Consider the following 56,785-nt stretch of genomic DNA (forward strand, 5'->3'; position numbering starts at 1 on the left):
TGTATACTTCCTGGGGACTGCAGCAGAGAATATGCAGGAGAAAAGATGGCCCAAAGCCCAGGCAGGGATTCTCACAAGTCTCTGCTCATACAAATGAAATGCCTGATCTATCATGGGACCACTTAAAGACTATCTAAATAAAATACAGTGCAGCAAGTGAAAACTGCAGTGCATTAAATCAGAATAAGATCTATTTGAAAACAATCATTTGACTTATTATTAGATTTTTTTCCCATTCTAATGCAGATTACAACTTTAATAACTTAGATATTCATGCAAGGATCTCAAAGAACTATAATATCATCATTTGACCACGTCTACCTGGCCAACGAGAAAACAATGTAATCCCATCTTCATCTGTATTCTCACCAGGTCCCCACTGCACCATTCACATTGAGTTAAACCTGGATTCTCATCTCTCCAGACCAATTTCTTTCCAGTATGCCCTAAGGGCCAGCACTGGTACTTCCCTCCTGGTATATGGGTGCTTCCTAGGCACACATCCAAATGCACACATCTCTGCTGTATGCATCAGCCCCATCACTCCATGTCTCCTGCTGAAAGACATTTCAAGGACAGGATGGATGCCAAGCAGTTGGCCTTTTGAGAAACCACATTCACTTCCATTGCTGCCAGTGCAGTTAAATGGAGAAATTTATGTGTAATATGATGGCAGAATGGTGACAGACCATGGTCCACATGCTGTCATGGCACATTAGAGCAATTAACTGCCCCATGGTTGGAGAATTGTGTGTAAGGCAGAATAACATCTTTAAAACTTACTTTAAGCAGCCTCCCTACTCTGAGTACAGAATTTGCCAGTGTAGTTGAAGAAATGCAAATCTCCTCTCCAGGCTGTACCCCACACAGTCCCTGGGTGATATAAATCTTGCCATGGTGTGTGCAGAGGAGCAGAAGAAGAGCTTCATGCAGTTCACTTTGCAAAAAAAAATGTATTTAGAGCCCACTTCCAATGATACTCCTGCAATTTTCCCCCATAACTAAAAGCTTTACAAAGTCTTTGTACATCCATTTTGAAAGAAAATATTTAAATACTAGTTCCTCCTGCGCTTATCTGGCATGTCCTGAACTCTTGCAAAGACAAGGGAGGACTCCAGAACCTTGAAGCACTTCCTCTTAGCACACTGCATGCCAGGAGCTATGTCAGAAGGCTGTTTTGACAATATCTCAAGGGCTGATGAAAGAAGATTTATGACTGCCTCTCTGCACATGCTAAAGGAAGACCCATTCCCCACCATCACTGTGATATGGAGTTCCCAGGAAAAAAAAAAAAAAAAAAGAGGAAGTATTATTTGTTAAAGATTAATTTGGCTTGTGGTGGCTCTTTACCATTGAGGTGAGAGGAGACACACAGGAGAACCTTGGGTTTTGCCCTTGACCTAGTGAATAATAATAATAGCCTCTGGGCTAACAAATCTTCCCCACAGATGCCCCAAGGTGTTGCCACACCTTCTCAGCATATCTTCTACCCTCTGGAATTTCCTCCTGTTTCCCATTTTGGGGCCTCTCCTCATGGTGCTGGCTGCAGCCTCCTTCCTGAGCAGCCCCAGGGTCCAGCACAGGTGCCATGGAAAGGCAACTTCTCCCACCCCACTGTTCCCTGCCCCCTCCATGGCAGGAGCTTGCCCAGGAACAGCAATTCCTGACTTGTGAGGCACACGCATGCTTTGGTGCCAGCAGGGTGGGAAAGCCACTCTCAGCACCTTAAGAAGTGAAGCAAGATGTGTCTGCCCTTCGCCCTCACCCAGATCTGCTTACAGAGAGGACTTCTCTAGAGTCATTGAAGTGACTCTTGGTCTCTCTCTGAAGATTCTTCAAGCTGATGCTGGTGGTACCTTCTCCACAGTCAGCTCCTCTCTAGGACACTTTGGGGAAATTTCCCTGTGTTACGTGGGGAAGTGCTGATTTACGGATGTAGAGTCAGAACTGTGCATGTTTATGTATTTGCAGAGTATTTTACTCCTTCTTAAGCCATCAAAAGGAGTTTGGAAGCTTATAACTAAGGTTTAAAAGGGACAGAAAAAAACCCCGTAAAAATGTTCACTGAAGTATTTTATCAGAGCTTTATACAGAGGGCTGCTTAAAAATATCCTAAGATGTATTCAATTAATGAGTGGTTCCCCTTCTGCCCCCAAGTATCTTGATTTATACCTGAAAGTCTATGTTAAAAAATATCCTGCAAACATTACCTCATAATAGTTTCAGCTTTAGTGTAGAGTTTATGTGATTGTAGAAAAAACACGTGAGCAAAATAAGCGTGTGTTAACTGGATCTAAGGCAAGGAAAAAGAAAGTGGTGGTTTTCTCTCTCATGATGTTTTTCCTCCAGGGTGTATCTTTGCCCTCCTAGTGCCTAATCAAAAAGCTTCTTAATACTTTGGTGTTAAATTATGGCTCCCCTATCAGCAGGCTGTTAGGTAAGAGACAACAAAGTTGTTCCCTTTCCCTCCTAACCTTTTTCTTCTAAGCAAACTATAATTTGGCTGGCTACATGATTTGTGTGTAAAAAGGAGAAGTTTGCAGGGTCCACAGGGGCTATGGGGTAGTGGGATGGGTTGTGGTGATGGCTTCAGTTCTGCAACCTAGACAGCACTGAGAAAGCTGGGGGAACTGTGTTGCAGCCTTCCCATGGGCTTTTCAGAGGAGTCTGCCAGGCCATGTCATCCCACCTTCCAAATAAAACAGAAATACTGTGTCCAGTCTTGCCTTATGAAAGCCCACAAGACATCCAGCATTGCAACTTGCTGCAGTATTCAGTGGGAGTAGTAATTTAGGAATACTTGTGCTCCCAAGCCAGTGATATTCAGGCATGTCTCCAGAAATACTCTTCTTGAAAAGAATATTCTCTAATACTGGGTTTTGAGATTTGCAAAGTGATAGCAGTAAAATCCAGGTGAACAATTAAAATTTATTTCCCATTTAGAATAACAAGAACTCTGTCAGAGTTTTATTTGATTAACATTTACTAATCTGTAGTGATCAAAGGACTAAAAAAATTATCATTTTAGGAGAAGATCTTTGATAGACAGCAATAAAATTCTCATACTTAGCCTGAAATCATTCCCATCTTCATTCTTTATTGGCTCATAATTCATGAAGTCTCATTAATGAAATCAAACAGATATTAAGCACAGCTAAAGCTTCACCCTAACACAAAACTGAGACTCCACATAATTAGGATAACAGCTATTATTTTACTTCTTTGGTCTGCAATTAGTGTCATTCATAGTTCAAGAGGGAAAGAGTCAAAGACTTTTTACAAGTTACTGCTTTAACCTCACCTCATGCTTCATAGGTGCATTCTGAGCAAAGGAGCTTCTGACTCTCCCTTCATTGGAAGTCCACCAATTAATGCCTTGATTATGTGGATCATATCCAGGAGAAAACAATAATAGTTCTTCAGGTAGAGTTTTTCCTGCTAAGGGTCTTAAATAGTGTTTTTCTTACAATACCAACAAAATTCAAAGAGCATGACCTGCACAGCAGACACATTTCCAACATGGCCATTTATTGACAGTGAGCATACTGCAGAAGGCAGGAAGAAGAAAGGGTAAGGAGAGATTGCCATAGCAGAAGTTTTCTTGGGCTATTTTCCAACACTCAGATTGTATAATATAGAACATCCTTTTATAAATATGACCTTTATAATATATTGTATTAGCCTCCTTTTACCATGAGGAATGTTTTATTTTAGTTTATGCAGTTTTAACAAAGACTGGTGAGGAAGTATCTATCATTTATTACTTTTGATGGAAAACTTATTCCACAAATCAAACATTTCACAGAAAAATGTTTACAGAAAACTGTAGTTATTTCACACAAAAAGAAAAAATATACGTAAAAAAAAAATACAGCTAAGTTCATACCTTTTGGGTGGCCAGTTAATGCTTTCCATCTGGATTACAGATCAGCTTGCATCTGGGACTGATAAGGCACTCACCCCTGGGGCTCCGCCTGATGGAGCAGCTCGGCTGCTGCTGGCTGTGGCAAGGAGCCTGCTGCCTCCCACCCGTGGAAATACAGCAGGAACAGAGCTCATGGGACACCATGCCAGGGTAGGTGCCTGACCAGCTTTTGCCCTGTTTGTCCTTCCAGCTGGAGAGGAGTTTCCTCTGTGACTGTGAGAAGAGTGTGGGCTGCCTGGTGTCCTGAAACCCAGGACATGACTGCTCCTTCCACCAGGGACTGCGGGACCACAGCTGAAGACTGGGGGAAGTGACAGCCCTGTCAACAATGCCTGAAGATGCTCACTGAAGAGTCTCCCTGTGCCCAGGAGCAAGGTACTGCCCATCCTCATGTGTTTCCCTCAGCCTTTTCAAATGGGAAAGGCCAACATTTCTTCATAATTATTGATTTCTTGCCCCCTGTAGTGCTTAGAGTCACTGGCTGAGGAACAAACTGAGAACTAAAGACAGTGATAACAGAGGACTTGCTTACCCTGAGCAGCCTCTGCCTGTCATGACAACAGATGATCACCTTGATGGTTCTAACAAATCAGCAATTAGCTGGCCAATATATTAGGGTGTCTGACATTAGGAACCAATGACACTGTTTCCTCTTCCTGAATTTTGTAGCAGGCATATTTGGTCTGTGAGTGATTTTGTAAATGAGATGACAGGGGTTTGTCTCCTTCACTGAAATTTTTACAAGTTGGATACCTGCCCTGTGCAGTTTCACAGAAACAGTATGAATAGCAGGAACTTAATGGAATGTTATGGACAAGTTTGAAACTTCTTGGCAACAGCTATGGAGTCACTTCTAAGGAAAAAATGCCTCAGTACTTAATCAGAAAATTGTTGTTTATGAGCAATATAGAATTTTTATGTGGTACCAGATGTGATTGGACAGAGTTGCCCCTTGAACTGCAAAACTGGCTTGCAGTATTGAGTATTGTAGTCATGATAAACATCCCTCAATTTTTCTTGAAACATCTGTGGAGGCTTTGAAATCATGAGCATTTTAGGGTGTTTGACTTGCAGTTCCAGAGTAAGAGGGAAAACTATAGTTGAGGAACTATTTTGGATGCTTCATGAAAAGTTTAAGACAGGAAGACTTCCATTAAATCAAAGCTGTAGGTAAAGACATGCATTGTCAATCAGACAGCTGAGAACTGCTTCACTGTGAATGAAGTCCTAGCTTCTGCAAAGTGTCAACCACCAGTCATCAGAAACCTATTCATAGAAGAATTCAAGTTTAATTATAGTAATCTTTGAACAGTCACAACATTCCCACACAGAATTCCTGAAATTAGTTAGAGAGATGAATCAGGAAGGGCACACTGCATTAACTCAAACCTTAGAAGCCTGTTCTTAAAACCATCATTATCTCAGCATCTGAGTGTGCTGTGGGTGATGCTGTCACATCAACTACATACTAGCCATCATTTAGAAGCTTATTGATCCATTTTTCTGAGTATATAAAATCAGGCTATTGAAGATGGAGTACAGATAGCATGGTCCACACATCATAAGGCAGGAGCATTTGATTTCACTGGTCTCCAGTACAAAATGGCAAATTTAATCAATTTTGTTATCATGACAGACCATTTGGCTGGTGTGTTTCTCAGTCTAACACATCAATCCCTTGCTTTTTTCATGGCTGAGGGTGTGCAGCTCAGCTACTACTGCCTGTGCTGCTATAAACTGCTGGCCCTGGTAAGCAGCTGTATCCCTCTAGCAGTGGCTGTTAGTACAAATCTGAAGAGCAGCATGTACAGCAACTGGCAAGAAACTGTGAGAGCACATCATTGTCTGCTGGTTAAACCCACCACAGTCAGTAGCTGTAAGAGGACAATATGGATCAACCAGGCTTGTACTAACTGAAGTGCAGGATCTCTTCCAGTCTTCATAGAAAATCCTTCTGATTAAAAAGAAAAGCCTTTTATATCTTCAGCTCACCAAATAGCCATCTCATTCAATACACCAACACTGCTCTCCTAAATTCCTGTATTATTTTCCATGCTTAAAGAGCACATGTGTTGACTGGCACCAACTGAGATGTGCTAAAAGCCATCCAAGAAGCATGAAAAGTGGCATCAGATTGTGTGAGCCTGCAGTAATCCACTAATCTTTTTGAACACATTCTTTTATTTAGGCAGCATCTGGTTGTTAGATTTGACACATATTACAAAACTGATCATTATTGTGTAGCTGGCTAATCCTTAGTTTGAGGAAGGATTGATTTTTGCACTCATATAGGAAAGCTGTCAACATAAGCACTAGAGCTCTTTGTTTCTAAGTGTATGATACACTTCGTTTCAACAACATTATCAGGGACTTTTTATACGTGATTGGTAGGTGTACACAGAGGGAAAAATGTATAAACTGTGAGCACAAAAATGCATCACATCCAACAATCAAAGTAGAAATGGGCTTTTCTGTGGAACGTGCACTCATGTGCTTGGAGTTAGATGACAGGGCTGTTGCAGCAGGCATTTAAGTATTCCTGTAAAGGCAAACATTAAATTACAGAATCACTTAGGTTGGAAAAGGTTCTTAAGATCATCAAGTCTGACTGTTAACAAGACGCTGCCAGGATCACCACTAAACCATGTCCCTAAGTGCCACATCTACATAACATTGAGTCAGGGATACAGCTGCAGGAGAAATACTAGTCTAGGTCTCTTCTGATGCCTTTACACCTAAACATAAAAATACATTAAAGTCAAAAGTAGGGATGCATTTTTAATGTGAGTATTCACAGAACAGCATACTTTCTCCCAACTATGTAGAGTTTTCCTTAAAATATTTTTCACTAACTTGAAAAAACAATGTCCAATAGATCTTGCAGAATTAATATTCATTTTTACAAGTTTCCAGATTATTAGAAAGTAGGTTACAATGAAGACATTGAAAGTTAGTTCTTAACACTGGCTTTTTGGTGAGCATCTCTTAACTAGGTCTTTAAGTATATTTTTCTTTTTAAGTTCTCAGAATGCAGTTCCACTATTTCTAGTGTTTTCTTTTAATCACTGTTAAAGTCACTGAATGACTTTCAATTTCCATTAAGAGAACTGAACTCAATATCTGGGCAAAATGATGCTTCAGCCCAGATAGCAGAGTAAGACCCCATCCCTTTTCTGATGTACCTTTTTAACCCATAAATGAATGCTGAAAATCCAGGAGGTAACGATTCCCACCTGAACAGGAATCAGGGAGAGATTTTGAAGGACCCATTCCAGATCAGTTGTTTCAGAAGTATGTTTCTGCACCTGGAGATGAGGCCCATTTAATCTGCCATTTAAAATATGCACTAAGGTATTTAGTTCTAAGAAACTATTCTAAGTTCATTCTTGATAACTGGATGCACAGAAATCACTGATACATTCAGTGATACTAGTTTAATAATGTGCACAAATCTTTACATTTTGTGACCAGCTTCTAGTGGCCATGGCATCAGGCCTTATACAAAACTAAGGTAAGTCTAAATAAGTTATTATAGATAGAAGCATAAAATCTCTGAGTGCAACCATCTTATTTCATCTTATTTTTCATGTGCCTTCAGGACAATCTATTCCATGATCTTGCTAGGCACAGAGGCAAGACTGACTGGCATGTTGTTCCCTGGGTCTTCTTTTTTTCCTTCTTTTCCATCTTTAAAAATGTGCATTATGTTGGCCCTTTTCCAGTCAGTGGGAACTTCACCACAGTGCCATGACCTCTCAGTTAGGATGGATAGTGGATTAGCAACTTTACCTGCCATTTCTCTCAGAATCCACAGATGGATCTCTTCAGGTCCCACAGACCTGTGCATCTTCAGATTCCTTAGATGATCTTGAACTTATTCTACACCTACTGTGGGTGCCTCTTCATTCTCCCAGTCCCTGCCTTTGCCTTCTGTGACTTGGGCACTGAGGCTTGAGCACTTGCCAGTGAAGACCGAAGCGAAAAAGTCTTTGAATACCTCCGCCTTCTCCATATCCTGGGTAACCAGGCCCCTGTTTCCTTCTGAAGAGGGCTCACAGCTTCCCTAGTCTTCTTTTTATCACTGACCTGGCTAGAAGCTGGCCAGATTTAATTCTATTGGGGCTTTGTCTTTCCCAACCTGATCCCTAACTGCTCAGAACACTTCTCTGTATTATTCCCAGGCTACCTGTCCTGATTATTTTTTTTTTAATACATCACTCCTGATCTTGGAGGATGTGATCCTTAAATATTAACCAACTTTCTTGGGCTCTGTTTCCCTCCAAGTCTTTATCCCATGGTGCCTTTCCACACAGGCCCCTGCAGAGGCCAGAGTGTACTTCCCTATAGTCCAGAGTAGTGAGCATGTTGCATGTCCTCCTTGCTGCCCTAAGGATCATGAAATCCACCATATCATGGGCCAAGGCTGCCACTGAGCTGCATGTTCCCCATTGGTCCCTCCCCGTTGGTGAGAACAAGGTCCAGCATAGCTCCTGTCCTCATTGGCTTCTCTATTACTTGGAGAAGAAAGATTATCTAGGTAATGAGCTTGAATAACATTTTTACTGCTTCATTGATGTAACCATTTTAGAATCAGATTTGCTTTACTCTTGCACAACAGATATTAAACCAGGTACCTTCTCAGCTTTTGAAGGAATGTGATCATGAATGCAGTCCAACTCCTATGAAATTGTGACGCTTTTTTCTCAGTAAATCTGAGCTAGATAGGGACCATGGCAAACCCTGACACTTGCTGCACTGTCCAGATGCTAAGTTTTCAGTATAGGGCACTTAAACCAGTGTTGGGTTTTTTTGTTCTGAAAGTGATGCAAATTTGCCTGCTAAGATGCAATTCTCATGCTGATAAAACTGCAAAAACTGTGTGGCTGATCAGCACAAAAGTTTAGATCACATTTATACCATATTTTTTCCAAACTGAGTGAAGGATTTATGTGCAGATCTGGGATTCTGCTTTGCACTATAATGATTTCACCCAGTGGGAATGTTAATTTGCACACATTATCCTATTATCATGCCTCTCTCCAAGCTTTATTAGCTTGACTGCAATGCTGCACGAACATAGAAACCCTGCCTTCAGACATGAGTTGGTTCATGCACGGCCAGTGTGAAAATCATTGCTTTTTAGATCTTTGCATGTTTTTGCCATGTATATTTCTCCAGATTGTCTCTTTTGTGTTTTTATTACAGTCTATGCCCACTAAATCTATATTTAGCCCTTTACTCCAGAAGATTCTCATCAATATATTATATAATAAACTGAATTTTTAATCAGTAACTCTTCCTGCATGAGTACATGCCAGCTTTTTTACATGGAAAAATGCAAATAATTTTATTCATTCCATATGGGAGATGGATTATAAGGGTATTAAAAAATGAGCAGAGTAGCAGAAATGAAAACCTGACCAGCGTTTCTTCTTTTATTTAAGAAAAACTGGTCAGTGTATTACCCTGACTGGAGACTGGAGGGGAGACTTGAGAGAATATGAATGTTGTTTGACAACAAGGAGTGGAAATCTCTCTTCATCCAAATACTGCTTGGCTAAGGGCTAACACAAGTTTCTTGTGAATCTTCAAAGGTATCAGATTGGCAATCTCACACCATTAGTCCCAGTTAGGAGTTAGGAGGCAAATAATGGCAAATATGGTGTTGGGTACTTGCCTGCTGGAATCTGTACTGAGCAATCTCTGTGTCCCCTGTGAAGTGGTTTCCTGAACTGGACTTCAGAGATACAGACACAGTGTGAACGATGCCAGTCAAAGGGATCTGCTGTGCAGAGGCAGCAAGGAACCACGGGTGCCTCTGTCAGCAGGGAAAAAGTTTCTTACCAACATTTTTGTGATTTATTCAGAATGCCTGAAGACCCAGAATCGCTGAGTCTAGTTGTAAGAAGATGTTGTCCATAAGAATGATTAGTTTGTTGTTCATTGTTTTGTTGTAATCTATCAGTGCAATGCAGAGCACCTTCCAGGCACAAATTGCAGACCTTGTGTGGCCATAAAACATTACAATCAAAAATTTAAAAGATACCCAGCATTAGATCCATCTTTTTTTAGAAAGAGTTTCCCTCTACCAACTTGTCCTACTCCAATTCACTGTGAGCTAAGCTCTCCCCACCCTGAGTAACTGCACTAATTAAAAAAGTTTTTAGCTAATTACATTTCATACTGCCTCTTAGGTTGACCTAATTTGTGCTTGGCAGGCTCTGTAAGGAAAGTTAGTCAGTCAAAATGAGACACTGTGTTGCAGTAAACAACTCTGTGCAGGCAATATCTGGGCAACCTAAAAGAGACCTTTTTTATCTCTCTAAAGGTAAAAACACCAAATGGTGTTTCTTTGCTTTTAATTTTATAGGCACTTTCTGGGGCAAAATCAAATAGTGGATTTGTTGTAGCACTGAGATGTGTGCAGAAAACTGGCCCTCACTCCATAGCTTTCCCCCAGGAAGGGGAACAATGTAGCCCAAAACAACCTACAAAGCACATCTGGGCACCAAGTTTCATTTGATCTCCCAGATCCCTCTTGGTCTTGGAGGGCTGTAGGCAGGAGCTGGTGCAGTGTGCTGCCTGCTTGGTGTGGGCACCATGACCAGGGAGGGGAATGGAAGGAGCCTGACAGGGATTGATGCTTCACTCAGCCTTGCCCTCTCCTGCAAGCCTGCACAGTGGGAGATGGCATTGACTCAGTGATGCAGATAACACCATGAAGCCCACTTCCCTTCAATCTGCAGATAATAAATTGTTAGAGGAAAGAGGAAGCCTTAAACTCCTTTCCTGGTGTACCTGGCACGTGGATTCCCATTACAGGCCAATGTAGGGATCTTTAGCAGTTCTTGTACCCATATGAAGTGCTACCGAAGCTGAGTCAGGAATGACACAATTGCATTAGCAGGGCTGATGTCTCAACAGGACTCATCCCATGTGTGGCTCTACAAGAAGGAATAAAGGTTCCATGCTCAGAATAGCTCAATGCTCACTTCATGGAGGCACCACTTGAAGGTCAGTAGCAAATACATAATTACAGAAACATTGGCGAAGAGCGGACGGTGAAAGTTTTAAAGTCCAACTTCTCCCTGGAAGTGGGACTGCCTCCAACACTGGTTCATCAGGTCAGCTGTGACCTTTGTCAAGTCCTGAAAATGTCCAAGATGGAGACTCCCCAGCCTCCCCAGGCAACTTCTTCCAGTGCTGCACTACTCTCCTAGTAAAATAATTCCGTGTAATGTCCTACCTGAACCTCCAGTTTGTGGTCATAGGAATATTTTATATCATCTCTGAGAGAAGTTTGTTTTTCTCACCTACATACGATGTGTCAAAATCATCACTAAGGTCAGTTTTTTCTATACTCCACCCAGCGCTCTCCTCCCCTCAGTATAGGCAGTTATTTCAACAAGATTTGCCCTTGATTTACCTTTCCATCCATAAATGATTGGAAATAATTTCCCAGAAGACATGGTCCATGATCTTTCCATGGACTGAGGTAAGCCTCTCTTGCCTACAGTTCCTCCTCCCAGGTCCTCATACTTGCCTTCCTTAAAGATGGATATAACAGCCTTTTTCTAGCAACAATCAGAGATCACACTTCCCCAGTTTCTCCACAGTTTTCTGCTCAGCACTTTTTAGCAATTTTCTTGAAGCCTTTCACATGGACTGTGTTTTGTACATTGCTCTACAGATTCTCATCATTTCATAATCATTCCTGATGCTATTCAAGATACCAGTTTTCCCTTGTAGAGCATATCATCATGCCCTTTCTTTCTGTTATTTAGCTATGGCTCGCTGGCCAGGACATGAATAGAGAGATTAATTGAAACAGGGGATTTTTATGCAGACAGAAAATTAACATAGGCTGATGAAAAGCACTGGCTATCTTCTTGTCACTGGATTAAGCTTGAGACTTTCAGCATGTAAGGTATGTTTCAAAATGTGTTCTTTGTTCCTGTTATGTTACTACAGGAGCCCTGCACTTTTTGTTCTTTTGGGCAGCAATATACACTGTTTAGTGCTTTTGCAACCAACTCCCCATAATGTAATTGGGTACTAGCTACTGAGTTTTAAGATAGGAGCATTTTCTAAATTACAGCAAATGAACTTAATGACTATTATGATTTACTCAAGTTAAATTCTCCCTCCCAAAATGTATAGTTTATTTAATGTAATTTAATTAATGTTTTGGGCATGCAGAATGCATACATAAATTATATAGGTGAGTCTAAAAAACCAGGAAACACTCTGTATATGACTTCACCTTGCCATTCATATATCATATAATAAGATAAATAACAATTGGCATTTAGGAAATTACATTACAGAAGTGATGTAACAAGTTAGTGTCTTAAATTCCAAAGGTAGTTCTTAAATTGTCTGTTTGCTTTATATCTTACATACATCTCAGGCAAATGGTCACTTCCTGTCCCTTCTATCCATTCTGATAGCTGAAATTCCTATCTGAAATGACAGTATTAAAAAATGAAATCGCAGAAGCAAACAAGGGCAATCTGTTATATTTACCTAGGCTGTCTTAGCACACAGACTTCCCTCTGACAAGTCAATCATAAAATCAGTTAATGGACTTAAATGAATTGTATGTAGAAAGTCTGTGTTTTATATATGATCTCAGTTTTTGCCTATTGGGTCACTTTGGTTACATGCATGCACAGGTTCTCTGGAGGTGTATGCTATGCCAGTCACAAAAAATGTGACTGCCAGCTTTCCACTGCTGATGCTTCAGAGCCAGTTTAATCCAGTTTTGTAGTTTCTCCACCCTGAGCTCCACCCTGCCCTATACACTCTCTTTTTCCAAGTCATGATATTATATGATGGTGCCAAAAGGAAAGTTGTGTGTCAAACATGATGTGAGAAGTCCACAGTGCTTCTGCAGTGCTGTAGAAGCCACACATGCAGTATGTGTTGCATGGACATATGCAGATCAGGTATGTGGAACTTAATAGAACTGAAATATTCTCTTGATTTATCCACGTTCAGCACCTCTACCACAAATACAACTAACAGCTTGCACTCTCATCTATTAGTAACAGCTCACAAGAAATAAAACCTGTAATTGTACAAGAAAAAAAAAAAAAGCCAAAGAGGCCAAACAGTGAACTGGAATTTCTGTCAGTCACTTCTGGGTGTGTGAGAGGCAGAGTGTGAGCAAGACAGAGCCTCTCAAAGTCTGAGCATACTAGCCCAGTTTTTCAGAGGCACACCTCATCAGCTGCACCCACACATCAACCCTTCTCTCCCCTGTCACCTGTAATAAAAGGAGAAATGAAACACTGCAATTTCCTCAGCCACGGTGTTCAGGTAGCTCGTTAGTTTCCCACCTTGATGGCTTCTTGCAGGGTTCACCATTTTCCTCTTTCTTCCCCCCAGAGGAATAATGCCCTATTGTTATCCTACTCCTGAGCACTTTCCAAGATGATGTCAGGTGAGTGCACAGCGTTCCCCATGCCAGAAGTCCTCCTTCCCTGCATTATGTAGGGTTCATTGTCATGTCACAGACAATTACTTTATCTGACACTTGTCATCATGCAGTCAGACAGGAATACTTTACCTCCAAAACTGCTTACTTGGCACCATCCTCTGCTGACTTTGCTCTCCTTTCAGCCTGCCTGGAAGGAATGAATGGGGTGGAAAGGAGACAACAAGCTCAGTTTCAAGCCATTGCTCTCAGGGCCGAGCTGGGAAGCTCTCCAGAAAGGTATCTTCTACAGCTGGAGCTCTGGACTCACCCAGAGCAACTCTGAGAGCCCAGCACCAAAGAAGGCAGGTGGCCAGAGAAAAGGTACTTGAGAGCCTTAGTATTGCATCAGCAGAAGGGGAAAGACCCCTGTAAAACTCGCCTAGAAGTAGCCAGGGTACAGCTGACAGCATATAGGACATGCTTCCCAGCCCATTTTGGGCATCCACTCTGACAGCACTGTGACAGGTCCATCAGCTGCATCACCAGTCAGCACCAGGCAACAGGAGAAAGGCCAAAGTCCAGAATTTACCTTCCCCCAAAATGTGCATATCCATTGTACTAAACATTCTATGTCATCTCTACATCTGTGCCAACACATGGGAAAAACTTGGTGCTTTGCTTTTTTAATCACATTCTTGCATTATTTTTCTGTCACCTAAAACAAAGGCAGCTGATTTGTGTTAATTCCATCTTAGATAAAATAAATTTACAGGTAATTCCCTGCCTTTTGTATAGCAGCATGTGAATTAGTTAGGCATTCAATGCTGACCTGACACATCCACAGCTGTGGTATGAAGTCAGTGGATCTCTCTGCAGAGTGGTATATTATTCAGTTTAGTGGCAGAATGGCAGGGAAGGAGGCCATGCAAAATCTGTCTCATTTACCTATAAAGCAGCTTACGGTCAGAAAGATATTTCTTTACTGATATTTGGCCACAAGCAGTAAAAGAAGCAACAAAAACTAGTGATCAGAAGACTGCTGTAGTGTCAGGAAAGGTTAATGTTTGATGTTGATATTTTGCCACAGAGGAACGAGCAAATTTGTTTTCAACAGCTTTTACTCCAGGTGATTAGATGAGATGAGACAGGTTTGTTTCTAGTAAACCATTTATCTCTCTTTCCAAAACAGTACACAACACCTATGAAACATAACTGATCAGACACACCCTATAAGAGATACACCCTTCTCACCCCTGAAAGCCAGCAAAATCTACATTTTCATCTCAGACCAATCGCGTGAAGAATGCTGGATGCTCAGAGCCAGCATCTCACCACATGTAAACCAAAGAGGTTCTTCACAAGGCAGTGGAGTAGTGCCAGCTGTGCCATTTCATATCAGATCTACAAACCTCTCCACACATGTGTCTGTTTGACTACAAGAGCAATCTGAAGTTACCTGCTTATAGAAATGGGCCTTCAAAACGTGTAGAAAACATATTGGGCAAAAAATTTGCCCCTCTCAGGAGTGATGAATCCAGTGCTCTTTATACCAACAGCAACTTTTAGTCAGTCCTCTTGCTTAACACAGGCCAGAAAATGTCATCAGCACTTCCTCAATTAAGTGTACTACATTGTACTTGAACCTGGGTTTGCTTATCTAGATTTTGGGTATCTACACTAATATCTACAATTATGATTTTATGTACTACAAGGTCTTACAAGCATGTACAACTAGAAAGCCCATGAAGAACACATACTATGCTGTCTGTAAAACAGCAACCCATCCAAAAAATTGCCTTGTAGGCATGCTAACCCTTTAAAATTATGAAATAATACTAACTATTGAAATTTAAATTGTTTTAGCACATTGACCTGCCATGCCAACCAAATATCACCAACAGACACATAGTTCAAAAGAGCTTTCCTTCTTGTTTGTCAATAATTAGGGAGTTCCCAGAAGAAGTGGCACAGTTTATCAGACTCCTCAGCTCTGTGCTCCTTTAGTACAGATCCAGAGAAGGGACAAGCAAGCCTGGTATTACTGCTCCATGAGAAAAATCCTTTTTTTCAGAGGAGAGTGGTACTGTGTCTCCCAGAAGGAACATGGCCCATGGAATAGCATGTTAGGGAAGAGTTCAGCCCTACTTCTGCACCTAGTTGAATGCTGGAGTTTCAGGCACCAACTCATGTCAGTTCCTCAGAGGATAAGATGCTCGTCTGCTGTAGCTATAAGCCACCAGGGTTTGCTGATCCAGCATCACAAAGCAACACACACTTCCTAAGGAGCTTGACAGCATTGCTCTAAATGTCTAAAAACTTTGAAGAGAAACAAGGATCTGTGCCTACACATATCTTAACAGACACACATTGTTTAAATAGTCTTTTAACAGCACAGGTAAGCAACAGCATTGTGATAGTTTGGTAACTGCAGACAGCTTGATATTAGGAATATTGCACAAATATCTTTTTCAGGCCTTGATTTCTCTGATGCCTCTGGTTTGCTTCAGGCTACCAAGTACTGGCTCTTCCCAAAACACTGTCATCATAAGAAAACATGTCAGCCTTCCTCTCCAGCATTTCCAAGGTTCCGTCATGTGTCTGACATTTGGAAAGGTTTATGATGGAAAGAGAAAGTGATGGAAAATGGATTATTTCTAATATATTATTAGACCCTGTTTCCACTGGTCTGACCTATCTGGTAATCAGGATTTTTATCAGTCCCCTTGCCGAAGCTTAACTATGGAATTAAAGTCTGAAAGTATACATTACATTACAAACCACCATGGTTTATTGGGCACCTCTGTATTGCAATACACCACACAGGCCATGTATCTCTTACCTAGCAGACCATAAGGACCAGAACACTAATCCTGCAAGCAGGTGATGCAACTTGTCTGAGGTTGATGGCTGCATATGAGCAGAATACCAAAGTTCTCCCACTTGAGCAGTGTGCAGGACATCTCCTGCCCTGAGACACAGAGTCCAGGGCCTCTGGAACTGCACCTCCCCTTGGGGCTTTCCCTCCACCATGCAGTGGCAACACGGAGTGCAGTGCTGCCTTCCATGTCTTGGAAATCTCAGAGACCTTGCAAACCTCAAGACTCAGAGGGATGCAAAAGCAAGTTTCTAGTCATAAAGAGATGCAATACCAGTAGCTTTTACACAGTGGACTGAACTTTCTTCAGAACAGCAGTGACTAAAAGTAATGACTGATAAAACTGTGTTGTGATTTTACAGCCAGGAGACTGATAACAATCCTGAAAGTAGTTATCAAGTAATGAACTTCAGTCAGTAAGGGAAAACCTTCAATAAGCTCTTATAAAATCAACTCCGATGTTGGTTTAAAGTTTTACAGTCATGTGAAACAAAATCCTGAAGTCAGGAGCGGATCTATAGTTAGAAAGTACTGTGCATAAACATTATGACCTTTCTTTGTGATGGGTATATCAGACAGCCACCTTCACAAGGACTGTGATGGCAAAGTGTGAGACAGCTTAGATTCTCACAGAAAATCTTAGAAGCACACAGCATATTTGTGAGCTGAAGGTATTTTGAGTATTTTCATAACCTGTACATGAGAGAGGGAGCACACAGTGAAAGCATCATGCCAAGGCTGCTCAGGGTACAAACCTCATTTCAGTGCTTCCTTTTGGGACCAGCCCAATAGTGGTACACTCCCCACCTCCCACTGTGCTTGTGCAAGAGAAGCAGCTCTGGGTTGAGGCTTGGTGAGCTGGTAAAGGACAAAAGGCACATTACCACCTGCACAAACAGCTCTGCAAAAAAAGCTAAAATATGACCAGAGCTAAGTAAGGTAAACAAAGAAAACACCATTAGACCTGGTTAGGGCATATGATCCTTAATTACTATTTCCAGAACACTCTGATGTCCTTAGGGAGAGAGCATATGAAGTTCAAAATGACTAGTTAATAAGTGTGATTTTCAAAAGCATTTAAATAGTGAAGGAGTTCAAGAGACCGCTAAGAAAATTTCCCCTCAAGATAATAAATGTATGTCCTACTATTTGTTAAAAAGTCTTTCTTCTCCAGTGGCACAGAATTACTTGTACATATTTTGTAGTCATGTTTTTGTTCTCCAACTAACTGAAAGTATAGCCTCAGTGTATCTCTATGTAGGTTGTGCAATAGCAGATTTGGAATTTGCATTTTTTAGATTACGAGACAATAAAAAAAATAGAGATTGCACAGATATGCACCACCCTTCATTAGAGGCAGTGATATTCTCTCCCACCCAGTCCTGCCCAACCAAGACAATATTGCACATACGCCTCCAGACAATGAGACTACCACACCTTTTGCCTCTAATTAAAATTATTAAAGTTGAGAAGGAAAGAAATGCATTTCAGTCTGTGCTTGTTAGCCAAATGTCTTGATAAAGCTGAACATGTTCTGCTGCTGCCCACCATCTGTTCTCATAAATACTTCTTAAAAACACTGAATAGGAAAATAAGATTCGTCATCACTGACTTTCCCCATTTTATACCAGCTCTGCCCTCAGGTTTTTCTTTATGCAGACTGATAAACATCCACAGAATAGGAGAAATTTTTCTTGCATTAATATAATTTTGCATTTGACACTTTTCAGCAGAAAAGGTTTAAACCTAAGGCACGTAGAAAGCTGACTAGGTACAGTAATGAGGATGTCTTTATTGAGGATTTTAATGGGGCAATCTTGCTTTTCCTCTCCCACCCCATTCATTACATATCTTCAGTCTTTCACTGCTCGGGAAGCCACCACAGAAGCACTGTGACTCCCTGTCTTTGACAAAGCAGTAACTTTTCATGGTGCTGCAGCCACTGAGGCATCAAAACAGCCTGCATCTTCTCAGCTTCCCTTTGCTGCTGGGAATTTGAATACCTGCAAGAAAATATGGTTTTTCCATTAGTGAGGTAAAAAAGCCCAACACCCAGACTTAACCATATAATCCAGTCATGTCATGTTTCCCAGTATGTTACACCTGATAGAATGAAGTAATCCCAGCTGATGCAACAGAGCAGCCCAGCCACTGGTAAATACAGGTTGACAAGAAGGTCAGTGCTGGGTTTTTTTGCAGACTCCCCATTGAATTTTAGGTCCAGTTTAGGACCATTTTAAGCAATTTACCATTGATGTTTTCCTTAAAAGCTTCACCTCAGGTACAACATTGTAGTCAATAGTGTTTGTAAGACAAAGGAAAATGGAGTTTTCCTGAGACCAGTGGTCATCTCTATAGACATTGCTCATCAGTGCTTGCAAAACAGGTAAATACCTCACTGTGTGCAGGATCAAATAAGAGCTCTCTTTCCATAGGTAACTGCAATAAATTCTTGTCTTTTCAAACTATTCTCTCTTCTAACAGATGCTTCTCCCAGTAGACAACTAGGAATTATCCCAGGTATTTATAAAATTCAGCTTCACAAGAGGGGTGAATAAATGGTACCAGTTATCAACATTATCACAAGAAGGTCAGAAGTGGTTCACACATGTGCGGGTACTGCATTCCTTCATGCTTGACTTCAGGCAGTACAGAGGCCACTCTGTTTGGCAATTTTTGGTGAGATAAAGGCTGAGTGTGTTGATTTCTGTAATACAAGGACTGTTTAAGAAAAAGCCACTCAGCTGATACTAAATCAGTTACTGGAGTGTTGGTACTAATCCTGTCACAGACCCATGGCATTCCAGGTCATACGAGGCCAGGGCTGCTCAGCCAGGAGCTGTTGCACCTCCTTCTCAGGCCTGTGCAAAGCTCTGCTTGCTGCCAGAAGGGACAAGAAGAACAAGAATTGGACAGAAAAATTTCTAATACCAACTACAAGGAGTATGTGATTGTTTTGAACTGCAGAGATACAAGGAGTTCAAAAGGGACAGCAGCACTGTGTTTTAAAATAATATCAAGCATATCTAACCGGGTCTTACCAGAAAGCATGCACTAAAAATGTGCCTTTTCCATGAATTTCCATGAATTAAAATTCACCATCTGCAAATTCACCCTGGAAATTCCTTAGAAGCAGGCATTCCTTTGCAACTTCTGGTACCATCTATTTCAGGTTAGACTAGAAATATTGGGAAAGAGGCTCCCAACTCACTCTAACATACCAGACTCTCTCAGGCTCTCAACTCCCTCATATTCAAATCCACGAACTTCTCAGGAAGTACAGCTACATAAGAGACTGAGGATGTTATCTTGTAAGACTGAGGACATTAGTCTGGCTTCAGAAGTCAGAAACAAAAGTTTGCATCATTGCCAAGGCTGTTTCTATGCCAGCCACAATGAGAACAAAGAGGAAAGGTAAGGATGAAAATAGGCATTTGCCTGCAAGTGGGATTTGTTTCTGTTTTTTCTGCACATCTGTTTTTTTTCCCCTCTCTTCCTTGTTTTCAGTTGCATGCAAAGTACATTGTAAAACAAATAGTTTTAAGCTATCCAAAGCTTTCTGAAGGCAATGGGAAGGAATTACATTAACTGCAAATACACACTGGGTTGATCCAAGGGTTAATCTTTTTTGGAAATGTAAGTGCACAAAATTTTCCAAGCACAACTTCACACATTTCAGTTACTTCACACTATACCTTGTTATTGCAGCATAAGGACATCTCAGATGTTGTTTAGAGTTTCCTCTTAAAAATCTCAGTAAGTACACACAGAACTTTGTTTCAAAATTCTAGAAATAAAAAAAAACAAACACCAAAAAACAAACACTCACATTCTGAACTTCTGAACTTCTCTCAGATAAGCCTTTTAGAACCACAAAGGAAGAAGTGGAAAGTGCAGAAAGACAACATAAAAAGAGATGGACACCTCTTTCCCTTCACCTGCCTGAAACAGGTAGTACTCTCCAACATTAATTTCTAATTTAGACAAGAGTTCATAGTTCTTTTACACATATCCATGTACAAATGTATGTATAAATACATAAATATGTATATGTAGGCATCTATATGTATATACATATCAGTACAAAAAATGGGAATCAATTAAAATATAAGCTACTTTTGGGGCCCAATGCACTACCCATCATTGTCAACACCCATGTCAAGCAGAAAATATCTTAGAGACACCCCTGTGCCTTCTGGCACAAGAAAGTAAGTTTCTAACAGACTCTAAACTGCTTGTATAGGCATGAGCAGAAAAATAATTATTCTGATCCATATTTACTATTAGGGCCATATATTGGTAGTTGGGGTCACAGAAATTTTATTTAAAGTGTCATTTAGATTTTTTAAATTTTATAAATGTTTAATTTTTTTTTCCTTTTCTGTCATAAGTTTTACAAACCTGGGAAGGTTTAGAAAAGTTAGAGGAATCTAAAAGCAAACCATGCATTTGCTTGTTTCAAAAGTGAAGAAAAAGCTTAACCTGCCTGCAATCACCTTCTTGTAAAGGAAAAAAGAAGATATGAAAACAGAGAAGAAGAAAATTTAAAATTAATATTCATTTTTCACAATTGAAAAAGAAGTTAAATACCCCAAATTGTTACTTTTTCAGTCTTGAAAAACAATTAAAAGAACTTTTCACCCATTTCTAGCTGTAGGTTCTAGCTCCAGCTTCCACACGAGCAGTCATGTAGCTCTTTCCTGATTAATTCATGCACAATTTTTAGACACTTTTCAACCTTATTGCTTCTGAACACCCAGCTCTTTTCTTTTTTTCTTTTTTCTCTTTTTCTTTTTTTCTTTTTTTTTTTTTTAATGAGCATCATTAAACATATGTGACTCATTAGTGATGATGGCTTAGCTTGGAACAATGTTGGTGGTTTCCACTCCTAGCTTTCTAGCTTTCTGTCCTGGCTTTCTCTTGGCAGTTCTTCCTTTTGCTCCAGGGGTAGCTCAGCAGCGTGAAGCTCCTTCACTACTCAGGTTTGGAGGAAACAAGGATCCATTTCAATTTCCCTTAATACACCAGCCTCTAATTTATGGCAGCTCAGCAACAGCTCCTGAGCAGCCACAGCACCTCTGCAGTGGAGGCACAAATCTCTGAGAGAAGAGCAGGACAGATTTCCTGGCTGAAATCAAGAGCACAGGTGAGGTACAGTAGCACACGCCACGTGTCACACTAAGGGAATTTGAGGAGTAATGTGCTCAGTGAAAACAAAATAAGCTTGGCAGCAATCTAAATATTCAGGAGGTGGTAGGGTGAGGGGGGAGAGAAGGTGCTGTGGAGCCATTAGGAGTAGTCACACCATTTAGATCTGGAAAAAAACACTGAGGTGGAGGTCCCAGGGGGATAAAAAAAATAGATCCTTGACAACATATTCAGAACTGGACACTGCTTTTAATAAAGCAGGTAAAAGATAAAAGAGCACACATCACTGCTTTAACTGTACCCCAGCCCTTCTGCCCAAGGTGCAGTATTTTTGAAATTGCAGGGGTCAGTACACAGAGAAAGCATTTGGGGATGTTTCACCACAACTTTCAACACAAATTACTTGAAATCGATCCTCTCTCTCAAAATCCTGCCTGCATAAATTCTTGTCCTGTAGCAAAGTATAGAACAAAACCACAGTCCCCTGGCTTTGTAACTTAAAAAATGAAGTGAAAGAAACTCAGCCGGTCTTCTGGATTTAAAGAATAAAATCCTTTATTTACAGGTAGGCAAACAAATGCAGAAGTGAACATTCTTTGGAGATGTGGCTGATTATTTTTCTAACTCCATGTGTCACCAGCAGCCTAGATGCTACCCTTAGAAAGAATGTGGCCTTGCAACATGTATCTTTGTATATCCAGTTCCTTTTTTAAGAGTCTTTGTTTTCTCAAACTGATATTTTAATTGTATTCAGCACCCAACTTACTTCCTGAGAAAACAACTGTGTGCTGGTACAGGAAGCTGCACAGGTGACAGTTTAATTTAGAAAAGAGTAGCACAAAAACCCGTGCAAATACCACATTTGTTTCTCTAAAACAAAGCAGGCATAGCTTTGCTCTTATTACCAAAAAGGTATTTGCCTGTCCTATATTTTTTTCTTATTTTCCTGATACAGTTTACTTATGATGTTCTCCAGGTTAGCAAGCAAGGGTGCTTAGCCAATCTTGTGGAGCTCCTAAGAATGTTTGGAAACAGGCTTTTGGTTCACCAGCACCAGTTTAAGTGGCCAGAGGTGGGGGGGTAACAGTACAAGAGGACAGTAAATCATGTTGTCAACTCTTGTACTGGGGCATCACCATCTCTAACAACAGGGCTTATGTCTCTAGAGAGCGCGTAGGTCCTAGCAACAGCTCAAAGAGCACAAAGGCTAATTTAACATTACAAATGCATGGTACATCAGGTCAGAGCATTTGTAATTGTGTGCTATATTAATATGGGGTTGGGTTTCTTTGAGTTACAAAGTTCTGGCTCAAGAAGAAAAATGCAGTATTAGAGACTGCATCTTTCAGTGCTGAATCATCTCGGACAGAGTCTGAAGAAAAGCCTGCTTGCTGTCAAGTGCTTGTATATTGTTAGTTAGACCTGGTCTTGCAAATGCCTTAAGTATAGAGTAACCACTGGATACCACAAGAAGCAAACCAATGCTGCATGCACTATAATCTTGTCTTTAATCCACTGTTGATAAATTCTGCAGAAAACTATTAAAGCAAACATTAGCAAGTTAACCCATGTAAGAGAGAGGAAGAGACAAACAGACAGAAGCACTTTAAGGTATTGATGGATTTGCTGCCATGAAGACTGCATTGTCTTGCTGTCACCACCAGATTGGAACTGTCAGCCATGCATATACAAAGGGTTTTTTGGCCTTGTCATTTTTACATTCCTGGTAATCTCTGGTTCATTTGTGATTTCCACTTTGTTTTTTACGTCATACCAAATACATCTTATCCTTCAAAGTATCAGAAACCAAGGATAAAAATCATCTGGGAGACACACCTGGCAGAGAAAGTAGCTTTTAACTTTGCAGTGAAGGGGAGGAGTTGAGCACTGGCTGAGCACTCTGCAGTAAGTCAGGTGTTGCTGAGACCTGGGACAGCTGGAAAACTACAGAGTAGCTGAGAGTTGTGAGATATCCCATCTTCTGTTTGGTGTGTCTGGTAGGAGTGATGAAGTCCACTATCTTGTTGGGCCCCCACTGTCAAATTCTTCCACTCACAATCAGCTCTACTATCTTAAGGGAAAGATTTGCTGCTACTTTCACCAACCCTCGTTCCCCATTTAAGAGAGGCACATAAGAGAGGCAAATGTAAGTGTGTAAATGCTTGAGCTGACAAGTTCAGAGGCAGACAAGCCACTGCAGGTGTTCCCAGCCCAGGAGCAGGGGACTGAAGCACCCGTAACATTGCTCTCTGCAGACCTAAACTGCCCCTGTATATCACCATTTTTGTGCCCCCAAAGCAGACATGATTTTACTGAGGGTCACCAGCTCAAGTTCAGTCAAGACCTTTCTGGACCTGCTCCAACCCTACATGCAGCCAGCTCAGGCACTCCTGAAGCCACAGTCCCTTTCCCAAATAAACAAGGAACCCATTCAGAGGCAATGGAGCTGGCTGGTCCCATATACACCACATTTGATGAGGAGTTACTGCATGGATTATAAAGAGACAACGTTCAGCACATCTTTCCATCTTTACTCAACAGAAGAAACTCCTTTCTATAGTCTATATGGTCCCTATATAAAGGGAACTACACACACAGCCGGAGTACAGCTGCTGCCTACAAAGGACCCATCTCAGTGCAAACAAAGCAGTAAATGGTTCAGCTTCATAAAGTGGCAACATAATAAACAGATTTTCTTTTTCTGTACCTTCATTCCTGAGCACATGCTTATATTTGGAAACATTTATGATGCTAAGGAAGATTCAACACTACCTGCTTTAAAGCATCTGCTTCTTTCAATAAAAAACAGTAGCTGGCCACTCTCTGTGATTCTTTATTCAGGGAATGTTGCAGATTTCAACAGGAACTGGGGAAAACTGCAAGGGTATGGAGATCACAGATGAAAATTCAGTGGGATATGGTATAATTGGAACACCACAGTGCCAAATCCAGCACAGATTTACAGGGTTGTCCACCCAGACCAACAGCAGAATGCTGTCCAAGCTGAAGAACCACAGTGTGCAGGGAGGATTAGACACCTTGGAATGGTGATGCTGGACAGGGAGCTTTGCCAGTGCAAAGCCCTGGCAAGGGGGCACCTAACCCCTGCCATCAGCTGCCTAAGGGAGGGCAGGGGTGCACAGTGAAAGGACAGCAGAAATCATCACAAGTTGCAGTAAAGGAAATTCTGGCTCAATACAAAGACAAAAATGTTCACAGTGAGGTTAATGAAACACTGGAAGAGGTTGCCCAAAGAGCCCGTGGAGTCTAAATTCTTGCAGATACTCAAAGCTCAGCTTGATATGGCCCTGCTGTACTTGACCGCACTTTGAACAGGAGGTTGGATTGGATGACAACCAGTAGTTTCTTCTGACCTATATTATCCTGTGTTTCTGTGAATCCCTCTGCAGAGCCTGGGATGCTCACAGACTATTGCAGTTAGGAATATTAATTCATTTGGAGCACTTCTCCAAGTCTCTCCAAAAGAAAAGAACCATTTCCTCAAAATTGAAGGATTGCAGTTTCAGGAACAGCCATGGAGCTGGTGACATGCCAAGCTTTATTCCCTTCCCAGCTCTGCTGGAGCCCCCGGGCTGCAGCCACGCTGCTCCTGGCTGCTCCCTTCCTGGCCCTTTGAGTCATGTATAATTTATTCTGCCAAGAGCCAGCTTCAACAACAAGCTCCAAGTTTCTTCCCCTCCCACAGCTGGCCTGCTTATTAGGCTGTTCTCCTGGGAAATGTATGATTGAGCTTCTCCGGGCTGAGGAAGACCTGATATTGAGGTTTCCCTGACCAGGCACCCTAACCACCACGCCATTAACTTAAAAGAGAAAAAAAAAAAACAAAACCAAGAGAAACCACACAGCAGTGCAATCCCCATTACCTCCCCCATCACAACCGAGGGATGCTTTCAAAGAGCTCCGCAGGCACCCGAAGGCAGCCCGTGGGCGTTAGGTGTGCTCTGGGAACAGGCGGTGGGACGGGCCCCGAGGGAGCAGGCAAGGAGCTGCCAGCTTCCTGCATCCCGCCCTTCCCGGCACCCGGACACGGAGCCGTGCGGCCTGCGGAGCTCCTGGCCAAGCAGCGAAGCAGAGCTGGAGGTGTGCCCAGGGCATGCCAGGACCTCCCCGGTGAGCAGAGGCAGCCCCGAGCTTTAGGAGCGGCAGCAAACTCTGCTTGTGTTACTGCTCCAGAGAGAGGAGCCCACCCGAGGTGCCGGGCTAAACCTCAAGCCCTGTGACACAGCCAGTGCACACACCTGCAGCTCCTCTGGGCTTTCGTGCTCAGCACTCGGTGCTCTGCTGGAAAGAAGTTTTGGGCATCATGCTGCCCTCTCAAACTCTGTACTTTGTTTCTTCTCTCTCCTGCTAAACCCTCTACCATCCACCCATGGTGCCCTTCTGCCCAGGATGTCCATGCACATTTTTAGTAGGCATTTTTCTCTATATATATTTTCCCAGCAGAGCTGGTCTGCATGTCTGTGGCAGGACTGCTACTCCTCAGACTGCTACTCTGGTTATGTGACCAGAGACAGTACCCCAATTGCTAAAGTAGCCCAGAAGATCCACAGCCTTCTTCAGAGAGACCCCAGGGAGCAGACAGATGCCTCAAACTAATAGCAATAACTTCAGGTCTAGACTGAGCAAAAACCCAGCCTCTTGTACCTCCACTAGTTTCTGATCCCAGACTTTCTCTACCAGTTTAGTCTTTGCCTTCTGCCATACACACCCAGTCCTATTACTTTTTTTTACTCTTTACTTACTTTTACTCATCTCACGATTTGTTCCAATAGAGCATTACTGCAATCCTATGACAAGATTAGCATGGACCAAAAGGGCCACCCAGGTTGCTTGGTACCATGTTTAAATACTTAAGTATTGAAATCTGATTGTTGCTTTTGTTCTTCAGAGATGAGAATAATGTCAATGGAAAAAGTGTACTAGCTGCTGGCTAAGCATCTTGCTTTTCCACTTTGAAGGCACATGTGGTTTAGGAGTAGAGCTTTGGTCTTCCAATATCCCCCATCCAGGTTTCTTTTGTGCTTCTCACTTACAAATCCTTCCATCCATGAACACTTGAATTACAGCAAAGCAGGGAATGACTCAGGATCTTAGTCTAGGAAATTACCTAATCACCTCACCACAGAGCATGATGTGTGCCTACTTCAGTTACTTTTTCTACCACTCTTCTTGAAAAACTGATACAGCTGTGGAAATTTTTTTACTTTAAAAAAATCAAATGTCAAAATATTTCATTTAAATTAAAATCAGCTATGGGCTTTTCTCCCGCCAAGACTCCTACTTCACAGTTTCCTTTTTTTGGTGTCCCTTTTTAAAAAACACTCTGAATCTCCATGTGCTTCTCCTGTTCTTAGTGATGAGCTCTTCATGGTGCCAAATATAACATGAATAGTTCTCTTTTACTATTAAGGGCCAGGAAATTACAATCTACTGTGCTCTACCCTGTCAGACTCCAACTGGAAGTTACAAGGACAGAGTAAAAACTGATTGTTCTTCCTTTCAAATGCCACAGGATAAATTAAGAAGAACAACCCAAAGAAATTACAGAAAGACACAGAAGGTCCAGTAAGACCCGAGAGGATGACAGGATCCATTCAATACAGGTACTGGAGAGGGTGAGACAGCCACAGGCAGATAGTGCTACCCAGAGACAACACAGCACTAATAACACTGGCATGTGGCCAGAGATAAGGAGCCTACTTGTCCCACTATAGAGCAAGTCAAGATTCTCTGAAGCACCTTGTCCTCTGCACTGCTCACTGATCCTGGGCTTGACAACAGCCATGCCAGGAGAGAGGGTGCCTGCTCTGCAGTGCTGGTACCAGGAAAGCAGCAGAAGGACCCGAGGTGGTTCTGCTCCTTGTCAGCTGGAGTCAGGAGAGCTCCTTAAGGTAAAGGCTTTATTATGACCAGGGTGAAAAAGAAAAGGGCGGAGGAGACTGAGAGAGTGAGGGAGGAGGAAGGAAGGAGGATTAGGGCTGTGCCTTTTACAGCTCCGTTCAGCTGTGCTGTTTAATTTTGTCCTCAGACTTCACAACACACCTGATCCCCAGATGGTTCTGTTGTCTGGTAGAACAGTCCCCCCAAACACCATGGAATGTTAACTCTTAACTCACCTGGCAATTTATGCTGTATAATGGTGGTACATTCACCTGGCAGAAAAAATTCAGGATCTACCATCAATGGGATCTTCTTAAAAACCTCACATAACACAGGCTCAAGTGCCTTCCTATAAACCCAGGAATCTACCTCATGTTTTCTGGATGCTTACGATGGCCTCTATTCTTCACTCATTGGACTTCCTCTGGCTGTCATATACTGTGCAGACAGCCAGGTGTGATGTGTGTGTTGGTACTCACACCTGGCCTAGATCCTAGTAGATTAGCAGGACGTTCCCTCCAGGCTTCACAAGGGATGTGGCCCGCCTTTGACCTTGTGCACACACAGGGTGGTCTCCCTGTTCCAGGCCATGGGCTTAGCCTGGAAAAGTGCCCTCTGAGACTGCAGGTGCCTGTACAACCCACCCTGCAGGCATAACTGGAGAAACACCCTTGCACAAGCTTGGTCTCAGTCTTAACTCTGGTACATGATAAAGCATTGTCCTGCCTCAAAACAGTTCCAGTCAGGTGGCCAAAACAGCACAGAGGCCAAGTACAATTGTTGTGTCCCTCTTCTCATACTGATACTCACACTGCACGCAAAGGAGAAGACTCTGGAACCCAGCCCAGAGAATCCCACAGAAGAGAGGCTATCTAACAGAATAGCCACTCAACTCTGCCTCATGCACTGCTAAAGTACTCATAACTTCTTAGAACAAATGCCAAAGGACAGGATAAGATGGAAGAACATCTTTTTTACTGTAACATGCTTAGCAAAATCCATTAGAAGAATATACACTGTGAACTCCAATTTAATGAGACCGTTATGTCTCTGCTCTGCCTATCATTTATTCTTGAAGCTGATTTATGTCAAAATAACACTAATACTCTTCCTTCAATGCTGATGCATTTCCCACTGAAGAAAACTGATTTTTTTCCATTGCTTTAACTCTACAAAACTCGTTCTGAAAAAGAACTACACATAGCTGTTATAGATACTTAATAGGTAACTACAGCATGCAGTTTTGTAACTACATTTATATAGTTACACAGTAATAAATGGATACTCATATAATATAATTAACTTCAACTTAGTTAAATAGCTGTTATAGATCATTTTAGCAGGAAAAGGAATATCAAAATTTTACTGGCATGATTTAACATTTGCTAGTGAATTTGCTGGAAAGATTTAAGTGCAGTACCTGTCTCCTCTCCTGGCTGTCCTCAGAGATCAAACCTAGGCTGAGAAAATTGGGTTAAATAACATGAACACACAACACTGAACCAATTTGCAAATCTTTTGGCCTGTCTTGAGCAGGAAGCAAGGAGCCTGAGGTGTTTTGCAAATCCCATAACTTTTTGAATGCTGAGGTCCATTTCTTCACACTGTGCAAGAACTGAGCAGATCTCCAGAGCAGATCCAGTTCAGCCCCTCTGCCTGAGCAGAATCCAGCCCTGTGTGACAGATGTTGGGCTGATCAGTTCCTACAAGCCTCCAGTGAGGGAGATTTGCAGTACAGCCTGCCTGCTGCTGAGCCACTGCATTATTTCCTTGGCCCCCGCATAATATGAATTTATTTTTTTTTGCAAATTAGACTCATATTTTATACACTTCCCAGCGGGCATCTTAAACATTTAGTTACTCAATGATCTCTTTAAAACAACCTTTGAGCTGTACCAATGTTTTCCACTTCACAACATCCTGTGCTGATTTACACTAGCTGAGCAGCTGGTCTCCAGTTTTAAAAGAGCTTTTCTGCCAGCACCAAGCACTTCAGGGGACTGATGATGGCAAATCAAGATTTATGTTTTTATTTTCAAGTATTTCATGATTCTAATACACTTAGTTTGATAGTGATGGTAAGTCACTGTGAGCTACAGCTCTGGTGGTGACCTATAGACCCAGCAGTTTGAGGATGAATTGTGCCCATCAACAAAACACAGCAAGATGGGGTTTGCAGTCTCAAAAAAGCACCAGGTCATTCTCTCACCATATTACAAGTTTTGCTCCCCCTAAGACAGTTAAATTCACCTTAAAAACAAGGGAAGGAGAAAGATAATTAGAATTTTTTTTCTCCTAAAATACTTCCAGCAGAAGGAAGTATTTCAGCATCACACAATAGGATTTTTAATTCCAGCCAAGATGTCAACTGAGAGTTTTCGGTCTACTCTGCTTCTTACAGATACCTGATGCACTTATTTTATGTCAATGGTCCTTCTATAGGAAACCATTTTTCATCTGGCATGGAAAGTGACTGCTCTAGTGTATGAGAAAATAAAAAAAAACAACAGCCCACTCATATCAACTTGGAAATCAATGCTCCTAGGAATTCTGTTCACAAAGAAAACAACACAGCAGCAATTGATGTCATCTTCTTAATGGTTTGGAGATTTATCTTGAACTCAATACCTGAAACAACTGAGAACTGGACAGCCTGAATATACAAGTGAAAGTTGAGTGACCCAGTTTAGCCTCCACCACACCTCCTGCCTAGAGCATGATTTGGCCCATATGGGATGCAAGGATAAAGATTCCGGAATTCCCAGGGAAGGGGAAGATGGGAAAAACTATGGGGAGCACAGAAATACAAATAAACAGAAAACAGCAGCAGTAAAAGGTCCTTTTGATATACAAAGAATTTCAAAGGATGAAAACGATGTGCTGCTTTCTTCTGGCATGGCTTGTCCTGGAAATAAGCCTCTCTGCCTTTCTAGGCAATGGTATGTGGGATTGCTTTTGAGGCAACAGCAACAAAAGGAGAAGCACAAGAAGTAATTTGAAAGAGAAAACTTTTGTAAACTTTAAGAGATATCTTGCCACTGGTTGCAGTGGGGGAGATGATAGTATGGAGCTGATTGACAAAGAAGTCACAAGGGAAGAGTGCAAAGAAGTGAGGTCTAAGAAGCTGGTCCTTCGTGTTGATGTAGGAGGGTTAAATGGGGAGGATTTCTCTTGGGCAGATGGTTTGCCCTAAGAATCACAAAGTGACCAAAAAAATTGATATAATTGGTGTACTTGCTAAGTATTATGCACTGTAAGGAAAAAGGCAGGCATGTTTTTCTTGGAGATAGACCTGACATAACATGCAGAAGAAAGATTTCAAAGTAGGCAACCACTACTTGATTTTTTTCTGAACCTGATGTGCCAGGGGATATTGGGAACTGCCCCACTCCAGGGTGAACGTTCAGTGCTTCTTCATGTGGCAACATTGATCCTCAGACCGTGGTTGGTATTATAGGGAGCACAGAGGGTGTCAGTGCAACACAGAAGCTCGAAGAGAAGAGGTAGGTCAAGAGCAAAGAAAGCTTTGAAGGAATTCATGGCCTGGGAGTAACGGAAGTACCAAATAATAATGCAGAGGATAAGATTGGTACAGCAGGAGAATTAAACAAGAGGAAGGGAAACGTTCTTGATAAATATCAGGTTGATAAACCAGGATGTTGTTAAAAGTGTTGAGCCAGAGCTGAAGGCCACATAAGGAGGGAGGGGAAAGAGGGAAGCCTAATTCATGAGATAGGGTCCCAGGATGAATATGTAAGTCACTGAGAGGGAGAGGAGAACCAGAAGGAAAGGCCAGGGAGTGCTCAGGCTGGATGGTATCACGTGTGATGTACATCACAGCAACATGCAGAAGGAAGAAAAGTCAGAGAGAGGATGTGAAATAAACTGACGAAAGGGAGAAGAGAGGAGCTAAAGAGGCAGGAACTGTGGATTTTCCTTCAGCTTTCCTCCTACGTAGAGGCTATCACAGGGATTCACCCTCTGTGTTTCATGTATTTGTGGCTCAGTTTGTGGTATTTCTTCATAAACAACAACTTTTGTAAATGCTTCCTAACATTACTCCTAACATTAGTCCCTAACATTACTCTCTGTACTGCCATTTCTAAGGACCTTCACAAGATGATGTAGGGTGGTAAAAGCCACCTATCTGCTGTGCATGCAGGGTGGAGTCAGCAAGCAGTGTTGTTTTTGAGTGGACAAGGCAGACAGTGTGGGAGCTGTTGAAAATTAGTCATATTTTAGTAGTACTATGCTACTTTTCCTGATACTGAATGCCCTCCCTGATATGCCAGGTTTACTGGGGACTATAAGCAAATTTTGTGGCCAGTTCCTGTGCTAACACAGAAAAGAGGACTTAAAAAATACAAGTTCACACATTTTGTCATTATAACTGTGAAAATTACACCCCTGATCTCACGAGAAGCCCTCTCTCCCAGTGCCAGGCCCCCAGCTTCCACACCTCCTGCTGCAGAGACCCATAACTCTCCCAGGCTCCAGTTCCCTGTGGTCAGCCAGGATGACCTCATGGCCCTGACTCATCTGCAGTTCTTCTGCCTCCAGCGGCAGTGTTGTCCATTACCAAACAGTCTTGCTAAAGCAGAGCCTGATCTACTAAAAACAAAGGCAAGGCAGAGAAAATGGACTCACAACAGAAGAGCTATCTCTTTAAGTCTGTTTGTGCCTCCCACTAAGGCTGAGTGTGAAGGCTGCTTCTCTGGACTGCAGAGTCCCTCGCTGCATTATCCTGTGCCCAGTGGTAGCTCCCGAAAGCTGACTGTTCCCACTTAGGAACAACTTCCTAACTATTTGCTGATATCTGGATTTTCAAGCATCTAAACCAGCAAAGTAGAGCTTTAAGTTTTTCACTGAACAGCGTACAGGATGTTCAAAAGGATCAGTTTTTCAGTGCCTGTTGGGATGTTGTCATCTGGAAAGTCACTGTGCAGACCAACATGTTTTAGTCTTCTCCCAGTCCCACATAACTGGAGGAATGCTGGCTAGCCAGGAAGCATTCTCCTACCTTTCCAGAAGTCAAACAGATAAGCTTAATTTCCAAGGTTACATTTAGATTGCAGGGAACAAGATGCAGAACTCCCCAAGGTAGCACTGAGCTGATTTGGCAAGGCCATCCAGCACAGCAAAGTACCATGCAGATATGCCAAGTGGGACTGAGAAGCAGAATAATCATGTTCATCTGGCACTGCACTCAGTACTGTATTGCATCTAGTTCAGTGCTAGCTTGTATGGATCCTCTGCACTGTGTTTCCCAGCTCTTCAAACTATGGGAATAAATTGTACCACGCCAGCCTAGGTGTCTTTGTGCACGCCCTAAGCTGATGAGCAGAATCTTAGTTTAGTACCTGACAACTCCACTCCATCACAACCTCTGTCTTCTATTATTTTCTCTTACTCTATATTACTATTAGTAAGAAAAACCTTTTAGTATTATCTACAGAATCATAGAATCATAGAATTGGCTGGGTTGGAAGGGACCTCCTTGAACCACCATTGCAGTTGCTAGACTATGGCACTGAGTGCCACATCCAGTCTCTTTTTAAATACCTCCAGGGATGGAGAATCCACTATTTCACTGGGCACCCCATTCCAATGCCTGATCACCCTCTCGGTAAAGAAATTCTTTCTAATATCCAACCTAAACCTCCCCTGGCACAACTTGAGACCGTGCCCTCTCGTCTTGTTGAAAGTCGTCTGGGAAAAGAGACCAACCCCCACCCGGCTACAGCCTCCTTTCAGGGAGTTGTAGAGAGTGATGAGGTCTCCCCTGAGCCTCCTCTTCTCCAGGCTGAACAACCCCAGCTCCCTCAGCCTCTCCTCATAGGGTCTGTGCTCGAGTCCCTTCACCAGCCTGGTTGCCCTCCTTTGGACCCACTCCAGGACCTCAATCTCCTTCCTAAACTGAGGAGCCCAATATCTTGCCTTCCTTTTGTTATACTTCTCCTGTGAGACACTTACAATCATTTAACCTCTATATTCATGCATTGCTTTTCTTCAAGGCTATTCTTGAGAAAGTCATAGAACACACAGGCCCTGTGAGACAAAATTATGATCTGGTAGTAGATATGATATGATTAACAGTTTTGGCATAAACCTATATTCAAAAATTCAAAATTCAAAAAGTCTTTCCTTCCAGCAGGTCCTAGCAGAGCAAAGAACAGGCAGCATGAGAAAATTTGCCATCTTGCAAAGTTTTTGTAGCACTGACTCTGTGTTCTTGAAAAGCAGCCAGCACTCCATCCCATCCACTTGTAAATGTTCTGCAGTTATTCTCTTAATAACTCAAGGTTGATGGATGAGGGTAAGGTTGGGCAGCTTTGTTTGATAGCCTAGGGGAGAGAGAGAGGGAGGGAAAGAAACAAGTATCAGCAAATAGATTGTGCAACATAAAAATAAAAAGAATTACACAATACTCTCTATATTTTAAATAAGCCTTCTGGAATGTTCTCACTGCCACCAATTGATGTTGCTTAGAAGAATTCACCACTAATGCTGGCACAGTCCTACCAATAATTTAATTTTAAGAGAAAAATGGGTCCAAATCATTGCCCCCTACTAGTGCTTTCAAAAGTGTCAACTATGCAGTATTTTCAACAAGTTACATTTTCCAGAGAAAGATATTCACTTCGTTTCATTCTCCTTTTCCCTCTGAGCTAGAGCAGCAACTCAGGAGAACGGCCTCAAACATGAGGTAGAGGAGAGATGTAGGATTTTTCCATGGTTCATAATCACTTTACTAATCACTTTTGCTAATTTTTTAATTCAGTGATTTTTCAAACCTCTAGGAGACACAGCGCAAAAAGTTTTAGGATAAATTTTCACAAAAGGTAAGTGAGAAATGCGGTCACTAAGTCTACAGACTTGGTAGAATGGAGACTGCCCCTCCACTTGGTAAACTTGGCTGTTGTCAAGATTGTGAAAGGTCATTTATTATCTGTTATGAATTCTTCTAGCAAATATCAATGAATTACCTTCTGCTTGAAGACAAAGCCATAAAAGTGCTTTCTTTCCTTCACCTCTTGTGACATCTAACCCATTCTTCTGTCTGTTCCCTCTCCCTGAAGGTTTAACATCTTCCTCATTCCATGATCACCAGAGCAAAACATAGAAATAAGGAAAACATCTCTAGTATGAATTGAGGATTTTTAACTGAAGCAGAAATTTTACAGTTAGGAATCTATGGAAGAATTATGGGAATCCTAATGATTTCAGATCTATTACACATATGCAAACCAGCAGTTTAGGACAAAGAATATGGTCATGCATAGCATAGCACAGATCACCAAGCAAATCTCCAGTGGGAAGGTGAGCACCTACAAGTCCTTTTGATGTTTGGGCTGGGCTCAGTGTTTCACATAATTAATATGGTTTTTTCAAAACCAGTAAGCATTATATTCATGCTTTCATGAAGAAAAAGCACAATGGCATTTGCAAAGTGTACTCAAACATGCACTTATTAAAATCAACATCAAAAAGGCCTATTGACCTTAGATGTGATCTAAGCTGTGTATATGATAACAGATGCCTGAAGCTGGCTAGCAGTAAAAGAAAAGTTTCTGATAAATGGTGGAATACAAATTTTTAATAGTTTCTAACAGTATGATCCCACTCTTGGCTAAGTCAGTCAGTAACATGGAAATCACTCTGAGCTGCTGACTGACAATAATCACAGAGAACAGCTCCTGCAGGGAGCATTTGCCAGGCTGCCTCCCTGTTGAGGGAGTCCCACCTGCACCCTCCATGATGGGGGTGTAGGGAGGTGATCTTCACCCTGCACATTGTGAAACCAAACTCCAGTTACTGCAGAAGGCTACAGCATAACACAGGTCGCAATGAATTAATCTGACTTTTTCTCTACTCTCTGCCCTGGACATCTGTAGCATTCCAAGCATAGCTGAGGCTCTCTATCTTTGAGGTCCTTCATGGCCACTAAAAAAGACCACAAAGAGTTGCAAAAGGAAGACTGTGATCAGCTTCAGTGCTATCAGCTCCAATCCTCTGAGGTACAGAAATCACTAAAGAAAAACTCTTTGACACGGAAGATAAATTTTTTTTAGAGCTCTGAATCTGCAGAATGAACTTTGCAAGGAGCTGAAGACCACCACAAAGCACAGAACTTTCTGCTCCAGCTGTAACTGACCTTGTCTTTCTAACAATAATAAAAAGAAACGTGCCAGCTGGTATCCCACCAAAAGAAACTGCTGCAGAAAGCCCTGAGCAGTGGCTGGCAGGACACACCACAGCGTGCATCTTGTCTGAGGAAGGACTGAAAACGTTATCTCCACATTTGTCCTGCTTGAAGCACAGTTTTTATAACACTGACAGATCAAAACAATTTATATTACAGTGCATCAGTCACACAAAAATGACAACTGATTTTGCTCTTATTCTTCCCATCTATGCAGTTTGGGAGTAGAGTGGTTCTATACTTTTAGGGGTATAGACGCAGAAAGGATTAGAAAAAAAGAGAGTACTTACATAAATGTCCGAATATGTATCCAACTACCTTCTGCTAAATACTCAATTACAGATTCTGTGAAGTTGAGTTTAGAAGGCAGAGGTTCCTCAAACCAACAGGATATTTAATTCATCCCTCATTACCATAACATTGAATATTATAGCACCAAGTAATCTGCTAATTAGAGTTTTCCTTTTCAAATCTACTGCAGTTGATTGACATAATCAGCATTAAAACAATCCTGAGACTTCTCAAAAGCAAACCAACTTGCCTTTGGGTCTTTATTTGTATATAAGCAAGTTAAAGCTAATTTCTAAAAAACATCATGTGGATTGCATTTTGTAAGATCCTAAAAGACCTTTGACCACTTCAGCATTAAACACACAGAATCCTACTAGGGCAATAATAATACCTTCTCTTTCTTTCTAAGGAAGCCTGTTTGACTTGACAAAACATGTATTGTCAAGTACATGACAGGCACAGATTATTCAGGAGATAACACAGCACAGTCATAAGGTCTGAAACTCAGGTAACTGCCAGAAATTCCCATACAGCTTCTATTTTTTATGCTTTATTTCTTATGAATCTGGTCTTTCAATATATGAATAGTTATAGAAGTAGCTTAACGGCAAAATCATGAAGTAACTTGACACTTGTAAACTTTCACTATTTTTATGCTTGCACATCATATCCCTCCAGTTTTCTTTGACGATTGTAGCTAGTCTGGGACACACATGGTTGTATGTTTAGGAGCACACAGTGACTGCTGTTGCTGTTGCTGGACACTTTTGAAGTTACCAAATATGAGTAATAATAATTATTACTTGTATATAATAAAGATAATAATTATATCTACTGGTCAGGCACTTCTCCTTAGGGAAGAAGTAAAATACAAAATATAACTCTTATGGGAGTTTGCCAAAACTGAATGAAAAATACAGTATTCTGTAATCAGGTCAGCTCACCTCGTAACACTTGTAAAAGTAGGATTGACATTATGTTGCCTTGGTATTTCTGTGGTTGCCAACATTTTACATGCAACTATAAGAAGCCTTGCAAACAATCAGGATGAATTCATAGCTCCTGGTAAGACTGGCCATGGCCCACAGGGAAAATCTGTGCCATGGCAAACCCCTCCATCTCAGAACTTCAGGGGCAACACCTGGCTGCGTCCTGACAGTCCTGATGGGGTCACCATTTCCTTCAGTGCCTTGTTTACTGGTGGAAACCCAAAAAACAGAAAGGGAAATGGAGCAGGTCACTGCCAGTCTGTGGTGAAATCCACGTGGCAGCTACACAGCAGCTAATCCCACAGGAACAGGGTGAAACAAATCAGCAGTTCTCAGGACAATGCTATGATTTGGTTTTTGCAATGCAAGTGCTGATGACAGAGATATAATGGAGGCATCCATCATAGTCCAAATAAAAGAGAGAGAGCAACATGATTTTTTTTTTTGCTTTTTTTTTTTTTTAATACATCAGTATGTAAATGGAAAGGCTGAACTGCCTGGCAATACTCACATTTCTCTAAAGGAATGGAGACCCTGAAGTATTTATTCAGTACCTTTGAAAATCTGGTCACACACATGATCGGTACGTTAGGGCCTAATTTACAGTTATCTCCTTTTAAAAAAAATCTACAGTTTCGAGAAGTAGAATAATTGTAAGAAGCTTGTATTGTCTTTCCACTCTGTCTAGAAGAATGGCATGTGGCATTTTCTGTAAGTGCACATATTCACTTTGCAGCCAATCTGAAAGCAATGCATTCAGATCAGACGATACTCCAGGATGCTGCTGACCTCTTTGAGTGGATTTAGACAGTTATGCATACACCCGTGGGTGTATTTAGGTGCCTGATGACCAATGTAATCAATAGGAGCTGCCCAGAACCTGCACCCATCCCTGGGCAGAGCAGTGGAAAAGAACCCATTTAGCTTTCTGCATCTATCAAGGGCAAAGCGAAAAACTGTGAGCATCAAGGCTTGGACCCCGCTCAGCACTGCTGCAATGCACAGGGTGGATACAGGTGGGACCAAAGGGCACCCAACACCGGATGGGATTCCTTCCTACAAGCCAACACAGCCACAGCTCTCAGCCTCCAGGGGACAGCTACAAAAGAAAACCCATACCCAGATGTGCCCAGAGGAGCCCCAAGGCACACAGACACACAGGAGTGGCTGCACGCCCCACTTGAGTTGCAGCACAGATCCTGTCCTTCTCCATCACCACATGGTACCAGGCCCTGGTTTAGTTTCTCATAGAACCACAGAAGAAAAAATCTGTTGTCTTCCAGATATTTCACCTGTGAGCAATCAGCAATTCTGCCACCTTCCTAGGCTATAGGAGGGACACCAGAGAAGAGAAGAAACACTTGGGTATTGCCCCTGATACTGTCATCACACCCCTTTGGTCACAGGCATTTGCATCAGCCTGGCTACATTTCCCATTTGGGCCCCAGGTCTGCCACTGCTGAACTTACAAGAGTTTGTGATGGGGCATGTTCAGGCCTCCAATGCATTAGTAAGATATATGTTTTGCCTGCATTACAGTCTTGTGCTCAGAAAATCAGGATCTTGGCTTTGTCTCAGTGTTTATCTTCAATAAATACCTCAGCTTTGCCTCAACAATTACATTTACACAGCAGACCACTATCGAGTAGCAACATATAATTCCATTAACAGTACCATTTAAAACACATCCTCTTTGTCCTCCAGAGAAAGGAGTTGTGCAAGGGAAATGTCAGGGGCCTTGTGTGTTTTTGGAATGAAAACAAAAGTTTAATCATTCAGGCCATTTTTTATCCGCTCAGTTTTTGTTTTCCTATTTCTCGTTTTGCACAATACAAACTCAGTCTCATAAAGAGATTGCAATTGGAAAATTCTGGAAGGTGCCCAGGTAAAGCATATTTTAGGGCAATCCTGTGCCAGGGGCTACTGCTGGTGATAATAAATGATAAAGATCCAACATATCACCTGAATCTGCTTCAGATTGATGATAGGGCTTCAGGAACAGGTATGTGTTGGGTTTCTTCGTATCTTCTAAGGAAGAGGTGTGAGAAGATCCTGGTGATAATTGTTAAATACTAACATCATGTTGATATTTCAATCTGATTGTATGCAAGTTTGCAAGACACGTAGAGGTTAGCAGGCTGTTTAAAGAAAAAATTATCTCAATAATTTCAGAGCTGGTGTAGGAGCACTGTTGGAGGAGGCACTGCTGTGACTACAGTGCTCTGCACAAACACCCTGGGCAGCAGCATCTGGGAGGTAACTTCTCTATTATGCATCATTCTTTTTATTCTCTGCATTTTGCACTGAGCCAACTCCGCAGTTAGCGCTTGGCAAATACACAGTAGGGCAAATTAAATGGGAGAGGATCTGTTCTCATGTGCATCAGTACAAGTCCAGAGGAACTCTATTAAAGTCACAGAAGTAAATGAGATCAGAACCTGGCTCACTGTGACCAGTTAAATTTTGGCAGAGTTCTCAAATAGTAGGACTTCTCTGAGAGAAAAGGTTGCAGTGATGGTAATTGTCTGAAGAAGAATGAACGATGGCAGAAAAAAGCAACTAAAGCCACAGGGTGGATAAAAACAGTACATGGGGTCTGCAGTAAAAATCACCATGGCTAGATCTAGTGAAGCAGGTGTCTAGGAGGATAGGAGAGAAGAGGAGGGGTGCTGGAGCTGCTTGAGACACTTGCAACCAAGCCTGACATTTCCCAAACTCAAGCATTATCTCTCTTTGACCTCAGCATTCCTGAGCTTCAGTGCAGCTCAGACTCACCACCATCTCACACATGCTGAGCTCTCAGTACCTACTTCAAGCCCACAGGTGTTGTGGCATCCTGGACTATGCATCCCAGGAACCAAGGCCTCCTGAAGACCTCAGGCTAGTGGGTACACTCTGAATATATCTTGACATTGAGTTTTATGCAACACACTACAGACAGGGTCCTGTGTCTTGTGGGAGAGCCCAATTATTTTCTAAAATAAACCATCAGTTTACTTTTACCAGCTTTGAGACCTAATACTGGTGGCACAACCCACAGGAGCAGGCAGCATCTGAAGCAAACAGCTGTCTTTACCCTCATCCACCAGCAGCCACCAAACAAGGTTTCTGTACTGTTGTGGTGAGGGGATGGTGAGATGGGGGTGGAGGCTGCTCTGTAGTTGTGGTTACAACAGGATGAGGAGATTTCCTGTGGTAATTCAGAAAGGCTGCCTGCAGGAATAGCTCTAGTGATTCTCCCCATCTCCTCCAGGCAAATAAGACAGTTATTTGGGCTGGTACTCACCTACAGGCCATGGGTATGGCTGAGCAGGCCTGGCAAATTTGGCACTTGCTCATTAACTGTGAGATAAGCTCCTCCTCTGCAGCTCTGTTATCTCTACTGGGCAGGGAAAATTAAAGTAATTCTATGAAATGTCATTCAACCTTGTGGCTCAGGAGTGCAGATGGGACAGGAAGGTCTTTATTCCTCTTATATATTTTACCTGGTGTGAAATACGTGGGTATCACTGTGAGCAGGGACAGACTCAAAAGTCACATGAAAGGATGGAGTGATCAAGAATGAAGAAATCAGGTTCTTCAGATGGAGCAATGTGACAGGCTTGGCAAGATTCACACAAGCAACCAATTTTTTTATATGAACTTCATCACAGATAAAAGTAAAGGACAAGTCTTGCAGGGTACCCCCACAAATTAATGGAACCCTTAAAAGTAGCAAGTCTGCAGTGAAGGTGAGGCAGGTAACCCAACAGAAGGAAATGTTTGCATCAATCAAAAAGGCTAGAGGAATTCTTGTGTATAGGAACCTGGGAATTCTGGATGCTATGGACCAATTCTGCAACTGTTTTTTGTTTAAAGGTGCTCAGCCTCCTGTACTCTGAGAAAAATCTTAACAGATTAAGAGGTTTCAGAAAGGCATTCACTGAATGACTGAGAGCTGTGAAATGCCATATAGCAGCTGTTTCCAAAAGCTGATGCTCTTCACTAAAGCAAAGGGAAGAATTCATAGAGGTGTAATTTAGGAGTATCTGTATATGGAGCAAAACTTTGGTAGAGAAATACAGCATGTGGTTTCAGCAGAGAGGAAAAATTAACTGCTGGAAAAGCGGGTAGATTCTTCATCACTGGGTACAGTTTAATTAAACTTGGCTGGTCTACTTAAAGAAAAGCGATAGTTCAAGCAGGAACGAATGCAGGGAAGCCCTTTTAATTCATGTTATATGGAAGGCCATGTGAGATGATTTGTTCAGGACATCAGTCAATGAAAAGTGGGCCATCCTGCACTCGTGTCCTCCACCCTCCATCTCAGCCCTAGCTCTGAGCAGTGGCAGCAGTGAAGCATCTCCAGCACTGCCTTCCTCCACCCTGGGATGGAGAACCCAGGAACAGCAGGAGGGGGAGAGAGATGGGCATGAAGTTTTTAAGTGCAAGAACTGGGCTTGGAAATTCAGGAACAAATAGCCTTTTTTCCTCTGTTTGTGTAACTAATTGTTGAGCAAGAGAAGAGAGAAGATGTGGCCTGGTAGGATCTAGAATAAATTCACTAGAAATTAAGAGTCTGGTGGCCAGCTGGAAACTTCCTACTTTACCTCCTGAAAGGCAAAAGAGAGCTCTTACAGAAGAAGGTATCCCTCTTTGTTTGTCTGCAAGAACTGGCAACACTCACTCTGACTTTCTCTCTTAAACACACAAGAAAAAAAAATTAAGAATCAAACAATAAAAAAATAGCCTTTTTTGAAATACCTCTTGATAATAAGGTCACTCCCATGATAAGTAAAATATTCTGGTGTTTGGAGTCCTCTGTGAGATCCAAGCACTGCTAGGCAGGCAGTGGGCCCCTTGGACTGCATTTCTGAGTGGGTTGTCTCACGCCTTTGTGAATTCCTCCTCTGAGGATGCTGCAGTGACCTCTCTTGGCAAGGTTCACGTGTGTCAAATTGCAGGCATGTCTTTCTTAAGACATTCTTTGCATGATGTCTGCCAGGAGATGCAAAATCTAAATCAGCTTAAAAGCAGTGCTAATTGCCTGGAAGTTGGTCAGACCTTTACCTATTCCCTACAAATTAAAAACAAAAACAAAAAACAAACAAACAAAAAACCCAAACAAACAAACAAAAAAAACCAAAAAAACAAACCCCAACCCTCTGACCATTTTATAGTTTTAACACAGACTAGCATAACAGTTCAGCCAACAAAATTTGTCAAAGAGCCAGCCCAAATTAAGCATAAAATATTTTAAGCACTCAAATCTCCCGTTCTTTTAAAGAATAGGACTTCATTGGAGTCATCTTGGATGCATTAGCCTCTCTTGACAACACTCTTACAAATTCCAGCACAAAATTAAGATACAATTCTACACAAGCTTACACAAGCTGTGAAAGCTCGTGCCTGCATTTGCTTACTTCTCTGACCACTCTGTTGTTCATGCTGGGCAGAAGATGTATTTCATCCATCTGAATTTGCACTCCAGGCAAAGTATTCCTCCCACCATCCCCACCCTAACCTGAAGACAGTACTTACTATCTTCAGGACACTTTGCAAGTCACCAGTGTTGTTGCAACATGTTGCTCCACCCTTGCATGGCTGGACAGGTAGATAAAGAAGTTAGCCCATGCTCCCACCTGGATAAGGAGAAGCTTTCCAATGGGAAGGATACAGAAGCACCTGAACAGGTTGCCTGGGGCACTGGTGGAGTCTCCATTGAGTCTTTAAGAAGGGCTTAGATAAACATCTCTTGGGAGCAATACAGACACAGTTCATTCTGCCTTCCAACCATATCTTTCTGGATCTAGGGTAAAATTCTGCTTCTGCTAAACTGTCATGAATATTTATTTGCCTGTTCCCTGCATCCTATGATACTGAGGAGACACAGTCTGGCAGCTGGCATTGAGGTAAGTGAATTGCAAGTTGTATTAATCAAGTTAGAAGACATTTGGCCCTTATCTACTATTGTCCAGCTACTAGAGTCATGGGTATTGACTGGTATTTGAGTCTTCATATCCCCAAATGAGCAACAGCTTCCAGACTTTTATAACTCGCATTATTTTTAGCCTGTTACACAGCCCTTACGAGTGATCTGCCTGGAGTGGGTTTGCTGTCAGCCCAAAGGGAGGGGAGAGGAAGGGTTCCTGGAGACATGGAGGCATTTCCATGGGTGGTCAGAACCCCATCTGCTCCCAACTGCAGCTCCTTCTTGAAACCCTCTCGGAGCATACTTTTTAAATGCCAAATAAGCAGAGCACCAACAGCACATAAAGAAATAATTGAGAGGCTCAGGAAGGAAGCCAAGAGGACGTGGCTAATGTTTCACCCAACCTCACCCCCTGGCTCCATCTCCCCCCCCTCCCCTGCCCTGCAGCCCTTCCCCGGGTGCTGTGAACCCCAGGGCTGCCTCCAGTAGGCAGCTGCTCCCTGACTGCCTGCACTGTCTGCCCCGCTGGCACCGGCACAAGGAAAACAAAGCAGCTAAAAACATAAAGCGCTGCGAACTGAGGAGCGGCCTGGCCGGGAGGACACCGTCCTCTCCCTTCGCGGGTTTCATGCCCCTCCCGAGGCCCGGCCCAGCCCGGCCCTGTCCGGCCCAGCACCCACCCGCAGAGCCGCCGCTGCCCTTGGGAGAAGCCCGGCCCTGAGCAGAGCTGAAATGGTGGTTTTGTCACATCGGGATGATGTTAGTGAGGGGAAAGATTTGTCAGGCTGTGCCTTTCCTTTGGATAAGCCTGCTTTGACTCCCTAACCTCCAGCCACATGTTCTTTACACACACTGACTCATTTAACTCATCTTTCATGCCACTCAATCCCTCTCCTTTGGCACAGAACGGCTTCTTTTTCAATAATCTGGATTACAAGTAACTATCCAGAGGCCCTTCCCAGCAGTCCTGCTCCAAAACTCCTGCTCTCTCCAAGTTATTTCCCATCCTGTTCTTACTTCATGAAATCAGTGCCATAAGCAAACAGTACCCAGTACACAAAGAGAAAAAAAAACACCAATGTATGCTATAACTTTGTTGCTATCTTTTGCTGGCAGGTCAAACTTTCTGAAAATGAAGCTGGCAGGCATGACATGCCCGGAGAGGCATTCTGTCTGCAGGAATTTGGACTTATTGGAGGTGAACAGTGTTAATTATTGATTAATAGTATCCACCTTACTTCTAGTGAAGTTTTTAGGTCTGACCTTTTACCTGACTTAAACTATAAACTGTGGTAAGTGGGGCTGTAGAACCACAAAACTTTTCAGTGGATTTAGAAAAAAATCCACTTCGAGCAAGCATCAACCTCAGTGGCAAAAGTATTCCAGATCCCAAATTAAAAGAAACACATTGGTGCTGACCAGAAACTTGGAGCTGAAGTCACAAATCACCAACAATACAGTCTCATGACATAAGCAGTAGCATAGCAGCAAAGCTGCTGCCAAACAGCAGTGAAACAGAAACACAGATCGGATTGGTAGGAGACTAAAAGCAAATGTGATTCTGCTTGCAAAGAATGTATGAACTGACAGGGAAGAAAAGAACTAAAAATGAGAAGAAAAGAACTAAAAATGACTGTATGGTTTGGCCAAAACCAGATATAGAATTAAAATCAACCAAGTTTCTGAAGGTTTGGCTTTGTTTGTTTATTTGTCTACTAGATTCATTTTTGATTCAGCTGTTTTTCATTTTGATTAGTTGTGTTTAGAGTCCAAAGTGATGAAACAGTACTAGAAAGGAAGTTCTTGTGGGTTTTTGGGACCATCCAGAAGCAGAGTAATGGAAAATCTACAATAGGCAGGAAGGACTGGAAAGAGTGTGAGAGTTTTCCTACCTAAACTCTGCTGAGTTCTGCAGACTGATGATATATCATGATATAGATACTCTCTCTTGGGGTTATGCAGCTGAGTACAGACTCAGTGAAGGTACAGGGAGAAGTTGTGGTAAACTCTAAGAGTACAACTGCCTTGGAGGCACAGCGATCCAAACAGCCCTTTTGCATTTCTTCTGAGTTCTCTGGTTTTTGTGCTCCATCAGCCATATGCCTTTTCTTGTGTTGAGCCAGCAAGGGCTGGAGACATATTTCTGTGCTTTCTTCCCTGCTTGAGGACTGACATCATGCCAGGAACTTCCTGGCCTTATCATAGGTCAGAGATTGCATTAGCATTGTGCAAACTTGACCAGTCTCCCAAACACTGTAGAATTACCATTTTTTAAAATTCCTCTTCTCAATCAAAGTTTGTGAGTGCCAGAGAAACTACATGATATTACTCTAGATGGTGTCTTACTTAAGCTGTTTCTCTGCAATCACAGGCACTTCCTATAGCATGTGAGTCTGTCTATTGATATGCCTAGGGATGATATGTTGTTTGTTTTACAGTTTTACAGTCAACACAGACATTTGAACACAGCCGAAATTGTTCTCATCCAACTCTGCACAAGCAAAAAGAAAATGAATGAGCTCTGAGCACTGGCCATGCCCAGTGATGTCCACTCCATACACTGGTCATTAGCTTCAGAAAAGGTAAAAAATGTTGAGGAACACATACCTGTCTCATCTGCAGACAGGTACAGAATAGGCAGGACATCAGGAAAAGGCAATGCAAGAGACCAGCTAACACCCTAAGAAGAAAGTTTTATAATTTTTCCCATGTAATTTTTTTTAAGTGGTTTGAGTAAAGAATGAAAATTACTCCCCTCCTCCAGCAAGTACAGCTGAGCCCTGTTTCACTGAGCATGCATATTCCTTCTGCTGCTGGTGCACACACAGCTGCCACTGGTTAGGTATGTCAGTGCTTTGTGATCCGTAACACATGCCTCTTCCCCACCTCCTGTGAGTGAAGGGGACACAGGAAAAGCTCCTGCCTCCAATTCATAGAAGGAGGATTGATTTGCCTGAGGTCCTAAATCGTAGGTAGAGCTCAACCTGTAAAGCAATGGCTAAAAGTTGAACCATCTTTTTTTTTTCTTCCCTATTGCATGATATTAATTAACCAACTACTGACCAGATCTTTAGCTGTCTGAAGGCACTTTACCTTCAGCTCTTTGAGGGGGATGTTAGCCATTTTGCCCTATCTCAAGGTCGAATCCTATAAATGTCAAAAGGATTAGCTTTTGGAGTTAGAGTTAATAGAAATATGAAATATATATTATTTTATATTGTGTAATAGATTACATGTTGTTCATATATATTATTTGATACAACGTATATTAAATATAATATTTAAAATAAAACTAATAACACTGAGCAGGAGGAATGGGGGTTGGAACTGGATGATCTTTAAGGTCCTTTCCAACGCAAACTATTCTGTGGAGCTTTTGCAGGGGGTTGCATATAGATTTTTTTTTTAAGGACCCTTCCAATCCAAACTATTTTATGGTTCTCTGATTCATGCCACTGAGCAGTTTGCATATAGAAGTAGCAGGTTTTGAGCATGAAATTTGAGCCCAGGAAAGTGTGGTTATTATATGCATACATCCATAAGATTATTTGAAAATGTTTTTTAAAATCTCATATACGAAGACCAGCTACTGCTTTCTCCCAGTCCCCTCACACTAGTACATCAGGAAAGTAGACACTGAGAATGAAGAAAAGTTACTTAAATCAGTGACCAGTGGTATGTATGGTGCTCACAGATGTGACGTGGGTACAGGTGTTCGTGGGTCAGGATGCCATCTGGTAGGAGTCAAGGAGGAAAAAAAAAATTTGCAACCTTTACAGCACATAATAATGGTATAATGCCTCTAGAATGTGTCAGAGCTGCTGCTTGTGATATTTTCACAAACGTGCCTTACTGCTTTTCACAGAAACACAGAATGGTCATGGTTGGAAAAGACCTCTAAGATTACCATGTCCAACTCTCCTTGCTGTTTTTTGTCCTTGCTGTTGCTTACATGAAACTATATGTAGGCTGGATAACAATAGCATGCCTTCAAATTTCATACTAGAGGTGCATTATTTATTCCTCATTTTTCACTGTTCCAGTTCTGAGCTTGGAGGTTTTTTGTGAATGTGATTCTCTTCTAAAAAATTCATTCTCAGTAGAAAGCACAGCATCTTACTGAGGATCAAGCATCTTAGCCCTTAGATAAACAATACATCCTTCTGATAAACAAGCAGCATGACTGACCCTGTGGTGGACATCCCCTACTGTGAAGCCTGCTCTTACTTCTCTCTCTCTCTGCTCACATCATGAATAACAAATGGGAGGACTAGGTCAGAAAAGAAGTTTGACACAAAAATCCAAGTTTCCCAGAGGCAGTGCCTCAACAAGCTCTACCCGTGACAACACAGATATGGGGAAAGGGAAAGGTAAGGGTTTCCTCAAACATTGTTTGGCTCTTAGGAGGGTGGAAATGCAGATGAAACACATCTTGCTAGCAGCAAGGCAGGAGAGACACTAAACAGCCAAGTCCTGGTATCCAGTGTTCACAGGTAGGAATAGAAGTGAACCTCTTCCTTCTGGCCTGGGAAGGGGGAGGAACGCTCTGCTGTTTTATCTAAAAAGAGAGGATATGCTTGGCATTAAATTTTGGCAGGTGGAGCTGGGCTGGTTTAGGCAGACAGTGAAGCAACAATCACAGGATGAATAAAAATAGAATGACTGGAAGTAAACCAATGTCTATAATGCAGAGTGGTCATAAGGGAAGAACCAGATTACTGGGAGGTGGGAGTGTGTAAACAAAGGAAATCAGGGAGGTACTGGACATGGTGAGGGAGAAGAGCTGGCCTGGGAAATATATCTTGGAAGCTGGATGTAGATGAGGCATGTCAGGACATGCTCTAGAGGCCATGGTGATATAGATGTTTTGTTTTGTTTTCTCTTATTTTATTTTTATTTATTTTACTGGGGTGGAGTGGTGTTAACAGTTGGACACAGTGATCTTCGAGTTCCTTTCCAGCCATGACAATTCTGTGATTCTGTGACAGTAAGGTTTTTAGAAAAACAGGGTAAATAGGTGAGATAATGGAAATGGAGATATGGAACCATAGAAGCATAATATCATCTTAAATATCATCTACTTCCAACCATCCTGCATGGGCAGGGACACCTTCAACTAGACCAGGCTGCTCAAAGTCCTCTGCAGCCTGGCCTCAAACAGTTCCAGTGAGGGGACAAAAAAAAAAGAGAAATGCTACTCTCTCAATCATATTCCATTTTAAAGCCTGGCTAAATAGGCATTTAGTTACACCAAACAGCAGTAGATGGCTGCAGCAGGAATTCCAATAACCACCAAAGCATTTTCTATCTATAGAAATGCACAATGAAGTCTATTTAATATGGCCTTCATTTCCAATTGAGCAGATGAATTTAATAGACTGCAGGTTTTTGTCTGAGGACAAAGGCAGGGAACTGTGTAAAGCTGAATAACATGAAATACTCAGGAGTCTGCTTCTGGCTGGTACTTAAGTCTTTGGTTTACAGTCATGGAGTTGGGGGGAAATGCTGCACATAAAAAATAAAGGGCAGGAGGTACTTTTCCCATATAGTCTATTACTTTCTGCAATTCATGAGAAGTCCTTCCTTGAGCATAAAGGTGACCTTTCATTTATGTACCATATCTGTTTGGTTTGCTGAAAAAGAGTGTCCTTAAAATATTAAAGGAAATGTAAAAAGTAGGGGTAAAAGAGTGTGTCTCATGGCAGGACTTATATAAATAATGACTAGTAAAGGGAATTGGCATTGAAATTGCTCTATACAGGAATATCCTTATGGTACTACAGACCACTAACTGAAAAAAATACATTTATTAACTATTGTTACCACACAGAGACCTTAAAACTGAAGGCAAAGACAGCTCACTGCTCTTATGAGAGGATAAAAAAAATATAAATGTGAGGATCTGAAGAGAGATGTGAATTTTTGCAGAGAAGTGTTCTAACAGAGAGAGAACCAAAAGGAAAACTGGCAACCTAGAAAACAGAGGAGCAAAGACATTTAAATGACTGGGGACCTTCAGGAGCAAGTGTTACAGAATGTCTGCCCATGTTCCCATTACTGCTTTGTGATCCCAAATGACCTCAGCAGTCCCAGCAGATGGCTGGATGGGATGATGGTGGTGTCACTGTAACCCAAATGTATGGTACATAAGAAAAGAGGGGGAGCAGGCACCACATGGGATCTAAAAACGCTCAGCACAAGGAGTTCAGTCTGTCTGCCTGGACACCAGCAGGAAGCCTGCACTGGCCTGCAGTGGGATTCCCACCTCGAGCAGCAGCAGCTGGCAGCAGAACCACAGCCCACCCAGCAGGGGCCATGGGCAGCAATGGTTTTCTTATGGCTGGAAAGGAATGACAGGGATCTTAGCTTAATGGGGCCTCTCTAGCAAACCCCCCACACACCCTTGCTCAGCAAGGTAAAAATGTGATTGCAAGCAGTGCTAAGTGCAAGTCACAAGCTCTTCCACAGCCAGAAGTAAAGAATTATATTTGCAACCACTCCTTAGAAACCCTAAACAAACTTAAAACTAAACCTACATCAGCTTATTTCTATCAGTGTTGCTCCCATGACTTGTGTACAAAAATGTGTTTCCAGTTTATTGGCACCAAGATGCTGCCAGTGGAGCTGCAGAGCCTTGGCCCCAGCTGTCTTCTCATGCACAACTCACCCATGAGTTAGGGGGTTGGTGCTCTCCTTGACTTGAAGCATAGACAAAAATATCATTCAGAGCCTCCCCAGCTTGCAACCCCTGCCCAGAAGACCCCAAATGCTCAGAAATAATTTATGTAGAAGTTAACATCTTGGTGAACATTGAGAACTGGAGCAGGGCTAGAGTGATGCTGGTGAGGGACCTGGTAGAGCAGGGAGAGCTGCAAAGAAGAGCAAATGTTGTGGCTATTCAGGATTGTACAGGACATGGCTGCTGAGGATGGAAGGAAGGAGAAAGCACTCATGGGTGGTGGGTGAGCATCTCTCCAGCACCTGCAAAACTACTCAGGAGGTTGTGGCAGTACACAGCGTCGATGTGCAAAGCTGAGGGTGCTCAGTAAAGCAAGTTGGAAAAAAATCTAAACCAGGGAGACCCTCAAAATCAAGACTGATATCAAGCCTTTATATATTCTAGTGCTGTAAGCATGAGACATCTTCAGTTGCAAAGATAAGGAGTTGCAAAGGTAGGGACTTTCGGGGCACATTTAGCCCTTCTACAGCAGATGTGCTAAGAGCCGGCAGCTGAGAGGGGTCCGTACCGCAGAGGGACACCGGGTGTGTCAGCAAGGCGAGCACCGAAGGACAATGCAGCGCTGCAACTCCCTTCCGCCCCTGCCCCCTCTGCCAGACATCCGGATTCCAGGCACAAAACGGCAAAGTCTTTTTTTTTTTTTTTTTTTCCCCTTGAATAGCTTTTTGGGACCCTGGGAGGCTGCCCATGAGACTGCCAAATCCTTGCTGCTGCCCGGACAAGCTGCCAGCACGAGGTGCAATTCCTCATCCTCACTCAGTGGTAACTGCAGTAGCACTGGAACCAGACATGGGAGTAAAGCATCTCTCGAGCCTGTTTCCTGTCTCCCTTCCAGTTGTTTCTGTCACACAGCTGGTGGGGTTTGTCACCTGCAGGTAAAGGCGCTGTGACTCTTCGGTCAGAGGGATGAATTTCTAGTATAATGATGCATTACAGGCTGTTAGGTATATCCTAGCTCCAATTTTTCCTTCTCTTGGTTCTCCTGCATTTTTTTTTTACGAAAGTTTTATTTCTGCATCAAAAAAAAAAAAAAATAAATAAATAAATAAATAAAAAAGAAAGAAAGAAAGATGGGGGAAGGGCAACAGGGGGAATATATTTCTCTTTCTTTCTTTCAATTTAGTAAAATGTAAACAAACAAAAAATCCCTGACACTCATGTTCAGGAGATTCCACAGACAAGCAAAATCTCAGCACTGCACTATGGCACATGTGTATGTCTGGCACTTCCACCTCCCTGGAGACTGGACCACTGCATGATATGCAGGATCTTTGCTTGGAAAACGTAATATATTATTAATCAAAATCTTGCTGAGAACAGCCAGCAGGTCCTGACGTGGTAGCAAGGGAATAAAAACAGGCAGTAGTATCATGCAGATTATTTTTTTTCTTTATTTAATGAAGCATTGGGATAATAGAAAACATATGCCTTTCTATTTGCTGCATTTTTAACATAGCCATTCAGCATTACTTTTGTTTTTAATTTAATTTGAGTAGGTTTTATGAGTTGCTGTTGTGATGGGAATTTTTTATTGCTGATACTGCATATGCTATTGTCTTCAGGGTGCAGAATTCCATAAGAAAAATCTCTTTTGAAAGTGGGTTTTGGCTGGCTAGTTCTGATAGGTACTTAGAAGTGGTAGACAGGTACTGAGACTGCCATAGTCCAGTGTTTTCCCTGGGCTTTCTCACTCCTATGATCAGTCCACCTTCTCCCTGCTGCACACTCCTGGCAGGAGGAAGCTGTATCCCAGTGTCCTCAGGAGCTGAGCTCACATCCCCCTCTGCCTCAGCAAAGGGGGCAGCTTGCAGAGACCCCAAGGAGCCCATTCAGCCCCTTGCTGTGAGAAAAGGCAGTTTTCACCTTGTTTTCCAACAAATAGAAGCCAAAAAGAGTCATGTTTTAGAGTAACCATGACTTCATAGTTATTAGCAGCACAAAGCTTTTAAGATGACCAGAGAAGGCATGAAAGGAAAGCTAAATAGTAATAATAATAATAACAGCAACTGCAACAATAACAACAAGAAAATCTTTTAAAAATACCTCCCAAGAGCTATGACTAGGTGATAAGTCCCAGTTTCCACTTAAATTACCAAGTGTTGGGTGCAGAGGGTTAAGAAGCTTGTTTGCTATGTCAAACGGAAGCATTTTCTTAAGAGAAATCTATTATTTTGAGTTCCCATTTGTACTGGGCTCTGGCCTAAATCCAAGTCAGAGACCAGTTCACAGGAGGGAATTAGAAGACAGAGCCAATAACTAAGCACCAGATTAATTCTCCCAGCTCTGTAAATGTGCCACCAGCTACAGCTGGGTCAAAACCACTGTCATGCAAGCCAGTAGAGACATCAAGCCCATGCAAATCAAATGTAATAAATAGGAGGCTGTTATTAAAATTAGATTAAGCTCAATGGGAAAATTGGGACCAGAGCTGTAGTGAGAAGATGATGATCAAGGCAGCTGTGTGCCCTCTGAGCATGCTTCAGTTTGACCTCATCATTTCTACAGGTTGTTTCAAGCCCAGTGAAACCAGAGAAAAAGCAGTCCCCCTAGCTCAGAATCAAGATAATCTCTACAATTGCAGGTTTATGTTTTATGTTTATATATTCACATCAGACAAAACACTTAGATCCCTTATTCTGATTTTAGGCTCCTAATTTAACTGAAAATTATGAGTCTAAATGTGCTGCTCATTCTGACTTGTACCCAAAATCGCTGAAAAAAAAAAACAACTGGTTTATTTTATTTTCCCCAATGGAAAAATCAGCTTTGGGTAACAACCTTGTAACCCATTTTCTTTTTTTTTGTTTGTTTTTCCCAAAAACCTAGTTGCGTCTGATGAAGATTTTGTTCCTTCATCAAGCCATTCTCACTCAGAACCAAAATATCCCACATTCTGCCACGATGAGCAACAAGCAAAGCCAAGCACTGCAGCTCCTGAGCCCTGGGTCCCACATTACCCACAGCCAAGAGGGAAGCCTGGAGAAAAGAGGTCTCAAATTTGGCTGCTCCACTAATGCACTTCATTTTGCATTTCCTATCTTCACACATGGCCAATTCCTAAATGGTCAAAGGGGTCACACAAAGGAAACTGAGCACTAAAATGAGTTTCCTGTCTAACATAGCTCTGCACCTTGTGAGAACACATTCCACAGACAGGCCACTCACAGCAGAGTGGACTGTATCTTGTTAAATGTTCTAAAAGCAAATCATCTTCCAGGCTCCGCAGTGGGAAACTGTGTCTATAACTTTAACATTATTCCATGTATTGGCATCATTCACTGCTGACTTTTGTCTGCAAAGCCTTTCAGAAAATCTCATGGGGTATGAACAACATCTGTAAATTATTTTTAAATATGAGATGTGCCTGGGTTAATCCTAGCTGAGGAGTTTCCCAGCAGTGGCCAAGATAGGCAGAGCCATAAGAAGCTGCTGGGAGAGGGCAGCAAGTGAGCAGGTAAGTGCACTTCACCCTGAGGAGTTGCAGAGAAAGACAGGGACTTCCCTATGGAGAGGTGGTCTTTCACTTCCTTTGATCCCTGTGCAGCTGCAGGTGAGCAAAGGAATAAATAATGCACCCTGTAGAAGCCTCTCACCTGCTGAGATGCCCTAATGGTCACATGTGCTCAGTGTCCTTGGAGCTGCTGTGACAGCAGGGACCATCACTGCTGGCCATGCCTTGGAGTAGAGCAGGAATGAGCTAAAGCACTGATCCCCCAGGACTGACCCACACAGCCCTGTAATCCACCCCCTGTACTCTGTCAATCTGACTCTACCAGAGCTCTCCGTCTGCATCTATATCTCCACTCAACTCAGCTACTGATTTTCCCTTCCTAAATCAAAAAAAAACCAACCCCAACCTGTGTTTCCTGGTACACATATGAATACCCCTCTTCACTGGCACGGAAAAATTCTGCTGCCATGTTCATGTTGGAGCATACTGCCTCTCTCTTAGGTCCAGGATCCCACACAAAAAGGGCTTCTTGTTTGTCTCACTCCACAAGTTTCCTTGTACCTTTCTTGTGAGCTTTGCTATTTCTCTTCATGCTCTCTGTCTGCTCTCTGCTGCCTCAGGTACAACCCTTTCCCTCCCAGCCGTCCCTGAGTGCAAGATAAGATAAAAGGACACATACTTTTTCTTTACCTCAGCTGCAGAAAGAAAAACTATTAATGTTTGTTTCTGCTTGCTACAGGGATTCTTAGTGTTGTAAATTTATTCTTATTTTTAATTGTAGCTTGATATTCTGCCTAGTCCTCATATTTAGAAGCTGGTTGGCAACGACTGGAAAGGAGACTATTCAGCCTGTTTCAGCTATTAGCTTTATTTACTACAGCTCTAGCATAAATGGGTAGCAAATGACCTGCCATAGGTACTATGGTGAATTTCCTTTTTGTTCTTTTCTCTCCTGGTTTCTCCCTCCACATTTATTTCTTTTTTATATCTTCCTCTCAATTCCGATTGTCTTTTTTTGTTTGTTTGTTTATTTTTCTTGTTGTAGATTAATTTTTCTGAAACTTAAAAAAAAAATCAGGGACTGACAGGTATTTTCCTTTGCAAAGGTCACACAGTAATTTGCACTGGACTGCTCTGTTAAAGGGACAACTTGTGTTCATCTGACACCAGCAGAAGGTAAGTAGCAGATAAGAGTATGCACAACTGGAGCCTGGGCATCCTCCCAGGAGGGCTGAGCAGATCAGTGCTTGTTCAACAGCCGTAAGCTCTCCTACCCAGGACATCTGCACCATTTTATGCAGGTTTTGCCATAAACTGTAAGATAGGGACCCTAATCCACAGTGTATTTTTATTGTACCCATCTTTCTAGGCAGTTTTTTCTTGTCCCAGACCAATTCAGTGGTATCATCAGCATACTCTAAGGTTGTAATTTCAGCTGCATGGGCTCTGTTGTACATGCTGAGTTTCCACTAAAAACTCTGCTCATGAATCTGTGAAGATTCAAAGACAGTAAAAACACCATTTTTACAAGAATAAGGCATACCAGGTAGATCAAGGAATCTGTTCATCAGTCCCATCCATGAATAATGGGGTGAATATTAACTAACAGCAGAGGCCTCAGGGACATTTTATTGTTGAATCCTGGTGAAAGAGCAACTACCCTCTCTTTGTGGCCTAATGAATATTTAATTAAAAAACAAACTGCTCCTATGGGAAAGACTTGATAGCTTGGTACCTGGAATATTCACCTGAGATACATATATTGTGCTCACATTAGTTCAATCCCTGGACAAGAAAAGCCCATGCATTTAAAAGTGGTAAAGTCAGAAGCTCAGTTTGGACCTGTTCTGTCCCAAAAGAGCACTGTGAACACTAGCATAGCTTTTCTACAAGGGCTTCATGACCTCTGCAAAACAAGCAAAACAAAATTTCCCAGGCTATTCTGTATTCCATTAGTCCGTGGTTAGGAGATGAGGGGAACTGCAGAAAGAAGATATAAAGTAATAGAAAACAATTGTTTTACAAACTCATAATTCTACTGCATTAGCAATGCCTGGAGCCAATAAGCATTTCATAGGCCATTTTCTGATACCTTGTGCCTCACTGCTCATCCACAGAGCATGGGAGTGTATCAGCCTACCTGGCCATCAGACACTGCCACCCTTGTGCATTCCCCAAAATCATTTGAAAGGTGCAACTCTGCATGAAACCAAAGCCTAACATCAAAAACCTAAAAAATGCTGACAGAGAGTAATGATCTCTGCTGCACAGCTACAGCTGTGGGACCTTCTCCTGTATATCAATGCTGAATTTCATTTAAGAGAGGTCCAAGAGAATTGGTAAGTCCATAAAATGGCAAGAGGAAGTTATAAAAATCCCAACAAATTAAGCAGAGCCATAAGGAATCAGTCACTATTATTCTTTCTGTAATTGTGATCACAAGAATAAGCGAAAATTAAGTACTGGAGCCCTTAAATAATTCAGGAAAATTTGTGAGGTCAGTTTTACTGACACACTTAATTTCCTTGTAACTTTTCTATAAGTCAAAGATGGGGAGAAAAAAAACAACAAAAACAAAACCCAAAAACTAACAGCTTAGTAATTCTGCATGCAGAGCTGTAGTCTCTTCCTTCCACCTTGCAGGAGAAAAAAATGGGACAGACTGATCTGTGCTCTGCTCAGTGCAGGTATCTCTGTGTAAATGACCTCGTGGGCAAAACTGCAGCCCCTGCCCTGCCAAACCAACTGAGAGCTCCACTTCTACAGCAAACAACTCTGCACAGAGCCTGGAAGAACATGGGCACTTGTGCTTCACCACCCACTGTGGGCTGTTTCTGTGCCTTTGAGTTATTCTAGGTTTAAAGAGCTTTAGTTAACCAGTTCAGACCAGCATAGTAGCTTTTAGCTGCCCATTTTGGCATGACAAAAAATCAGTAGTGAATTCTAAGAGTGAAAAGTCTGAGTTGCCTCAAAATACTGCTTGGTACAAATCCAGTGTATTTCAGAAGTGATCCAGAAGCAGAGAAAAAGAACAGATCCAGTGACTAGTTGTGCTTACATGATTTCAAACACATTTTTTAAAAGTTTCAAAATCTCACTGAAAGCATGAGACCTAAAATCTGCAGCAAGGGACCTGTGCACCACAGAGAAGGATAAACTCCTTTGCATAAGTAATATCCAGCAGAAATCCACATTCACAAACCAACTTGCAGGCAGTTGCACAAGGGAGCTGGGGTTCACACCTCCCAGCACATTTTTGTTCAGCCAAGGCTTTCTCACAGACATAAGCTCCACTGCAAGTGGCTTTGAAGTCCTGTGCACACCTGCAGAGATTACAAAGAAGGGAAGGCAGGTCCCTCCACACCCAAACTGTAAATTAACAATGCAACTTGTCAAGTTAAGATATGCCCTCCAGCACCTTGTTTTAAAGTCAGATCAATGGCTGACAATCTCCTGATACAATTAACCCTTTCCCTGGAATTCACACACAGTTTCCAGCCTGAAGAAAAAACAAACTTAGAGAAGTGATTGTGTGATTTTTTTTTTAGCTTTTTTTCCTAAGTATTATGCCAGTTCAAACCTGGGCTTTAATCCAAGACAGGAACTGAATCATGGAATCATGCCCTGGGTTTTTTCTGCACAAACCAGAAGAAAATTACCACTGTACTAATTGATTTTTGCAGTATGCTTTGTTCAGCAGTAGTTTTGGCCTGTGAATATGTCACAGGTTGAAGGGAACCAGCTTTTGCCTTTCCATTTCACTTGTTATACGTGGAAGAACCCTCTGCTATGAGTAGATCATGGCAATTACTGTGGGATTTTTTTTCCAAAAACCTTCAGGAGGTTCTGTTCTTCAACCAGAGAAGCATATCACCAGTAGCTACAGCTTTCAAAGGACTTTTAACAGAGCAAAAATTAAGAATACTTATCC

At 42.1% G+C, this 56,785-nt stretch overlaps 1 long non-coding RNA gene across 1 annotated transcript; it reads left to right on the forward strand.

The window, feature by feature from the left end:
• Positions 1–4,249: 4,249 nt before the first annotated feature.
• On the forward strand, positions 4,250–54,023 carry LOC115598271. The gene is made up of 3 exons (XR_003987534.1): positions 4,250–4,300; positions 52,230–52,392; positions 53,961–54,023. It is a non-coding gene; the product is annotated as an uncharacterized LOC115598271 (long non-coding RNA).
• Positions 54,024–56,785: the final 2,762 nt, after the last annotated feature.

The sequence above is a fragment of the Calypte anna genome, chromosome 4A (assembly GCF_003957555.1).
Source record: "Calypte anna isolate BGI_N300 chromosome 4A, bCalAnn1_v1.p, whole genome shotgun sequence".
NCBI classification, from domain to species: Eukaryota; Metazoa; Chordata; class Aves; order Apodiformes; family Trochilidae; genus Calypte; species Calypte anna.